This window comes from Moschus berezovskii, chromosome 28 (assembly GCF_049115385.1).
Source record: "Moschus berezovskii isolate FMDL1 chromosome 28, NW_MosBer_1.0, whole genome shotgun sequence".
NCBI classification, from domain to species: Eukaryota; Metazoa; Chordata; class Mammalia; order Artiodactyla; family Moschidae; genus Moschus; species Moschus berezovskii.
In genome coordinates, this window is record NC_142487.1 from 19158362 (window position 1) to 19230450 (window position 72089).

Here is a 72089-nt window from a genome sequence, read left to right on the forward strand (position 1 = left end):
GATAGCATATTAAAAGCAGAGACATTACTTTGCCAACCAAGGTCCGTCTAAAAGGCTATGGTTTTTCCCGTGGTCATGTATGGATGTGAGAGTTGGACTCTGAAGAAAGCTGATCGCCGAAGAATTGATGCTTTTGAACTGTGGTGTTGGAGAAGACTCTTGAGAGTCCCTTGGCCTGCAAGGAGATCCAACCAGTCCATTCTAAAGGAGATCAGTCCTGGGTGTTCATTGGAAGGACTGATGCTAAAGCTGAAGCTCCAATACTTTGGCCACCTCATGTGACGAGTTGACTCGCTGGAAAAGACTCTGATGCTGGGAGGGATTAGGGGCGGGAGGAGAAGGGGACGACAGAGAATGAGATGGCTGGATGGCATCACCGACTCGATGGAGGTGGGATTGAGTGAACTCCGGGAGTTGGCGTTGGACAGGGAGGCCTGGCGTGCTGTGATTCATGGGGTTGCAGAGAGTCGGACACGACTGAGTGACTAAACTGAACTGAAAGTGGTTATCCTTTTAATTCCTTTCAGACTTCTCCAAAATTTTTGGAAGAAATATGTTACCGTCTCCTAACTGCAGTCACAATTTTGGATTTGCCTTTTTTTTTTTTTTTAACTTGTCAAATTTTCTTTCTACATTTTGGGGCTATTTTATCATATACATACAAATTTAGATTTGTTACTGATCTTTCTGATGAGTCAACATTTTTATTATTATGAAACAGTGGGTCGCTTGATTTTAAATCTGTCTTTTCTGATATTAGTATGGGTCCTCTGACTTTCTTTAGATTTTTTGATTGCTTTATCTTTTATAGTACTTTAACTTTTAACCTTTCTGTATCTTTTATTTTAGGTATGCTTCTTATTAGCAGCTTTTAACCGGGTTTTGTTTTTATTAAGTCAGACTACCTTTTAATTGGAACATTTAGTCCATTTCCATTTAATATAATTACTAATTCACTTGGGCTTAAGTGTTATTGTTTGCTCTTGCTTTGTCCCCATTAGTCTGTGTTTCCTTTTACATTATTGCCTTTTTTAGTTTTTACTCTTTAATTATTTTTTTTTGTTTCTTAGTTTGGTAGTTATAGTTCTTTAAAAAAAATATGGTTTGTAGTGGTCAAACTTAGAGATTACAATACTTTTTTGCGTTATCAAATTCTAAAAGAAATGAGTACTTTTACCTTTTTTAGACAACATGAATACCTTAGAAAAACCTTAATCCCAGTTACTCTGTTTCTGATACACACTCTTTTTATGGGTCCCTCCCCTACAGTCTGTTCTGTGCTGTGCAGGTCGCTCAGTCGTGTCCCACTCTGTATGACCCCTGGACTGTAGCCCACCACGTTCCTCTGTCCATGGGAATCTCCAGGCAAGAATCCTGGAGTGGGTTTCCATGCCCTCCTCCAGGGGATCTTCCCAACACAGGGATCGAACCTGGGTCTCCGGCACTGCAGGCAGTTTCTTTACTGTTTGAACCACCAGTTGGCCCGCCCAACAGCCTGTAAGCTTTGAAAAGCTATGTTCCGTCTCTCATCTGCTCTCTGTGGATCAGCAAATGCACCCAGGCTCTGGACGCCTCTCACCCACCTGAGTTTCTGGTCTCCATGAGCTCTTGGCCCAGTAATTTTTCACTCTCGTGTTAGCTCTCTGATGCCTTCATTGATTTTTATATCTAATCCTGCTTTTCTAGTTGTCCTTGATGAAACAACTGGTCTGATTTACTTATTTTGTCATTAATGGCCATGGAGGTGGTGCTGTTGACTATACTGGACTCAAAGAAGACACACTGGCAAGTATGAGGGCAGGTATTGCCTATAGAGAGGAGGGTATGGCAGCCCACCCCAGGATTCTTGCCTGGAGAATCCCATGGACAGAGGAGTCTGGCGGGAATAAAGTCCATGGGGTCACAAAGAGTCGGACACGACTGATTGACTAAGCACACAGCACACTGCCTACAGAGCAGCTTTAAACACCTGTGGTGTCCGGGAAAGGTGACTCACAGACCCAGCAGGGGACGCTGTTCTGGGGCGGGGGTGTGTGTCTGCCGGTCCTAGGAGCTGCACGTAGTGCTTATCTCCCTGAATAAACACAATCCAAAAGGGCACCCGAGGTGGCCGGCGCGGTCCTGAGCAGATTTGGGCTCAGAGCCCAGGGCCTGGTGCCACGGGGGCCTCCCTGGCCTCTACAGGTCAATACGAAAATAGACTCTTTGTTCCACTTTCACAAAGATGGAAACAGCAAGTGCTCAGTGCATGTTCAAAGACCTGGGCCAAGGGTCAGAGTCAGGCTGTCCTTGCCGGGGCTGAGGCAAGGTGAGGGACAGGCCATTCCTGGAGCTCTGGCATCATCTTCTCGCGACTGAATGAAGTTGGGGGCTCTGCAGGACTCTTGCTGGCAAGGGCACAGCTCGGGTCTGACTCCACACCTCAAAGCCATTTTTGGTGGTGTGAACTGAATCTGTGCATGCTAAGTCACTTCAGTCGTGTCCAAATCTTTGCAACCCTATGGACTGAAGCCCACCAGCCTCCACTGTCCGTGGGATTTCCCAGGCAAGAATACTGGAGCGGGTTGCCATGCCCTCCTCCAGGGCATCTTCCCAACCCAGGGATCGAAGCTGTGTCTCTTACGTCTCCTGCCTTGCCAGGTGGGTTCTTTACCACTAGCACCATCTGGGAAGCCCACGAACTGAATGGTGTCCCCCCAAATTTTGTATGTTGAAGTCCGAACTCCAATACCTGAGAATGTGATTCTGTTTGGAGATAAGGTGTAATTAAGTGAAAGGGGTCAGATGGGTGGTCCCTCATCCAGTAGGACTGGGGTCCGTATGAGAAGGGGGAGAGACAGCAGAGATGCAGATGCAGAGGAAAGGCGGCATGAGGACAGGCAAGCTGACAGCCACCTGCAAGCCAAGGAGAGGGGCCTAAGACCCAAACCTGCCCACGCCTCGATCCTGGACTTCCAGCCCCCCAGGTCTGGGAGCAAATTCCTAGCAAGCCCCCAGGCTGTGCGTCTTTGATATGGCGGCCTTAGCCAACAAATACACTTGGGGTCACAGCCTCTCTTGGTTGATGGGAAGGTGATGCTGAGAACCTCTGTCCTCCTGGGAAACACCCCCACCCCTCCCTGGTCCTGCTGTCTTGCGTTTCGTCCCCTCTACTCGTGTCTGGGTTTGTTTGCCAAGGCTTCTTTCATCTGCCTTTACCAACCACCCCCTTCCCAGTGAGGAGACTCTAGCAAGGTCTTGTCTCAGGGCCCGAGAGCCCTGATCACTGGAGTTTCTGTACCCTGGGGACCTGGGATCTGAGATCCTGGCTATGCGGGGAACAGCAGCAGGACAGCTGATTGGATGCCCTCGGGGTCCCCACACTGCAGTGGCAGTGACACAGCTGCCTCATGGGCTCCTTCGTTAGCAACCGCTGCACGGCTGCATTTCTTGTTTCGGTCTTGTGAACATCAGGGCTCTTGGGAAGTCTGAGAACGACCCGAACCAAGCTGTGGCCCTGGGTCTCCCTGGCCCTGACAACCAGACCTGACCCGGTAACCCTCAACCCACCAGCGGGGGAGGCAGGGGGAGCCCTTGAGGTTTCAGTTCCCAGGGTGGAGGCAAGGCGCTGGCTTCACCCCTGGGTGGTGACCTCACCTGCCTGCAACTGCTCTCCAGAGATTTGTGAGTGTTCATATCACATCGCTCGTGCTTCATTTGGCAACACACACACAAAATTCACTAAAAAGTGAATTAACCACAAAGCACTAGAAACTAAGATTTCAGGCCCGAGTAACGATGATGGCAATAAACAGCTCCTGCTTAAACTGAGCTCCCAGGAAACACACAGGTGATCACATACCTCCTGCAGGCTCATTCTCTTGGTTGGTCCCAAACCCTAAGAGACTGTTTCGGAATTCTCCCAGCATAAACCCTTGCTTCAGGTAATTCTGGATATCTGATTCGAACGCCAAAGTGGTGATTTTAAATTCTGAATCAGGTACAAACTTCTTTCAAACAAATGAAACCAAAAGTCTTACGCTCCCCCAGGGCTGATTTAGATGATTTTGCTTATACTATTACTTAAATAAGTCTGGACACAGAATTATTTAAACTCTGTATGCTTAATAGCTCTTACATGACTCTCAAACCCAAGCTAGCATGCAAATGAAATACAGAAAGTCCCTATGAGGCTGCCGCTGAAACTCCTCTTAGCTCACTTTTTAAAAGTCTTTATTGAGTTTGTAACAGTATTACTTCTGTTTTAAGTTTTGGTTTTTGGGCCTTGGGATCTTAGCTTCCCAACCAGGGATTGAACCTGTACTCCCTACATTGGAGGTGAAGTCTTCACCGCACACCTTTCCCTTGGGTAGCATGCCATGATGTTCATGAGGAAAAGCCTCTCTGTTCTTCTTAGAAATAGTAATTGGTCCTGAAGTCTCCAGAAATATTTAGCCATGAGACCATCTTTCATGTGACATGGAACATGTTGACATTAATTTTTAAGATTTTCATCCAGATGAAAGTCAAAATTCTCTTGGAAACCCCTGAACGGGGCGGGTGCTTCTCGGGTCGTTTGTAGACCCCAGTTTGAAAACTCCTGGATTTGAGGCTCTGACTGTCATGTGAGAAGCTCTCTTGCTACTGTCCCCAGCTACTCTTGAGTCCCGTGGGACCCGGCTTCCCCCTAAGGTGCACGCCCGGCTTGTTTTTGTTTTGCCTTCCCTGGCTGGAGCCAGACGGTTTGCACATCTGAAATTCAACCAGAATGCAAATGGCTCTTAACCACCCCGGGCGGACTGGCTCCTGCTCTGCTCTGCTGGGCTCTCAGCAGTCCCTGGAGGGTCCTTAGGTCTCCTGGAGGGGCTTTCGCCACACGACTGACCCTGCCGGGGGGGTGGGTGCTTGAAGGTGGGGGGCCGGCTGCTCACTGTGCTTCCCCCAGGAGGAAAAAATAGCACTTCGGTCCCTGAAAAAAAAAAAAAACCCGAGCAACTCACACAGACCAGAATAGCAACTGGAGACAGATTTAAAAACAGAAACACCTGCCTCCAAATTGTGACAGGAAATGAGATTTCAGAAATGCCACAGAGGGGCCGTGGGGGGCGGGGGCAGTGCCCCTCCCTTGTGTCTCCCCTGCTTCGGGCGGCCGTGCCCCCTGGGAGAGTGGTGCCCACCCAGGCCTGGCCAGCAGCGGATCCAGCCAGGTTGGCCCTGGGGAGACTCCCAGCTCCAGGAGGGTAACAGGGTGCTGGAGGGAAGGAGGCGTGTGGCTCTGAGACCACCCGACCGATCTGCCCTTGGGGGCCTGGGCAGCTCCTGGCAGCCTCTCTTGATGGATGATGCCTCGTTAGGGGCATCCACAGGCTTGCGGGAGAAGTGGAGAGGTGCTATATTTAGTCTGGGGTCTCCAAAGTGGGGTACATACACCCCAGAGGGCGTGGAAGATGATTTATGGGGTGGAGGAAAGAAAAGAACAGTCCCTCTATTTGGACTGATGGTTTACTTCAAAAGTGAAAGAGAAAGTTTGGCAACAGTAGGAAGGCTGAGTGCTGATGAACTGTGTGGCCTCCTGGGTTGTCATGGGAGGCAGGGAGGGGGTCCTGGAGGAGGGAGGAAGGGGCCCTATGTGGGGAGGGGGTATCTCAGCACATTGTAACTTACATGTGTCCACCGAGGGGAACTGCTGCTGCTGCTGCTAAGTCACTTCAGTCGTGTCCTACTCTGTGTGACCCCATAGACGGAAGCCCACCTGGCTCCCCCGTCCCTGGGATTCTCCAGGCAAGAACACTGGAGTGGGTTGCCATTTCCTTCTCCAATGTGTGAAAGTGGAAAGTGAAAAGTGAAAGTAAAGTCGTTCAGTCGTGTCCGACCCCTAGCGACCCCACGGACTGCAGCCTACCAGGGAGGGGAACTGAGAGATCCTGTTATTTCTTTTGGAGTAAACAAACTTTCATGAAAATAACAAGTGGCCTCTTTCGGGCAGCTCAGCTGATGAAGAACCCGCCTGTAATGCAGGAGACCCCAGTTTGACTCCTGGGTCGGAAAGTTCCCCTGGAGAAGGGATAGGCTACCCACTCCAGTATTCTTGGGCTTCCCTGGTGGCTTAGACGGTAAAGAATCTGCCTGTAATGCAGGAGACCCAGGTCTGATCCCTGGGTTGGGAAGATCCCCTGGAGGAGGGCATGGCGACCCACTCCAGTCTTCTTGCCTGGAGAATCCCTATGGACAGGGGAGCTATAGTCCATGGGGTCGCAAAGAGTCAGACACGACTGAGCGACTAAGCACATTAAAACATTATTGAAAGAAACCTTGGACTGGAGCTGACACTAACATGGAAATCACAGGGCACAGCTCCGGGTGGCAGAGTTGAGTTGACCCATCCCAAGCCCTGGTAGGAGTTCATGGTCAGCCACGTGCTTTAAGCAGATCTGACCAAGAGCTGGACAAAATTGAAATTATCCAGAAGACTAAAAGACTTTACATCCGTAACGGTTCATGGTGAATGTTGCCTGCCATGTATATTGTGTCACGAGATACTGTTAATTTCAGCTGTATCTCATCCTTCATAATCTTTTCTGTATGCTTTATTTTGTACATAATATGATAGAACAGTACCTCACCATCACTGATAAAATAAAGCAATCAGAGCTTGTAAACAGCTTTATGTCCCCAGGGAAGAGTGGGTCGCACAGGAGTTTGAGGACAGCTGACCTCAGACTTCATGAGCCTCAGAGTCACGGGGAGGCTTGTAAAGACACAGGCCCCAGAGGGTCTGGTTGGGGAGGTCTGGGGTGGGATGTGAGAATTTGCAGGTTCCCAGGTGATGCCCCTGGCCTGGGGCCCTCTGTTCTGTAGAAATGACCACCGCCTGAGGGGACACACTCTGAAGGCCCACTGAAGACCAGTGACACCCCTGTCCCCACTGCCACACCCCCCACTGCCCAGATGTCCGCCTCAGAGGTGGATCCCCTCGTCTGAGGTTTTGTAGCTGCCTCTAGAAAGGGCTTCCCAGGTGGTACCACGGTAAATAATTCTCCTGCCAATGCAGGAGATGTGGGTTCAATCCCTGGGTCAGGGAGTTCTTGTGGAGAAGGAAATGGCTACCCACGCCAGCCTGGAGAATCCTCGTCGACAGAGGAGCCTGGCGGGCTACAATCCATGGGGTTGCAGAGAGTTGGACACGACTGAGCAACTGGGCAAGCCCTGGAAGGGGAGGACCGCCTGGCTGCCTGGGAGGACCACCTGGCTGCCTGGGGCCATGGGGGAGCAGGGCCCTGTAGCCCACCTACTGGCCTCATCCTGAGGACCCGGCCTGGGTTGCAGGGGCTTTGATGTCAGAGAGATGTAATGGATTCTGTGAGGCCTCGCACTAGCTTTTGAACTCAGATCTTCACAGGACCCAAACATCCTAGGCTACTTCCTCTGCAGCTGCCTTCTCAGAAGGGTGGGTCTCACTGGCGGAAGGCTCCATGGGCTGAGCTGACCCGTGAGGAGGGGGCCGGGGAGTCCTGATGGGCCTAGCTGACCTGTGAAGGGGGCCGGGGCAGGGGCCGGGGCGGAGGTGGCTGGGAGCGGGGCACGGGAGGAGGGAGCGGCGGCCAGTGCGGGGGCACCGGGAGAGGGGGGCCTGGGGGGCCGGGGGCGGCCACTCGCGGCTACCGTGTCCCCTCCGCACCCTTAGTCAGCTCTAGGGTCAGGGACAGGAGGCTGGTCCTGCACCGAGTCCGCGGCAGCCCAGCGCGGAGCCCTCCCAGGCCTCTGCCCCCACCTGCCCCCTCCCACTCCCACTCACATCCAATTTTCTTTTCTTTTTTTTCCCCCACACAGTTTCTCTATGCTTGGAAGTTGGAAGCAGTAACACATCCAGGGCAGGATTTCTAGCACAGGCTGGGCTGTCAAGAGTCAGCGTCTTTGACACTGGACCCCAGTCACAGCCTGTGCTTGTGAGGGGAGGCCCACTGTGCAGTCACTTTTCTGCATCCATCTACAAGGGCTGCCGGTGAGAAGTGTTAACATCCCAGCCTCAGGTTCCCAGGCTGTAAGGAAGGGAACAGGCTGCCCTGGGCTCCTGCCCAGCCCTGCACACCTGTGCAGGTGCTGCCCTGCTTGGGTGAGGGGGTAGGGGGGCTGAGCAGGATGGGGCAATGGGGACCTCGAGATCCTTCCTTCCCCAACCTCTTCCCCTTACGGCCTGAACTTCAGGGTGGATTATGGAGCCTCCTTGACCGGCACGCTTGGTGCCCAGAACGGGTCGGTGTGGAGACAGCCAGTGAGACCAGGGTCCAGACCCTCGGGTCCCACACTGAGCCTCAGTTCCTTGATCTGTGAAATAGGGTGATGAGAGTTCATAGTGCAGACAGTCACGGGGGTGAAGCGAATGTCAGTGAAGTGCCGGTCTTTCGACTGCTCCCTTGAATCCTTGTTACGTCCTGATCCAAAATAACTAAATTAAAAAAAAAAAATTCCTGTGGGTCATTCCACTGAGAGCTAATCATGGAGAATCTTATCCTGGTGTTCCTGGGGTATCTGAAGGTAAGAGGTATTAACTCATTCACTACTCCAGGAACAAATCAATATTGAGTACTGGTTGCATGTCAGGCAATAAAATAGTAACCATATAAGAAGAAAATGCAGTGAAAGTGATATATGGCAGACAGGTCTTGGGGCTCCCATGGGCCTCCCTGGAGACTGTGGTGCTGGGTGGGGTGGGGTCGAGGCAGGCAACGGGCTCTCTAGGTGGACAGAAGCTCCCAGGGCGCAGAAGAACCACAGAGAGGCTGCTAGGCGTTTAAGTGCCCAAGTGAGAGGGAGGCCAAGGCTGGAGGCTGTACCTAAGGAGGCTGGAATGGCACCTCCTTGCTCTGGGTCAGGGCAAGGCTGCTGGTCTTCATGCATCCCTCCTCAAGTCATCCTGGAAACTGGGTCAGGGCTTTGGACTCAGACCTGGACGCAAACCGTGCGTCCCTGCTCTGCCTGGGGAAAGTCAGTTTAGTGCTCTGGGCCTCAGTTTTTCCATCTGTAAAATGGTGGTAATTACATCTCATTGTTCATGCCACTTAGGAGAACCAGATGGGATTGTCAGGAAGTTCTTGCAGGATGATGGCATCTCATAGCTCATGTCTACCAGGTGGCAGGACAGAGTGTCAGTCCACAGCAGTGATCTCCGATGGACTTTTGTATTTTTTTTTTTAAATCAGTAACAAAAGCCCTCAAATGTAACTGTACCATGGAGCAATCTGACCTTTCAGCCTCCTCGTGGTGGGGCACGGAGCCTACAGGTGGATGTGGGGAGAGGAAATAAACCCAAATATCTGTGCAGCTGTGCGCCAGAGACGGGAGCAGCCAGCTCCCCTTGGTGGCCAGCCAGCCCCGGCATCAAAACCACTGCTCTCGTCAGTTCCCCGCGGCTTCGGCAGTAATCAAGATGCAGGGCTTGCTCAGACAGCCTGGTGGGTAGCCGCCTCCTTCTAGATGGGCCCAGGGGCCTGCAGTAGGACAGGCTGCAGATAGCAGCGGTCAGTCCACACCACTCCCTTCCTTGCCTGAGGCACTCAGGGGTCTCCTGCTCACTACCCGCCCCCCCGCCCCTCAATCCTTTCTGCACAACCTTGACCCACAAAGCACAGTCCTGACTGGGGGACACCTTAGAGCAAAGGTCTGGCTCTATTTTTTGCATGTTTGTGAGCTAAGAATGGTTTTCACACTTTTAAACAGTGTAAAATGCCTCTCAAAAGAAGAATAATGTTCTCTGACATGTGATAATCATATGAAATTCAAACATCAGTGTCCATAAATAGTAATTTGTTCATTTGTTCTGTAGTCCGCAGCTGCTTTCCGTGCTGCTGTGGCAGAGTGGAAAAGTTGTTACCAAGACTGTGTGGCCTGCAAAACCTAAAATATTTATACTCTGGCCCTTTCACAGAAAGTGTTTGATGATACCTGAGACTCCTTCCTTCTGGGAGCATTTGCACTTTAATTCACATCATGCCTTAAGCAAAAGAAATGAAACTCTAATAGTGGAATTTAGGTGTCTATCTCTGACAGGTGGCTTCCTGTGACTGAACTTTCCAGGGAAGGGTGTGTCAGGGGGATTAGAGCCAGGTGCAAAGAGTCAGACACAACTGAGAGACTAACACTTGCACACAACAAAAAGGAAGAGGCAGCAGGGTGTCAGATAGAAGACTGGAATTTCTAATTCCAGCTTCAGCTAACTCCTAATTACGTGATTTTGAGCAAAAAGGCTTTTTACATTCTGGTGCTTTTCTCATCCATCCAAGATCTGTCCTCTCCACCTCACGCAGGAAGGTAATAGCTGTGAAATGTTTTGAGAGCGTCACTCAGATACGAAGACTGGTCAATTCCAGTGCATCCTGAGAAGGTACATTGCTTCCCTCCAAGGCAAGGGGAGCGAAGGTGTGTGCAGGTGTTGTTGTTAAGTTGCTAAGTCATGTCCGATTCTTTTGCAACCCCTTGAGTTATAGCCCACCAAGCTCCTCCATCCATGATATCTCCCAGACAAAAATACCGAAGCGGGTTTCCGTTTCCTCCTCCAGGGGGATCTTCCTGACCCAGGGATCAAGCCTGTGTCTCCTGCATTGCAGGCAGATTGTGTGCAGGTGTAGCCACCCTATTCTCATCCCAGGTTGAGACCCTCGGGTTTAGCGACAGGACTGTTGTAGATCCTTGGCATTTGTACAGCTGGCCTCCTGGGAGGTCCTCAACTGGTGTATTTGCCATTTTGCAGGGGCACAGATCTGAGCTACTCATTTGCTATGGAGTGAATCTAGTGGACGGTCCGGTGACCTAGGCCAGGATGGCTCACTATTCTCTTGTTATAACAGAGTAGCTGATAAAGTGATTAAAAACTGTTCTTTGTAAGTGAGTGTTCTGTATTCATGACACTGGCACTCTCAAAAGTCTCAGGAGAGATTATTCATGAGGAACATATGTCTCCAGTAAACTGTTTGCAACCAGGAGACTGGCCTGTGACAGCCATCTCTAGAAGCTGTCCAACATGCCTTGAAGAACTGCCCCAGGAAGTGGCTTCCTTGGCTGTCAGTTTCCAGTCCCCAGAAACAGCTGATTCCAATGGTACCCAATGACCACACATCACCTGAGGGGACCTGAGGCCAGGAGTCGGTGACAGCCACATTTTCCTTGGACACCAAAGGGGGCTGCTGTCTGACTTGCAAGCACATGCTGCAATGACCCCAGAGCCTGTAGCAGCATTTGCGTTGGTTTATTTCCAAGCTACCCGGTGAACATATGTGCTCTTAAAAACACAGGCCACACCCAGGTCTGTGCCAGAGAGCGTTGCAACAAATTGCATCACCTGGGTTTTTTGGTTTGGAATAGTTAGCCCATGTTGGCAGGGCCCGTTGGCGAGTTGTATGCTATTTTGAAGCCTTCCTACTCCTTTTCCCGTTGGGCCGAGAGTGCACCAAGCTGCCCAGAAGGAAGGGATTCAGCCAGCATCAGAAGAACAGACTGAAGTCCTGTTTCCTGAATTCTGGGGGAGAACTGAGCGGGGGTTGGGGGAAGACCCAGCTGGCAGGACACGGTTTGTTTCCTGTGACTTTCCCCCAGGCCAAAAGCCGGGCCCAGCTGACACATGTTAGTGGGAGGGCCGTGGGCATGGGAGGCGGTGGAGGCGTTCTTCCTGAGGACTCATCCTGCCCAGAGTTTTCAGCTGCCACCTGCACAGCCCAGTCCGTCTGCCTGGCCTCATCCAATGGACCCCGGGAGCATGGCTGCAGGTGTGGCCTGTCATCCCCTTCCCTTACCGGAACCCCCAGCCCGGGTCAGAAACCCGACTGAACCGAGCTGCTCTCTTTATCTGACCCTCCATCAAGATCCCTGGTGGCTCAGATGGTAAAGCGTCTGCCTACAATGCAGCAGACCTGGATTCAATCCCTGGGTGGGAAAGATCCCCTGGAGAAGGAAATGGCAACCCACTCCAGTATTTTTGCCCATAGAATCCCATGGACAGAGAAGCCTGGTGGGCTACGGTCCATAGTGTCACAAAGAGTCGGACAGGACTGAAGTGACTTCACTTGCACTTTCTTTTTAAAAAAAAATTAATTTATTAGTTTGAAGGTGAAGTTACTCAGTCCTGTCCAACTCTTTGTGACCCCATGGACTGTAGTCTACCAGGCTCCTCTGTCCATGGGATTTTCCAGGCAAGAATACTGCAGTAGGTTGCCATTTCTTTCTCCAGGAGATCTTCCTGACCCAGGGATTGAATCTGGGTCTCCTGCATTGTAGGCAGACGCTTTACCATCTGAGCCACCAGGGAAGTCTAATTTATTAGTTTAATTGGAGGCTAATTACTTTTCAATATTATGGTGGTTTTTGCCATACATTGACATGAATCAGCCACGGGTGTCCATGTGTCCCCATCCTGAACCCCCTCCCACTTCCCTCCCCACCCCATCCCTCTGAGTTGTCCCAGTGCACCAACTTTGAGTGCCCTGTCTTATGCATCGAACTTGGACTGGTCATCTGTTTCACATATGGTAATATACATGTTTCAATGCTATTCTCTCAAATCATCCCACCCTCGCCTTCTCCCACAGAATCCAAAAGACTGTTCTATACATCGGTGTCTCTTTTGCTGTCTCGCATATAGGGTCATCGTTACCATCTTTCTAAATTTCATATATATACATTAGTATACTATATTGGTGTTTTTCTTTCTGACTTACTTCACTCTGTATCATAGACTCCTGTTTCATCCACCTCATTAGAACTGATTCAAATGCATTCTTTTTAATGGCTGATCAACGAAGAATTGATGCTTTTGAACTGTGGTGCTGGAGAAGACTCTTGAGAGTCCCTTATACTGCAAGGAGATCCAACCAGTCCATTCTAAAGGAAATCAATCCTGGGTGTTCATTGGAAGGACTGATGCTAAAGCTGAAGCTCCAATACTTTGGCCACCTCATGTGACGAGTTGACTCACTGGAAAAGACTCTGATGCTGGGAAAGGTTGGGGGCGGGAGGAGAAGGGGACGACCGAGAATGAGATGGCTGGATGGCATCACCAACTCTGTGGACATGAGTTTGAGTGAACTCCGGGAGTTGGTTATGGACAGGGAGGCCTGGCGTGCTGTGATTCATGGGGTCGCGGAGAGTTGGACACGACTGAGCGACTGAACTGAACTGAACTGAATACTCCATTGTGTATATGTACCACAGCTTTCTTATCCATTCGTCTGCCGATGGATATCTATGTCCATGTCCTGGCTTCCATGTCCTGGCTATTATAAACAGTGCTGTGATGAACATGGGGGTTCTACGTAACAATTGCACTTTCTTTCCATCAAGCATCTGGACTGTGGCACTGAAGGTTGCCTTTTTCTCTGACGTCTCTGCCTGGGGAGTCTCAGAATGGATACATTTTCCCTCTCCTCGTGGCCTCCCCCTTTTGTGAAATGGCGTTTGAGTCCCGCTTCTCACTCACGCAGGGCTTGGGCTGGCCGAGCTCCCTGCGCGCTGACAGCTCCACATGCCCAGCTCCCTGCACCGCTTCATTTTGGGGGCAGAGGACCCTGCCCAACCTGCCTCCCAGCTCTGAACAGTGCCATCCTCAGGCCTGTCCTGCCGCATCCAGGCAGGATAGGGGGTCCCCTCCGGGCCCTAGTAGGCCTCCAGGATGTCAAAAGCACAGGGTGTCTCGTGGGGCTGGTGGGAGGGCCGTGGTGTAGGATGGAGTCCGCCCTGAGCCTCCATTCCCTTCTCCAGGGGCTCTTCCCCACCCAGGGATCGAATCTGGGTCTCCTCTAGTGCTTGAACCTGCCCAGGGGACCAGCCCAACCCAGCACGTGACAGGACGTCCTGTCCTGTGTGACCCGCCCCGTCCCTGCAGGGCTCAGTGACGTGGAGGGACGATGTCCAGATGTCCAGGAGAGTCTGTTGCTATGAACACTGCAGAAGAGACAGGTAATTTTTTTTAATGAAGAAAACATTTCCCGCCTAGGGGCTCTGTTTTACCATAATTAGTATAAGCGGTGAATCCAGAGAGCGTTTAGGCGCTGCAAACATCCCGAGGAGAGGAAGGCTCTGGGCTGGCACCATGGGAGGTGGTTCCAACCAAATGTGCAGCCAGGGCTCGGCTTCCCCAAGCTTGGCTTCTGGCCTTGGAGCCTCCAGTTCTCCAGTTCTGGAAGCTTCGCTGAGTCTCATTTCCTCCTCTGCAGAACCGGGTCTCCACCCTGCCTCTGGGACAGGCAGGAGGGTCAGAGATAATGTATAAGGAACTCGTTCTGGAATGAATGGAAAGAAACTGAGCCGTTGAGTGAGGCGCCGGAAGCCCTGCGAGTGCGGACGATGGAGCAGGAAGCCTGTCTCCCTGGCTCGGGGCTCAGTGTCCCTGGCTGTACCGTCAGGGTTTTCCCCATCTGCGTCATCTTTCTTGCTCAGAATATGTTGTCTGTCACCTAAGCAGAACATCTTGTTCCTCTTTTACCTGTGCAGCCTCAGAAGCCCTCGAGAATCAAGAACCTGGCCCTGGGGAAGTCCAGGCACTGGTTCAAATGAGGAAGGGGCTCCCAGAGGCCCAAGGAAGGGGGCCCACAGTCACTCATTTATCTCATGATGCAGCTTCTCCCCGGAGAAGGCACTGGCCGCCACTCCAGTGCCCTTGCCTAGAAAATCCCATGGACGGAGGAGCCTGGCGGGCTGCAGTCCGTGGGGTCGCTAAGGGTCGGACACGACTGAGCGACTTCACTTTCACTTTTCACTTTCACACACTGGAGAAGGAAATGGCAACCCACTCCAGTGTTCTTGCCTGGAGAATCCCCGGGATGGGGGAGCCTGGTGGGCTGCCGTCTATGGGGTCACACAGAGTCGGACACGACTGAAGTGACTTAGCAGCAGCAGCAGCAGTGGCAGCTTCTCACACGGTGAGAGCGTGAAGGGATTGTAAAGACCTGGATCCAAGCTACCTCAGATGAAGGTATGTGATACGCGATAAACAGCTTCCAGGCTCATTGATTTTACTCTTGGAAGTGTATGCAAGAAGTTTAGTAATTTAAGATATTTTAATATCAAATATCTGGAGGAGGAAATGACAACCCAGTCCTGTATTCTTGCGTGGAAAATCCCATGGCCAGAGGAGCCTGGTGGGGCTACAGTCCATGGGGTTGCAAAGAGTCGGACACGACTGAGTGACTGAGCCTCGGTTATCAAATGAAGATGTTTGTAAAATGCAGATTGTTCACGGATCAAGAGTAAACACCAAGCTTCAGGGAGGTTTCAGACTTGCGGTTTAACAAGGCTGGCACAGGAGAGTATGTGTAACACCCCCACCCCCGGGGAACACCCCACTCCATCGCCTCCACGCAGCCTCACCTGGCCCACCCCATAGCCACCGAACCGGGACCTTAAGGGGGCGGTGAGTCTAAAAGGGCTCCCAGGGGGCTCTAAGGTTCAGAGATAATTAGCAATGCTGGCTCGAGGGTGTTTGTACTTGGATGGAAAGGTCTGGAAGGTACTCCCTCAGTGGTGGTTTCTGGTCTCTTTGCAGAGGAGCTAGTGGTTTCTTCAAGATCTCAGTGATACACTGACAAGTCTATTGGGGAGCTTTGCCAGATCAAAGTGGTGGGAACATCACACCCTGGAGGGTGAGGATGTCCTGCGGGGTCAGCTCCAGACGGCCTTGAAGCGGCACAGCGTGCCCGAGACGCTGGGTACAGATCTGCCGAAGAGGACCCAGGGCTCATGCCTGGGTGGCTTTTTCCATCTTTTGATAATGGGGAGCGAGTGACCTAAGGATACCTCTCAAAACCCTGGTAAAGGTAAGACAGCATCCCCCAAAGTCTCCCCCTACCTCCCCCACCGAGGCCTGGAGGTGATGCTTCCTTCATGGGACCAGGGACAGATGGGAAAGCCACAGAAAAATGAGATTTCCCAGAGAGGTGCAGGTCCTAAGTTTTTTTAAAAAATTCTTGGCACCCAGAACACGGATTCTTAGGCAGGCAGCTTAGCTCTTCATTGTTTGTTCCACAAAGAACATAGTGTCTTTCATCAGATAGATTTCTGAGGCAGTTTTCTGACGAAGCTGCCAGGTTGATGGACAGCGTGTGCTCGGTGGCGAGGGCGGTCCAGGGCCGGTCTGGTTAGCTCTCAAGCCAGCCCTTGGGGAACAGTCGTCTGGGGCCTGGGCTCAGGAAGGCTGGCCTACTGTTCCGTCTCAATTAGAATGTCAGCTGCTGGAGGGCAAGGGCGCAGAACAAAGAGGGGTGAAGCCCGCGGGCGTCAGAGTCCCACCAACCTGGGCCGGACGCCGGTTCTGGCCCTCGCCGTGTGACCTGGGCAAGTACATCCATCTGAGGTGATCTTCTCTGTAAGGCGGGGGTGCTTCTTCCCTGACAGAGTATAAGGATTAAATGCGACTGTATATAAAATGGGGCTTCCCTGGTGCCTCAGACAGTAAAGAATCTGCCTGCAATGTGGGAGATCTGGGTTCAATCCCTGGGATGGAAAGATCCCTTGGAGGAGGGAGTGGCTACCCACTCCAGTATTTTGGCCTGGGACATTTGGTAGCATGCTTCACCTAAGGAACTCAATGGGTATTTTAGCCATTTAAAAATGTTTTTTTGTCACTTGCCCATAGAATGTCTAGTAAGTCAACATGCTCAAGTTGACTGGCTAAATGAGGGCTTGGTCGAATGTTTATTTAATAAACTCAAATATTTTTCTAAAGTAGTGGTTCTCACTTTGCTGTACGCCTAAAACTAACTCAATGTTGTAAATCAACTATACTCCAATAGAATGAAATTATTTAAAAAAACAAAACAAAACAGTGGTTCTCAGTCAGGGCAATTTTGCACCCCAGAGTACCGCTGGCAATGTGTGACTGCATTTTGGATGTGTGTGTGCAGCTGACATCTGACTGGCGGCGGGCAGGGCTGCTACTCAATGCACAGGACAGCACCCCCCACCCCCATCCCCTGGTCCCAGTTACCCAGCCCCAAATATCAACAGTGCTGAGGTTGAAAGCCCCGATGTAAAGGGTGAAGCTGCGGCTAGCCCACTCAGACGAGGGGAGTGGGGAAGCAAATGGGACCCCCCAAGTCTCGGATCTGGCAGCAAATGAAATCTCTTGAACACATCCCTGAAAACGGAACCCTCTTCTCAATTAGGACACTTTTAGTGGTTAGCACTCACAGGGTTAAGTCAGAGAAACTGGATTCAGAATTAAAACTCAGTGGACTGATTCCAATAGCTTATTGGCAAGCTGAAAATTGTGAAAAAGCAGTAAAAATTAGAGGGTCAGAAAGGGAAAGCAACTGGGGGTTGAAATGTGATCCAGGAAAAAAAAAAGGCATCACACAGTCGTAAAATAGATGAGACCTCTCTCCCATTTAAAAAAATTTTCTTTCTAGGACAAAACAAATTACATACTAACAGACTGTAAGTAAAGGAAAGTTTCCATGATTCTGGAAAGACTAATTCCTCAGAAGGTCAACAGTTATCTGATTGGGCCAGTATCTGCTCATGGCTATGGTCTTAAAGAAGAAGTTAAAAACCTAAAGTGAAAATCCTAGTTTGACTACAGTTGCAGCCAATTTTGACATTCCATTTGCTTGTCAGAGCACTTTAGTGCCCAGCCTGAGTCCACAAATCCGTTTTGAAAGAAGACATGATGGGCTTCCCTTGTGGCTTAGTGGTGAAGAATCCCCAATGTAGGAGACACGGGTTTGATCCCTGGTCCGGGAAGATCCCACATGCTGTGGAGCAGCTAAGCTTGTGTTCTAGAGCCCAAGAACTACTGAACCCACGAGCCACGATGACTGAAGCCCAGGCAGCCTAGAGCCCATGTTCCCCAACAAGCAAAGCCACTGCAACGAGCAGCCCTCACACCGCAACTAGGGAGTAGACCCCGCTTGCTGGTGAGAGAAAAGTCCAGGTAGCAACGAAGACCCAGCACAGCCAACAAATCCATAAATAAAATTAAAAAAGAGAAAATGTGGAGCCTTCATCCAGTCCAAGTCCTTCATGCTCGTGATAGTTTGAGAATATTTACAAATGAACCCAATTCTATTAAGAAGTGCTGCTGAAATTTTTTGACTGGCGTGCCCAGGAATTAGAGGACCACTGCGTTCCGTGAAAAATGCTCACGCTGCAGTTGTAAGAAACTCATGAGACATTTCCCACGAACTCTTCCTGAAAATGCTTTTAGATTTGGGGCTTTTTATCTTTATCTTAAGTCAGTTACTTAGATTCTTAAGCTTCAGCTTTTATTTTTCCTCTGCAAAATGGAGATAATAGTTCCTACCCCTAGGGCTGTGGTCAAGATTAACTAAGATTACGCACCTGAGTTCACTCTGTACTAACTGGGTCACTCAATTAAAGGTCGAGCTTTCGAATCCGAAGGTTCTTTACTCCACGTTGCTCTCAGCAGCACCTGAACATTTTCTTTCAGAGTCATGCTGGGTGTTACAAAGAGCCAAAAGAATAAGAAGGATGCTGCCATGGCGGGAACATGATTTCACGGGGTCTCCAGGCCTTAGTTTCTTACTTGAATTTCATGTAGGTGTTTCTTACTTGAATTTCATGTAGGTGTTTCTTACTTGAATTTCATGCAGGTAAATCATTTCCATTTTACGGAAATAAGGAAAATGAGATTCAAAGTACATAATCTGTCAAGCATAGCAGTAGATGCCCTTTATTGAAGCCAGATAATAAGAGAACTGGAACTGAAATAGAGCCCAAAGCTGGAAAATAGGCTGTATATGCCCAGTCCAAGAGCAATTCCCCACTGATCAGGAAAACATGGGAAATGACTGAAAATCAGCCATGATCAGTCAAAAATCACCTCTAAAAGGGGGCACAGCCAATTCCCTTCAGTCCTTTAACTTGGATTTAAAGGCCTTTGAGACAGACTCGCCGTTCAGTTGATTCCATGTTTTACCCGGAAGGGTTTACCTCTGTGTGTGTGAGCGTGTATGTGCTCAGTTGTGTCCAACTCTTGTGACTCCACGGTCTATAGCCCACCAGGCTCCTCTGTTCACAGGATTTTTTCCAGACAAGAATACTGGAGTGAGTTGCCATTTCCTCCTCCACAGGATCTTCCCGACCCTGGGATCAAAAGCGAGATTTTCCGGGTCTCCTGCACCAGCAGGCGGACTCTTAACTACTGAGCCACCTGGCAGGGTTTACCTGCAGGTGCCCAAATGGCAGGTGCAGTGGAAAGGATCACAGAAGGATGCTGTCTCCTGGGGGAAGGTTAAGAAAGGAAGGCGCGCGGGCTGAAGGGAGGTGACTGAAAAGGTTGAGGAAAATGGAATAGAACCTTTAGAAAACTAGTCTACTAGTAAAGAGAGTAAAAGTAAACATTTCTGTCATCCTTGACGACAAATGGAATCTTTGACTGAGGGCATATTTTCCCAAAAGTACTAGGCATCACTTGCTTGGGAAGAGAAAACATAAAATATGATTCTGACCCAAGAGAGCTCCCCACAGTCACATGAAAAGAAGATCTCACTGGTTTTCATGCGACTCAAGAGAAGCCACAGGGAACAGGCCAGGAAAATTAGACACGTGTGGAGTTTGCTCTTTTCACTGAGATGGTGACTCTCTGAGAACTTTCATCTGTGTACTGAAAAGACAAACTTAGGAAGGTATGTCCGGCTCCAGGATAACTGGAACTACCAGAATTAGAAAGAAACATTCTCAGCCATGCCATTGGGTGACAATGTGCAGTCTCCAAGTTCATATTCAGCAATGTATAGAATAACAAAGGAAAAGTTACCTTTTGTACAACCGGAAACCCATTCACAGTCCACTCTTGGTTTTCATCAATATAGGAGAAAAAAAAGTCCTTAACTGAAGTGTTAAGTATGCTAAGTCGCTTCAGTCATGTCCGACTCTTGGTGACCACCCCATGGACGGTAGCCCACCAGCTCCCTCTGTCCGTGGGATTTTTCAGGCAAGAATACTGGAGTGGTGGTGGTGGGGTGGTTTGCTATTTTCTCTTCCAGGGGATCATCTCAACCCAGGGATTGAACCGGTGTTTCTTATGTCTCCTTCATTGGCTGATGGGTTCTTTACCACCAGCAAGAAGGTAGTTTTAAGAGCCACTTTAAGAGAAAACCCACATAATTACTTTCACACGCAAAATTTTTAAAGTTTACAGTCAGGTCTTGTAGTAGACTCCACCAATGTGGAAGAAACAAAACAGTTCATCTCTCCAGTTTTTCTCTGTGATCTTGCTTTCAGAAAATCTTACTTTACAAAGAATTCCAATAACAATTTCTTAAGAGTAGTAGGTTTGGCTCTTTCTTACTAGTTTTATTACCCATATTTAAAAAATTGTCACCCAACAGTGAACCTCAGAGGCTTTATATCTATCTAGGCAATTTACAAATATTTAACGTTAGTGAAGTCCATAAGCTATCAATATTTCCTCAACCTTTGTGGAAATCTTAGCTCTCAGTTTTAGATTTCAAAGTACAATGCCTAATTTCCATACGTTAGCATTTTCTATGACTCAAGTAGACGTGAAACCTCTACCCCACTCAGCTCTCTTGTTAAAATGCCTTTGGTAATTCCCTTGAAATTACAGTAACAGATCCTGTAAAAAATTCCACCATAATGTCATGGAATAGATATGAACCTTGGTATTTTAAAATAGAGAAATACCTATAATTTATTTTCATTTTAAATAATCATTATATTCATATATTTCCAGGATCACATTTAAAAAAAAAACACCTCAAATTTTCATTTTGAATAGAGGCTATTGTTGACTTCTCCAAGAACATTCCGTGGTTGCTTCAGCAGCACATATACCAAGAAGAATATTCCACTTTAACAGAACTCATCTGTCTCGGCATAGGTCATCTCTGTTTTTTGAGGTTTTTTTGCATCCTTTAAGATGGTGATTTTTCCCATTTGGTGTTCAGAATTAATACATGCAGTAAATTATGCATGACACTGCTAGATGCTTTAGGTAAATATTGAAATGTTGCTGGTAGGCACTGAACAAAGATTTATATAATCTTGGCTTTTGTTGTCTATTTATTGAAATATAAGTATGATGATTTACAGTATTGTTACTGTCTCCTCTTAAACGAGCAAGATTAGTAAGCCAGTTTTCAGTTTGTCACTGTTCCGTTTTCAGCTGAGTGTCATAGCTCTTAAGATTTTCATACTTAATAAGGTATTTTTTGCATACGCTCTTGCAAAATTGAAGATTTATAATTTTAGTCACAAAGGCAGCAAGGACTCCCTTAGGTATCAGGTGACAAACATTTCCAGTTCCCCTGAGCCCTCTAAAAACACCTCGAGGGCCTAAAAACGTAGTTCCTCTCCAACTGTTTTCCTCTTTTGCCTTCCATTCCTGATCTCTGATCGCTGAGCTCTGTTTACTGTTAAAGATACCTCGCCAAGAGATACGGAAGGACTCTTGCATTAGTGTGCAAATACTTCTTAGAAACCAGATAAAACATTAATATGGAAACAGCATAGAAAATCCCCCAAAGGCAAGAAAATGTAACGTTCATAACTTTCAATTATTTCATGTGGCCAGCTGAAGACACTTACTGGGAATAATTATTCTGTGACACTCAAGTAGGAAGGCCGGCAGTTTAAAGAGAACAATTTTTAATTTTATTAAATGGAATCTCCTTATTAAGTTTCTCAATGTCCTTTCCTATTTCATCAATGCTCCACTGCCTATACTTACCTGCTAATAGAAAATGGTTAAGGCATAGAATAGCCATAAAACAGTATTACTGCAACCACTAAATTATGCTACGAAAAGTATACTGACAATGGAAAAGGCTCGCAAGATACAGGCATACTTTGTTTTATTGCGTCTCGCTTTTCTGCACTTTAAAAAAATAAATTCAGGATTGGTAGCAATCCTGCATTAAGTCTGTCAGCACCATTTTTCCAACAGCAGATGTTCACTTTGCGTGTCGCATTTTGGTAGTTCTTGCAGTATTTCTGTTTCATTATTTTATCCATTATGATGATCTGCAATCCTTGATGTCACTACTCTAATTGTTTTGGGGTGCCATGGCCTGTGCCTATAAAAGATGGCAAACTCATGAATGTGTTCTGACTGCTCCACCAATAAGATTGCTTCCATATGTCCCACTCTTTGGGCCTCCCTATTCCTGGAGACATAACTTTGAAATTGTGCCAATTAATAACACTACAGTGGCCTCTTAAGTATTCAAGTGAAAGGAAGTCACTTGAACTTTAAATAAAAAGCTAGAAATGATGTAGTGCAGAAGGCATGTCAAGAGCAGAGACAGGCTGAAAGCTGGCTCTCTTGTGCCAGTTAGTCAAGTTGTGATTCTGAAGGAAAAGTTCTTGAAGGAAAACCAACCAGTCACATTTCCTTAAGTCAAAGCCTAATCCAGAGCAAGGCCCTAACTTTCTTCAATTCTATGAGGGCTAAGAAAGTTACAGAAAAAAACTCCGAAGCTAGCAAAGGTAGGCTCATGGGGTTTAAGGGAAGAATCTGTCTCCGTAACATCAAAGTGCAAGGTGAATCAGCAAGAGCTGACGCAGAAGCTAAATAGCAAATTTATCCAGAAAATCTATCTAAGGTCACCAATGTGGGTGGCTATACTAAACAGACTTTAAACGTAAACAGCCCTATATTGGAAGAAGATGCCATCTAGGACTTTCCTAGCTAAAGAGAAGTCAATGTCTAGTCTCAAAAAGTTTCAAAGGACAAGCTGACTCTCTCAGGTACTAATGTAGTTGGTGACTTTTAAGTTGAGGCCAACACTCATTTACCATTCCCAAAATTGTAGGGTCCTTAAGAACATCTACTCTGCCTGTGCTCTGTAATGGTAGCACATCCATTTACAGCATGGTTTACTGAATATTTTAAGCCCATCGCTGAGACCGACTGCTAGGAAAAAAAAAAAAGATTCCTTTCAAAACATTACTGCTCATTGAAAAGGCATCTGGTCAACCAAGAACTCTGATGGAAGCTGTACAATGAGATGAATACAACACTCACTCTGCAGCCCACGCATCAAGGCGTTTTGACTTTCAAGTCTAAGGTTTTGATAAACGTATTAGGACTATAGCTGCCACGGATAGTGTGTTCTCTGATGGATCTGGGCAAAGTTGACTGAAAACCTATCAAAAACCTATCAGAAACATTCATGATTCATGGGAACAGGTCAACATACCAACACTGAGAAGTTGGAAGCAGCTGAATCCAACCCTCATAGATGATTTTGAGGGGTTCAAGATTTTAGTGATGGAAATTACTGCAGAAACAGCAAGATGGGTACAATTAGAAGTTAAGCCTCGAGATGTGTCTCAGTTGCTGAAACCTCATGATAAAAACTTTAGTGGAGTTGCCGCCTATGGATGAGCATATAAAAAGGTCTCTACAGATGGAACCTACTCCTGGCGAAGATAACGTTAAGGCTGATGAAATGATGACAAAGGGTTAAGAATAGGGCATACATTTAGCATGGGATTTGAGAAGACTGACTCCAAATTTGAAGGAAGTTCTACTGTGGGTAAAATGCTACTGAACAGCCTCACATGCTACAGAGAAATCCTTTGTGAAAGTAACAGTTAACTGATGTGGCAAACTCTATTAAGAAAATGACACAACCTTCAGCAACCACCACCTTGGTCAGCAAATATATCAAATAATATCAAATATATCAAATAATATCAAGGCAAGACCCTCCAGCAAAGAGATTATGACCCACTGAAGGCTCAGGTACTGGTTAGCATTTTTTAGCAATGAAGTATTTTAAAATTAAGCTTTGTACATTGTTTCTTTGATACAATGCTACTGCACACTAAACAGACTACAGTCCAGTATAAATAACTTTTATATGTGGTGGCCTTGAACTGAACTTACGGTGTATCAGAGCTGTGGCTGTATTATAAATACCACTATCCTGCATTATTTGTAGTTTTGGAACGAGAAAGGGAGAAATTTGAGGGGAGGTTGGTAGCAGATTGAGAACGTGTCTGTTTTTATGCTAACACATCCACTGATAAGAATAATTTGAAGTATAATAACATTCCTGTACCTATTTTCTAAACCTAACTCTTCTAGCCTCACTCTTGCTAAGAACCTGTTTTGCAAGGGGATATTTTTGATAAATTCCTTTATAGAAAGAAACACATATCATTATAACTAAGCTGCTATCTGATCCTCACGTTTGCAGTTTAGCATCTAGCCTCTAAGGCAGTGTAAATGAATAATGTCAAGTTCTCAACAGGTTTGTCTAATCCTTGATTGTCCACACTGCAGATTATCCGGTATGGTGCAACAATTCCCTGGTAACACTGGTCCATCCCTCTCCTGGTACTTCATTAAACAAGAAAATGGATGTAGGCATATGAGGAAAGGCAGGTTCAGATGGAGGCCTTGGGTAAGTGTTTATCAGTTTTGTTAGTGTTAATTTCAGACAAAGTTCTGTCTTCCTCTGGCAAGGAAAGCCTTGGAGATTATTTTCAAGGTCCTCTGAAAGATCCTGACCTTATACTACGTGCAAGCTAAAATTCATATGCACCTCTCATTCAGTCTATGCTGGAATTGTAAAACTACAACATAGTCGAATAATTTGACTTTCATACTTCTGGAGGCTAATCCTAAAATTAGTGAAATAATTCCACAGGGCAATGATCCTGCCCATCACCAAATCTATACATTCCAGAGTTGTCTAGCAGAGCCTGAGAATTTGTTCAAAACTTATGATGGAAAGATTTCCTATGGCTGTGTAATACCTCTATGTATTAAGGACAGAATTTTGGTAATTGTCTTTATTCTTGCTTTTTACCAAATGGCAACAATTTATTCTAGTCAGCAAAGTCATTTTCATTAATGGAGCAATATATATATTTTTTATCAACCATAATCTTTCAGAAGGTACTTCAGAATTAAAAGTTAAAAACTCGCACCTTCATATTAGAAAAAAATTAGTTTTATAGTTTTGGTGATAAAAGGACAATCTGTAACAAAGGATAAAAACTAAGTCTAAGTTGAGTTCAGGATGTTAGTTAACATTGACATGTATAAACCACTGTTTTATTCACATTAGATTAACAGTGACTATGTGGTCAACTATACAGACAGGCAACTATATAATCTAAAAGTAGCCAAATCTCTGCATTTACTGTAACGTGACACTTATTTAAAGAAAAAAGCAACAGTGGCAACACACTGCACACCTAGAACACGGATCACTGGCTAGGGAGAGGGGAAACTCGTGTTAAAGGACGTTTTCAGTTCTGGCAAATAGCAGTCTTCCAGTGTAAACTAACGAATACATGAAAAACACCAAGGAGAATACATTCAAGTTAATGGAAACAAGTCTTTATTAAGTAACTTTTAATATCAGAAAAATAAAACTCTTATAATTCTCTTTACAGCAAATATATAATATCAGTGCTTTGGCCATCTTAAGTTAAAGGCCCTTTATCATAAAATATATGGTTTTAAACTTTACTCAAATTGAATTTATAATCCCTATGACTTCCCTACATATACATAACAAAAGAGTGTAGTAAAATTAGCAAATACTAAACTATATTGATAATTTATCATTCTTAGTTTGTGGTTTTTAGAAACAGTACACGCACCTAATATATGTCGATTCCTTGGCTTATTAGTTGCAGTGTACAATGCAACGAAATACAAAATACATGCTTGGTGAACATTCGTTTGTATCTACAAGACGGCAGCTAAAGATTAGGTTTCAATACTGACATTTAACTATTCTACAAGCAATTAGCATTACATCATAATATGCCATCAAGGCAATATTTTATACTGAAAAAATCAAAATAAAAACCGTTATTTGTAAACTTTTATACGAAATGTAACTCTTCAAGTGGAAATAAAAAATAAAATTTGTCTATTTACTATTCAATACACATAGGATTTCAATTTTTGTTATACTGAGAAAAAAAGCTCTTTTGTGTTGGGAAAATAACGCTTCAAAAAATAATTAGTAGAAAAACCCACCAGTATAATGTTTTATCCATTCAATGCCAGCAGATTTGGGAACATACTGAGGATGAAAAGTCACAGACATCCACAGGTGAAATGTAAAAAGTGTATCTTAAAGAAATCTCTCCTTGTGATTGGAAGTAAGTTTTGAAATGAAGTAAACTGATTGGAGGTTGTCACAGCTGCTTCTGTAAATATGCTAAGGGCATTGTTACCTCCTCTCCCTCCCCCTCCCCTAAATTATACTAAAAAATAAAAATACATTTATAATGTGCAAGACAAATATGGATTGAACATAAAATGTTTCACATTTTGATCTATAGTCTAAAAATTAATCAATAGCTTGATCAGACTAATGAATGGAATGTTCGTATCCTCAATTATTAGCCAATACAGGTGCACCCCAAAGCCTTTCCTGAAATGGAAAAACCCAGGTGGCCATTTCCACATTCACCGAGGGAGGCAATGGGTAGGAATTCACGATCGACACAACTGCACTCCTGCTCCACTGATCAGACCAGCCGGGAGCACTCTGGGCGAGATGAAGGTCAATGTAGCAGTTTTTGTCCCAAATTATAACCAGTGATCGAGTAAACCGCCATCAGCCCTATTATTACCAATAAGTAACCACAATGCATTAAAAAGTTACTTGCAATCCTGCAGAATTAGGCATAAGTTGTTGTAAAATAAAAAACAAACGGACCTGTTTTGTCAAAACTGGCAGTGTAAAGAAGGCAGCCCTGGAAGTGTCTGAGTCATCTGTAATGCCACGTACCCTCCATAAACTCTTAATGTGGTTAGGCTTTGGGACCCATCATTTGGAAATCTTAGACGTACACACTTTTCTCATAGGTTCATGCAACCTATGATTATCTTCACTCAGCCGAGTTGAACATCAGCTTAAGCAATTCTTACACAAGCTATGTCTCTGGGTCTACAGGATAAGATTAATAATTCAAACCAAACTAAGACAAGAGACCACTTAGGTTTAGTGTTACCATAGCAGCCTTTTATAAGTTTACTAACAACTTTAGCCTAATCCCAATAAAGCCTGATAACAGTCATAAGAATTCATTAGGAAGTTTACTGGGGGTACCATTATACCCATGCCTTTACGAATCCATATAGAGATATAGTATTTATGTATATATATATAGTTAAGAGTGAATTTGGATTGCCTGAGTAACAGCTGTCTGGCAAACTGGACATGATGGCGTTCTCTTTTCACAGATCTTGTTGGCACATTCCATGCAGAAGAGGTTGTGGCCACATGGAACTAGGGCAGCAATAACTTCATTCTCAAAGCAAATCACACAGTCGTGCTTTCGTCTTGATTCTGGAGGTGAGCTAGAGGTGGAACCACCATTGGAAGAGGAGTAACTATTGGTACCGTTAGAAAAAGCAGGGATGTATACTGGAAGGCCAACATGGTTGCCTGTACTAGGTGGGTCGCTCCTAACCCTCCGAGCAAGTGGGTGTTCAATGCTCTCAGGAAAGGTCGGAGACAGACGAGGAGTAGATGGCTGACTCCCTCTACGCTGAGTCTTCATGTTGCCGGGAGGGTCACTCCCAAAGCCAGAGAGTGGGTTAACGGGTTCAAACGGAGTCCAGATAGTTTGAGCGGATGTTGGTAGAGAGTCAAAGGCAGGAGAATCAACCGCAAGGTCTTCTGAGCCTACAGAAGGTAGTGTATCTCCAAACCAAAAGTTTCCTGTGCTAAACGGGCTTGTTGGACTAAAGTCAGCCAGCCTATTGCTTCCAAAGTAGGAATCTGTGGAACCACTTCCCAGGGAACTGGAACTATCATTTCGATAATTGGAGATCATTCTGGCGCGGCTTGGAGGAACGGGATTGGAGGAGAGCCATGCAGAGCCTAGAGTGCCACCTTCAAAGCTGACATCGGTACCGTTGTAATGGAAGTCGTTCTCTTCGTTGAGCTCAATGTAGTTTCCTGTACGCATGGCAATATGCATTTCAATTTCTTCTCGTGCTCGGTCAACATTTTCGGGCATCCCCGTCACTTCAAAGACAGGCTCCTTATCTCTGCTCGGAGTTACTATGTACGTGTGGGTCTGCTGCTGGATTCTTTTGATGGTTGCTCCTTTGGGTCCGACTACCAGTCCTACCACGCGATAGGGCACTCTGACTTGAACGGTGGTCTGACCCGGCAGATTAGGACTGCACGACAGCCCTCCCAGGGCAGGGCCATTTTTGTTTCGAGATGCACGAATCATGGAGAAGTGCTCTGCAGCTGACAGAATTTCTCGTTTGGCCATGGCAACATCTTCTTTCCGTCCAGTGACAACAAAAATGGGCTCCTCACCACGAACCGGTGTTTTGATATACGTGTTCGTCTTGGCTCTCAGTGCTTTAATTTTACAACCTGTTAGAGAGAAAATATTTCGTAAGTATCAACATCTGCTTCAACAATATTGATAAAGACAAATTACAGAAAGCTCCTTTCAAGACACCAGTCTGTTCTGGGGCAGTTTTTCTTTCCCTCTTTGAGAGTATTTCTTTATCACAAAAACTTATCACTAAATGCTGATAAAGCTTTCCTAGTTCCACTATGACTCCTGGATCCGGAGGGGTACTTTCCTGGTGATCTCATTCTCAGCAAAGAGGTGACGCCTCCACTGAAGGCCTTTAACTCAGAGGACAGGCTTATAGTTTTCTTCCTCTTGTTATTAGTCATTGCAAATGATGCATGAAATAGGCCAGCTACACTATGAGTGGATTTGACTTTCAGAACACTAATAGTTTACTACCTTGCAGGGTGTTGGTGGCAAAGAAAAAATATTAATGTACAATGTGAGACGATACCTATCATCTTATTTAATCTACATAACAACCCTAAGGATGAGACTACTACACTCCTTTTATTGCTAAGGAAAATAAAGCGCAGAAATACTGTGTAACATGTCGAAGTTCACAGAGCAAGTAAGAGGCAGAGCCCGAGTTAAACCTAGTCTGACTTCAGTCTATAGTCTTTTTTGTTGGTCCTAGAACCTCCAATTCCACAGAACTATACTGCATGATAGAAGTTCTTCAACTGACTTCCACTTAACTGTCCTGTCATCTTAGCTCAACCTCATTCTCTCCTCTGCAAAACTCAAGTGATGACAACAGCACAGTGATCGGAGTTAGCACATCATCTCATTTCTGTGCCATCACTGGATTTCAGGCTTAACTAAGAATCAATTGTCTTTATCCCCATCTGTTTATGCTAACTGAACTCATGCATTAACTAAATTAATAATTACATAAAGCAGTGATATATAAATCCAAGACAAGGAACTTGTATCAAAATTGATTATTTTAAAATATTCAATAATGATAAGTACCTTAAAGGAAAAAAAAGATGCTGTTGAACTACGGGTGAGACAACTGTAAAATCCTGGGGTAAAAAAACTGACACAGAGAAATTTTGAATTCATTGTGAAGTTCTTGCTAAATTCAAAAGAAACATATTAGAAACTGTATGGAGTATGGTCACTGGATGTGGTTTTATTGAAGGACTATAATGGCTGGCAGTCCCATTCTCAAATAAAAGGCTTTGGTTCTAAATCCTAAGTATATTTAAGTTAAATAAATAAAATATCTAAAGTACATATGTATAAGTACCCAAAGATTACTTTTTGGAGTAATCAACCATTACCAGTGCCAACTGTGTAACATTGGAGGGTTTCGATATGCTAAGGCATAAAACTCTGGGGTTATGCTTTTCAAAGATCTTTACGTGAAGCTTGCTGGAACAGATTTCTTCTCGTGACTGTATCATGCCATTCCTAAGTTTCTCAAAATAAAGCAGTTAGATGATACTGAAAAACACATGCCACAACCTGAGCAGATTGTTTCCTTAAAATATTTTTTCCCCTGCCCTGAACAAATTCATAATATACAAAAACTAATTCTTTCTGGACATCATTCCTAACCTGTGTGACTGCACAGAATAGGTCTCCTTTCCTCCATTCTTGTCTTACTCCAATCAGCTCTCTACCTTCACTTTAGGTAGATGATGCTTTCTAAAAAAGCACCGATCAAAGGCTCACTTCCTTGCGTGAGGCTTTAATGACTCCCGCTTACCACAAGGATCAAGCCCAGACAGTGTGGCACGCAGACGCTGGCCCGGTGCCTGGACCTCCTCTCTCTCACCTTATCTCGTGCCCTCCTTTCCCCTTCGCCACTCCTTAAACTCTGTGCTGTGCTTCCACCATATTCATCGCCTATCCATGTTCCTTGCTTCCACGATCAGAATGTTCCTTTATCCATGCCCCTTTGCTACTAGCTCTGCTTAATTCCTGACGGCCCTTCAGATTTTAGTTTATTAGGTGCCTTATTCTCTGTGACGGAGAAGGCAATGGCAAGCCACTCCAGTACTCTTGCCTAGAAAATCCCATGGACAGAGGAGCCTGGTAGGCTGCAGTCCATGGGGTCACTAAGACCCAGACATGACTCAGCGACTTCACTTTCGCTTTTCACTTTCATGCACTGGAGAAGGAAATGGCAACCCACTCCAGTGTTCTTGCCTGGAGAATCCCAGGGATGGCGGAGCCTGGTGGGCTGCCATCTATGGGGTCGCACAGAGTTGGACACGACTGAAGTGACTTAGCAGCAGCATTCTCTGTGAAGCTTCCGCTCCTTTCCCTGAGTCAGGTTTACTTTAACCTGAAGGTTGTATCTGAGAAAACCAGGGGGTGGGGGTGGTTTGGGTGGTACAGCTAAAAGCAAAACTGCAAGGAAAGCACTTAGTGGAGGGACTGGAGGAGCGAAGAAGGGCAGAGTGACAGGGTGGGCTGGGGTCTATCAGGAAATTACTGCAATTAGCCTAATTTATGCTGCTGTGAAACACAAAAGTTATTACAGACTGCCGCCATAAGTTTATATCTACAATGAACTACAAGACTAAATTGACAGTGTGACTTTTGAGTATAGGAAAATCTATTCCTACCTCTGCTCCACCACAGAAAGTGATGTGGAAGACCATAAAACTTCTACATCCACTTATCATCATTCACTCAGGCTGAATCTAGGAAACTCCCTCATTCAGCAGAGGCAGTGTTGCTTGAGGTCGAGAACTACTATCGTTTCCATTGGCCAGTATGCGACTGATGGAGAGACTCCTAGGAAAATCTGAAGGGGTGGTGAGAACGCCTAATTCTTCCTATTGCACCCTCAGAAGAGTTAGTATCATTATTTGGATACATGAGCCTCTTCTCTGCACTAAAACCTAACAAGAAGGCAGTCTGCTAGAATCACACATTTCTAACAGAGGGTCCTGATCATCCCAGAGAGAAACACTTGGCAAACACTGTTAAGGGCAAAAGGAGAGCTGGCCTGAGGGTCCAGGGTTGGCCCTGCTCAACCCTTAGAATAGTGGAATATCAGAAAGCTGAATTAAGAAACTCCTCAAAATGCTTCCGAGACAATAAGCAACTGTCAGATGAACCTTAGTAGAATACTTTGTTTGATACGCAGTAGGTACAATATTGGAGGAGGGCATGGCAACCCACTCCAGTATTCTTGCCTGGAGAATCCCCATGGACAGAGGAGCCTGGCAGGCTACAGTCCATGGGGTTGCAGAGAGTTGGACACAACTGAGCGACAAATACGCACATGCCTAAATCAGATACTACTGAGCCTGTGGTTGTTACTAATGAATATGTGTTTGATAGTCTCATTAGGAAGACAGAGAAGACAGAATGTGGACTGCCTCTGAGATAGGGGTGTAAGATAGCCTACCCTGCCCAAAAGGCCTACTTACCAAACACAAGGTTAAAAAAATTTTTTTTTTTTTTACAATTCACGTCACAAATGGCTAATTTCTCTTACACAGGTACCCATATACTTGTCCCTGTACCTCAAAACACCAAAAACCACAGAAAAAATAGGTAAAATAGCTCATAGAAAAGGAAATATAAATGGCTCTAAACACGAAAATTCCCTTTTTCATGTGAATTGAGGTATCATTTCCCACTTATAAGACTGTCAAATATCAAAAACAAACAGTGCTAGTAAGAATTGGGGGAAAGACCTCATATTTAGCTGCAGAGTACAAACTGCTCAAGGGCAGTTTGCACTATCCATCAAAATTACAACTTCCTGTATCCTTCTGCCCCTGCAATCCCACTCACAGAATCAAGTCTGTAGGAATACTTGCCTTGCCCAGGCATGAATAACCTTGGTATTCCTGTCTGTATTAGTGGGAAGTTGGTACAGCTATGTAAGGAAATACTCTGCAGTCACAAAACTAGGGTAGGAGGGTGACTTAATTTCCCTGGTACACTTTTAAATTCTTACATATTTTGGAACCACACAAATGCTTTTTTTAAAGAAATGTTATTAAATTAGAAAAATTTTAAAATTAGAGATAAAGAAGTGACAGATTTTACTAGACTAAATAAGCACATCAGACTTTTGACTAGTTCTGAGATTTAGAAAAAAAAATTATGAACAGCAGGGTAAATGATTTCATAACCTCAAAGTTGAATAAAGCATTTTAAGTCTAAGAGGTAGGGACTAACAACTGTTTTCTCATAGCTACCAGTAAATATATGGCAAGCTGTATACCAGACTGTGTAGAGATTAAGAATCAGGACAGCACTAATGACTTTCATGGTTACCATTTTATTTTGATTTGGAAGTAAATTCCTCCAATAAAGTCTCTAACTTACCTCCCTCCTGTAGGAACCCATTTCCCCTTTCTGTATCACTGTGGCTAGGGCTGTGATTCACCTTAAAACTCTTTAGCTGCAGCCAGAATCCTGGCCGTCTCACTTCCTGGTACAGCAAAAGGTTGGGTCTGGCTTCTCCAGGGTAAAGAGTTTCTTGCACCAGCTGCCTCAGCAGTTAAAAAGGGAGAGGGCCTCTGTTGCTGGGAGAGGAGTTTAAAGAAAAGGAATTGAAACGGTCTTCAGTGTTTCTCAAACCATGGTTTGCAGTATCAATTTAACAGGCTCCAAATGTTTTGATGAAATATGTGTACATTGACTACAAAATAAAATGTTCTTTTGATGGGGAGTGGGGGGGGTATGTCACAGAAAAGCTTAAAAGCATTAGACTAGACCTTTAAGGCTGCTTTTTAATTCCATGAAACATGTGGAATGATATACTTAGAAGAATCATATATAGAGTTACAGTCTGCAATGTAGATATAATTACAGTCTAAATAAATTCACCTTAAAACAGGAAGATTATCCAGATCACAGGGTGGGCCTGACCTAATCACAAGTTCTTTGGAAGAGCTTTCTCCAGTGGGCTTCAGAAGTCGTCAGATGTGCTCTAGCTTTTCTGGAAGAAAGCAACCTATGCTTGACCTGCCCGTAGAGGCCTCATGGCAAGGAACTGTAGGTGGCCTCTGGGAGCTGAGAGCTAGGATGGCAATGAGGCCTCAATCCAGAAATCCTGTTCTGTTCTTCACTTTCATTACCTGCTTTAGTTTCCTAATGCTGTCGCAACAAGTTACCTCTCACAGTGCTTTCAATGTCACACATTTTTAATTTTACACTTCTGACACGGGTTCTGACATGGGTTTCAACAGGGCTAAAATCAAGGTGTTTACAGGACTGTGTTCCTCTCTGGAAGCTCCAGGGAAGAGCTTGCTCACTCGGCTTACTGGTAGAACTGAATTGCTTATCATCCCAGGACTGAGCTCCCTGTGTTCTCGCTGGCTGTTTGCTCAAGGCCATTCCCTGCCTCAGGAGGCCACCAACATAGCTTGTGGCCCTGTCTCTCCATCTTCAGAGTCAGCAGTGGGGACTGAACCCTTCTCGTACTTCAAATCTCTCCCAGTCTCGTATCTGACCCAGCTGGCAAAGTTCTTCTGCGCTGAAGGACTCATGTGATCACACCGGGCCCACCCAGCTGATCTCAAGATAACCTTTTCACCTCAAGGTCCATACTCTACGTCTACATAGTCAAGAGTTTCCGGGGATATAGGCTGTAGGCATCTTCAGGGTAAGGGGGTTTATTCTGCCTACCACAACACCAATTTCCCGTTCCTCCAATTATTTCTCCATTCTTCCAGGCCCCTGGCTTTTGAGCAGAGGAAAGTATTGGATTCAGAAAAATCTTAAACCCTAACCCAAGAATAGTAACCCAGTGTCCAGAGCAGTAGCGAGATCCAAGTACAAGAAAAGTTTGGGGTCACAGGCACTGAAGTAGGGTGAAGGGATAAACCACCGACAAAAATCAAAATAGGTCGAAAAGAAATACACAAGCTGGGGTGTTGATGAAGACAGGGTGTTTACGCTGAGAGACGAGTGATCTGGTAAGAAATGGACAAGTAAACCTGGTCTCCACTTGTCCTGTGGGATGTGACTAAGTGCTCCGAGCTAAACCACTCCTCCTTCGGCCCAGAACATCCACCAGTCTGATGCTTCAGCTTACCAATTCAAATATCAAGTTCCCTGTAAAGGTGCAGGTGGCTAATTCCAGGTGATATACAGAAACTACATTAATTTCTGCTCTCCAGGAGCTGACAATCTAGAAAGGAAACAGTCATGAAAACAATACTGATATAAGGTAACTGCTTTAATACAAACAGGCATACAAAGCAGTGGGAGCACAGGAAAGGACAGGGCTTTACTGCTTACAGAAGATGAAACAAGGCTTTAAATGCATTTGAACTTAGGTTTAAAAAAGTAGTTCTGCCAGGTGGAAAGGAGAGTCAAGAGAACTGGAAGTGCCAAAGCAGGAATCAAGAGCCCAAGATGGCAGCCTGGATACCACACCTGGCTCAGTGCTATGAGCGCTTTAAGTAACTGGAGGGCAGAATGCCAGGGGAGCAGGTCAGATGGGGGATGATTTAGTTTAACAAAGGCAGGGGAGTTTAAATTCTATCTGGTAGGTGCAAGGAACTTGTTTTGTTTTTTAAAGAAAGGAACCCCAAATGCTAAGTGTTTATTAAAGCAGCTGCTTTAATAAAAATAGGGAGGGGAGAGTGAAGTAGTTCTTTTTATCTTCAAGAAAATTAGAACGCTGGGCTTGATATTAAAAATTACCTCCTCATCCCACCTCCCTTTCCCCATCCTTCTCCTAATAAAGTGGCCATCACCTACCTTCTCCCAGACTTCATCATCCCCTAAACGTGCCTGGTTCCTCCTGTCTCTAATCAGATATTTCCTTAAATAACCTGGAAAATCCTCCTAGCACTGCCCCCTCACCCTGTATCTTCTGAGTAACAAACACAGTCATTTGGAAAAGATGAGACTGTGTGTTGAAGGCTCTATGAACTCAGTTCAGCTCAGTTCAGTCGCTCAGTCGTGTCTGATTCTTTGTGACCCCATGAATCACAGCACGCCAGGCCTCCCTGTCCATCACAAACTCCCGGATTTCATTCAAACTCACGTCCATCGAGTCGGTGATGCCATCCAGCCATCTCATTCTCTGTCGTCCCCTTCTCCTCCTGCCCTCAATCCCTCCCAGCATCAGGGTCTTTTCCAGTGAGCCAACTCGTCACATGAGGTGCCCAAAGTATTGGAGTTTCAGCTTTAGCATCAGTCCTTCCAAAGAACACCCAGGACTGATCTCCTTTAGGATGGACTGGTTGAATCTCCTTGCAGTCCAGGGGACTCTCAAGAGTCTTTTCCAACACCACAGTTCAAAAGCATCAATTCTCCGGCGATCAGCTTTCTTCACAGTCCAACTCTCACATCCAAACATGACCACGGGAAAAACCATAGCCTTGATGGACCTTGGTTGGCAAAGTAATGTCTCTGCTTTTTAATATGCTATCTAGGTTGGTCATAACTTTCCTTCCAAGGAGCAAGTGTCTTTTAATTTCATGGCTGCAATCACCATCTGCAGTGATTTTGGAGTCCCCAAAAATAAAGTCTGACACTGTTTCCCCATCTATTTGCCATGAAGTGGTGGAACCAGATGCCATGATCTTAGTTTTCTGAATGTTGAGCTTTAAGCCAACCTTTTCACTCTCCTCTTTCACTTTCATCAAGAGTCTCTTTAGTTCTTCTTCACTTTCTGCCATAAGGGTGGTGTCATCTGCATATCTGAGGTTACTGATATTTTTCCCAGCAATCTTGATTCCAGCTTGTGCTTCTTCCAGCTCAGCGTTCCTCATGATGTACTCTGCATATAAGTTAAATAAGCAGGGTGACAATATACAACCCTGACGTACTCCTTTTCCTATTTGGAACCAGTCTGTTGTTCCATGTCCAGTTCTAACTGTTGCTTCCTGACCTGCATATAGGTTTCTCAAGAATAATACAAATATAGATATGACTATTACTATCACAGCTAAAGCTTACTAATACTATTCCAAGGTCTAGTTTAAAGGAAATGTAAGGATCAAAAAACTGATTATCTGCTGGACTGGGCTCTAACTTACCACCAGTTTGCTTGTGGTTTTAATGTTAGGTCATTCAACCTCTAGGTCCTTTCCAATGCTTTTATTTTTGACCAAGTCCCTCTTCTCCTGGGACATACAAAATCACTTCTTTCTGAAAGCTATAAAGCACGTGGGACAATCTCACATGTATACACATCTATTCTTCCTTTCCTCAAGAAAAGTAGGTTGAGTAACAGCTGGAAGCACAAGACTTTGAATAGACCATCACTAACCATCTTTGTGAACTCTAACAGGTCACTAAAGCTCTCTCTCCCCTTCTTGGGTGTGTGCTAAGTCTCTTCAGTCATGTCTGATTCTTGGTGATCCCATGTACCATAGCAGGTCAGGCCCCTCTGTCCATGGGATGTCCCAGGCAAGAGTACTGGAGTGGGTTGCCCTGCCCTCTTCCAGGGGATCTTTTTGACCTAAGGATTGAATCTCTGTCTCTTAAGCTTTCCTGCATTAGCAGGCCCGCCCTGAAGCCCACCTGGGTGTCACCTGGGAAGCCCAGAAACTATAATGAAAGGTACTTCTCTCACTTTGTTGTTGCAAAGATTAAATGAAATAACGTGTTAAATACTCTTCACAGTGCCTGTCATTCAAGTAGGTGCTCAGTACAGGACAGCTTCTTAGGCTATCTAGCCCCTCTCCCCACTCCACTCCCACCACTTCAAGTATTTCATAAGTAAACAGCCAACAGGTTTGCCTTTGAAATAATAAACTTGTAGTGCATTTTTCAGTTTTCAAAACTCTCCTATATTTTCATTTCATCATTGTAACAGAGTGACGACTAGTTAAATAGCTTTAGGAAGGATAGGAAACAAACTCAAAGAGGTTAGAAAGATCTCCCAGCTGGAAAGCCAGACCTCAAACACAAGCCGTCTCCATACTCCTCTCACTACTCCATACTACTTTTCTCTAAAAGCATTAGAGAAACACATTATTTTATATGTATATTTCATGACATATTAGAATTAACAAGGGGGGATCATATTCTTTAATGATTGTACATATAAATAAGACCCTTTCCTCTTGGAATAATCTTGACAAGACTATTCAAAAGCTCCTACAATTTTATAGGGACTCAATTTTTCAGTATTATTAGCTTCAAACACTAGTGAATATCAGATAAATCCAGTAAGTGTTTCTTACACACACAACTTAACTCAACATTTAAATAAATTGTTTAGATTGACAATGTAATAGATTCCTAAATGTACAATAGAGAAATAGCTTTCCTTTCCCTGCTTAAGGGTCCTTCTTGTAGCCCCAGTCAAAAATTGATGAAATTTTCTGTTAAGAATATGGTTTCACATTAGACATCACTTTGTCAACACTTCAAACAGTTTCACTTATGTGACTTTTTAGTTTTGCTTATTACCAGTATTCATATGGACATATAATGCCCTAAATCAAGTAGCATCTAGAACAAACAGACCCAGACAACTTTTGGTTGACTGATTCTTCAAGTAAAGGGTTAGAGATTAAGGCAAGAGGGAAGAAAACCTCACAATATGAAAAGTATAATGATAAATACTAAAATGGCAAGTCTCCAGTTCAACAGTTCAGTTCAATAAAATAACAGCAAGTATCTGCTATGTGTCAGGTAATTTAACCGAGATTAAGATGACTGAGATTCAGTTCTGCTCTCACTGACCTGTATCCAACTTCAAACATCAAAAGGATTTGTTGTCTATATGTGTTCATGTACAGATATTGATCTATCATTTTCTTTTCTTATACCGTTGGCTGGTGGCGGTGTTCAAGTCCTTTATATCCTTGCTGCTTTGTCTGCTTGTTCTACCACTTACAGAGTTGGGAGCACTGAAGTCTCTAATTCTATTAGCTTGAGACCCCAGGTAAGTTACTTACATCTCCATAGACCTGTTTCCTTATCTGTATGGTGGCAATAAGAATGGATCAAATAAGATGGCATACTACTTGACTCATTTAAATGTTGTTATTTTTAAAGAAAAACTCAAATGAATTGATTTTCCCTAGGAAGTTAAAAACATTAAAAAACCCTTAAGTCCTAAAGATGAAACTTATATTTAGATTATGAAAAATGTTTAAGATATTAATTTTACAAAACTAGGAGGAGATATGAAGTCAATCTAATTGGTAATTTTAAATCTGGTTTACTTTTACATGATTTTAGGAACTCTTCTTGGACAAAGATAAAAATATAAGGTTTACAAGAGATAATCTAGTCCAATCTCACTTTATTTGTGGAGAACACTGAAGCCAAGAATTGTCCAAAGTTATAAACTAATGACTCTGAAATATCCCAATTCCCTAAACACGCCACTTTCTCAACCTGCCTTCTTTTCTCAGTTGATTCTTAGAAGTGGAGAATTCCCAAACTATATGTGGTGTTTTTACAAACAGAGGTTAAACTACATTTAAACTCCCGCCTCTTCTGTTTCACTTAGTTTAGACAAGAGGATCCACATACGCAACACAAAAGGGCTTCCATTTGGCCTTTCACTAAACCTGCGACACCCAGAAGAGGGCGTCAATTAGAGATGAGAGGTAGAACAACTTTCCTAACTGGGGATTTAAAAATTATGTTCATGTCCATTAGAGGATGTTAATAGAAACTTAAAATTACTTCTGTTTGGGAACCATATAATGGAATCAGATTCATCTGTAAATGATTCTCTTTCAGACTATAGACTGGATGGAACAAGTTTTTCCCCCAAGAGGACACTGAGACTGTGAGGTTAAGTGACCTGTCCATGGTCACAGGCAACAAATGGTAAAACCATGTCTCTAACAAGTTTAACTCCAAGTTCAATGTCCTTCCGGCAGGTACTGGTGGAAAGGTAGAAGATAAGCCAAAGGCGAGGGGACAGTGGTATAGAAAGGTCAGCCCAAAGGGCAAACATTTTATACTGGTAACCTTCTAGAAGTTTGCAACTATTCCCTCCCCACTCTTCTCTGTGTTTAAGATGAAGCTTTATGCTTATCTTCAACTATATCTGCAGTTCATTAAATAATTTTATTATTTTAAGGCCTAGTCTTATTTTATTGTATGATACCACTTTACTTATGGTCAAACCATGCTTCCCTGCATACAATGAACTGCAGTCTCTGCATACTGGATAAAGGCAACAAGCCATGACTACATGAATTGTTCTTAAATCCTGAACCCTGGCATGAAAGAGGCGGTACAACTATGCAGTGTAACTTGGAATTCTCAGAATCAATCACTGAAAAAAAGACTCAAAAGGATTCAAAATAACACTATGCTGTACATATTCAATTTAGTATAGGTTGGCTTGGTATTACTAATGTTAGGAAATCATTTAAAAAGCTTAAATATCAGATGTAATCATTATAAATGTCTATAGAGTACCGAATGGCAGTATGGGGAGAAGAGTTAAAGAGTAAATATGCATCAAGGTATACAAGCCATTTGGGAAGGATTAAGACGCAGTTTGATGAACATATCATTTCAGAATCACGTGAAGATCAATGAGGTTTTAAAATAGATTATTCATAATCTCTTTGGAGTTTCCTAAAGGAGTTTTTTTTTTTTTGACCACAGCATGTGGGTTGTGGGATCAGATGAGCCCTCTGTAGTGGAAGCCCAGAGTCTTAACTGCTGGACTGCCAGGGAAGTTCCTCAAGGAGTTTTAAATTGCAAACACACTTTCCTATCTAGTATCTTATGAACATTTTTCTCTTTTTTTTCATTTTGAGTTTAAATTACAAATGCTATTAAGGCATAAATTACACTAAAAAAGTTGTGCCACAATTCCATAGACTTTAAAATAATACTGTGATAGTCATCATGGCTGTTCATGAATATTCTGGCTCTCTCCTGTGGGCACATGATTGTAATGTAATTTCTCAGCCACTTGAAGTTAGGAGTGGCCAGATAACTTGTTCTGATTAATGAAATATGAGTGGATGTGATCACCACGCTGCTTCAGGTCTAACATTTAAAGACTGGTGTGTGCTACGCCACCGTCTCATCCTTCAGGCACAACAAGGAAGCCCAGCCAACACTTGAGATGGTGGTTGCTTTGCTGGTCTAAGACCCTGAATGACCAAAGTGAGCAGCTGCTGCTGCTGCTAAGTCGCTTCAGTCGTGTCTGACTCTGTGCGACCCCATAGATGGCAGCCCACTAGGCTCCTCTGTCCCTGGGATTCTCCAGGCAAGAACACTGGAGAGGGCTGCCACTTCCTTCTCCAGCCCCTGTGAAAAAGAAATAAATCACCGGTCATTTTAACACTGAGATGTTGGGGTTCTTTGTTTTTACAGCATCATTTATGCCTGTCTGGACAGAAGTGCCATGTGCCTAACAGGCATTTAGATGTCAGTTCCTTTCAGTTGTGTCACTTTAGAAGGATACAGTAATGTGTGAAATTGTCTGCTAAAGCAGAGAAAAGGTGAACGAGGTTAACAATTAATTTCAGATTTAACTTAACAGTAGTATATGCTTATCACTGAAGTTTCATATAAGTCCATTCATTTGTGTACACTCCACAGTCCCTGCAGGCACTGTAGATACGCCTACACCCAGCTGAAGAAGAGGAACCTGAATCTGAGCGGGTGATTTGTCCAAGGCCACAAAGTAACTCACTGGCACAGAGTAATCAGAATTTAGGAAGATCTCTTTCCAACATATCACAGCTGAGCAAGGACTGCTAAGGGCAATTTGGGACAGCTTTTAACATATTTTTATAGTAAAACATTATAATATTATGTAAAACGTTATAATACTATATTATATTATTATAATATTACATTATTCTAAAATAATTTGTCTTCAGTTTAAGACACAACAACAAATTCTTCCATCTGTGCAAATATTAAATTAATTCAAAACCAGATCCACAAAATATTAAGCACAATCTTGTAACTAAATTCCACCTTTCCATGAAAATGTAAGATGTAAGAACTATCTAGAATTCCAACCCATATTGCTGGAAATCTTCCTTGAGGAAATCTCTTTATAGGTCTCCAATACTTGACTCCCTGCATCAGTTTTAGGTCACTGGCATTTCTACCAGGGGGCAGAAAACACACCCTTGAATTACCACTTTATTTTCCATTTCCTCCTTAGTGAATCAAAATAGTTCATTAGCTGAATAAGGCAGGAAGAAAAGACAGTGGATTCCCCACCTATTTGCAAAACAATTAAGGTTTCAGAGCTAATATAAACTATTATTTGGATCTTAAAGTCTAAAAAACTGACAATGTTTAATTTTTAAAGCTAGCATGTATATACATACAAATTAACTTTCTGAATTATAAATGATAGCAAATTTCTATTTAGACATAATACAAGTAGAATGCTAGAATAATACGTGTGCCTTCTGGACACCAAAATTTTATTAAGTAAATTAATTTGGATAGTGATGATATTTTAAGCTATGCATATTAGAAACACAGTATCCTAAATCATGTTTAGGACTGAAATTGACGCAAAATATTCTTCCTGAGCAAGATGCTTAATACTGAGGCAGCAATGTAGAATTGAGAACTTTATCCCCATTAACAAACAACTGGTCTAACCCCAAGTTACACTACCTGAGCAAGGTATCTATTAGCACCTCAGTTTCTATGTCTGTAAAATGGGGATAACCACCTACCAGAGTTAAATGGCAGGTAATACAGTACGTGGAAGAGGGAATGCCAACAACCCTCCCCCCAAAAGAAAAAGACACTGTGCTTTAGCATTATTCTGAAACTATTTCTCCTCATGAAATAGATATTTCTTCTTAAACAGGGAATTTATGTACAACACCAAACTTTCTCTTTTTAGTACCTGAAAACTTGTTCCACCCTAGGAAACTGGGGAAAATTTTCTCAAGGATGTATTTAAGACAACCTAAACCAATATGTCATATTGTCTGTTTTAAAAAGTGGCACTATACACAATCACTGGGGATCAGTGGAAACAGAGTAGTAGCTCAATAAAGAAAAAAAGATTTCTAAGGAGGTCTAGCTCAGTAATAGCCAAAACAGGGTACAAGAAAAATCACTGGAGTGAAGGAAAAAAAATCAAAACACTCTAATTCCCATCTTTAACTCATCCTTTAAACTGTTCACATGTTTTAAAAATGTATAGTATATCAGCATATGCATTATTCATAAATATTCACATATTGAGATTATTAGCTTAAATATTTTTTGACAGAGTGTACAACAAAAAAAAGAGGCTCCCCAATGGTTCAGCAACAAAGAATCTGCCTGCAAGGAAATGCGGGTTCCATCCCTGGGTCAGGAAGATCCTCTGGTATAGAGAATGGCAACCCACTCCAGTATTCTTGCCTGAAAAATCCCATGGACAGGTGTGAGTGCGCGCGCGCACACACACACAGAGCCAGAAATAGCTTTTCTCAACTAGGTTAGAGAACACACATATACCATCAAGGAAATCACTCATGAAAATAGTTAAAGATGTACATTAATTTTAAACTGTACTATAAAACCTTTACAAGTCTTTAAAACAACTGAACTTATGACATTCAATATTTATTTATACCATCGTTAAGTAGAGTTGTACTTTAATTCATTTTTCAGTCTAACTGGTTCTCAATGACTATACAAATTGGAGCAAAGTCCACTGACTTAAATTAAATGTCCTGTTAACCACTGTGAATGTATCTTGCAGGTATTCCATTTTTAAAAAGTTAGGTCTTAAATCTGTTGTCAGGTTTACTTTTGATGTCTATATTCCAGAACTTCTTTGATTACCAACAAGCCTCTTCAGTTCCTGGCTTTATTTTACAGTACAAAATGAGATGCAAGCTTAAAAAGGGGGACCAATTTAACATTTGCAAATGACCATATGCTGCTGAGGAGTATAAATTTGAGGTCAATGCTGCCAACTTTCATGGCTATCAAAAGCAGTAGTTTGTTTTTCTGAAAGACACTGGAACTAGAGGCCATCTACATGAGTTGCTAGTCTATATGACTCAGAATTCCATTTGTCCTACTCTCTGCTTCAGAGCTGAAGTCACAGATGTCTCCATCTGTGACATAATTATTTCCAAAACCAATTAAGAGATGTCAAACAGAAAATTATGACTTCAGGTAATGAATAAAAATGGCAGGAAGGGATAGTTCTTAAGGAGGAAAAATTTGTTCCAAAGCAAAAAGTAAATTAAATGATTTGCCTGGTTTATTCACTTAGGGAAAGGGGAAATTATCACACTGTAAAAGGATGCAAACATTAGAAGCTGCCTGGTTCTCTGTGCGAGTGGGAAAATAGCTTTACAGGTTTTATAATGGTGCTGCTGAGGGTGGAGGTGGCAAAGGGGTCAATGATCCACTAGTTGAATGGTTCGGAACAGGAAAAGGGTAAAACTTTTTGCTCTTAAGATAATCTTGAGAATGATGACATACTTTTAACACTACTGTCAACTCTGGGAAAATATTAAGTGCAAAAGTAACAGTCAGCAACTTGTCTCTATGTCCTAAGACATAAGTAGATTCACATTTCCTTATTAACTAATAAGCTCTGCCCTAAGAGGAAAAACTAAAGACTATTTCATGGCTATAATTTGGTGCAAGATAAAAACCTGGAATTCAGTTTACTTTTAAATAATAGATTGGTATAAAGGTAACAGTCTGCCTAATTAAGAGCCATTTTACCATGCTTTAAAGGGTATAATACAGAAGACAAAAATTCGTATTAAACTAAATAAAAACTATCACTATCTCATCCCTTAGTAAAACTGGCCTCTAAGTGTTCTTTTCCTTTGTTATCCTAAACTGTCACTATAAGCAAACCGAAGCAACTTGTGCTGAGGAAATACCAGCCTACAAGGGCCTGAACACACACCTTGCCATCGCCTTTTCCCCACTCTACTAAGTATCAGACTCTAAGTATCAAAACAAACAGTCCCCCTCACAACTTTCCAACCATACCTAGAGATTATTTCTCCACACTTTCCCCACCGTGTCCCTCAGTCTTTCTTCCACCTTCCATTTGTTAAAGTCCTATCCATTCTCCAAGGTCCCCCTCAGCTGATACATGTACGACTTTGTCACACACTATAGTTAATGACATTAATTACAGATTAGATTAGTGCCACTCTGCTGTTTTTAGTAGACTGTTGGCTTCTTAATGGCAGCAAGTTAGTTGGAACTAACCTCACATTCCCAACTGCCATAAACTCAAATGCCTGGCAGAATGTAAGCTTGATACATAGCAATTCCCGGATGCTGTTAATGGAATAACCAACTCATTCTGGACCTATAATTTGAGATGCTATAATTTTATCCTATGTGAGGTGAAACAGTTCTCTCCTGGACTAGCATCTTCAGTACTCCAAAAACAAAACAACAAAAGCAAACCAAAAAAACAAAAAAGGCAGGCAAACTTTATTGACCAAACTATGGGAATAAACTCTTACGGGAATGGCATCCGCTTTGAACACTGTCTTTAAGTACCAGGCAGTCTGAAATAGGCTATCTCCTCCATCCAGATTTCAGATGGACGGATTTTCATATTAAAATTCTAGAGGTAAGAAATAAGCCAACTCTGATATTTGAAACCACCATTTCGACAGACCTTATTTATGTGTACTTTAGACCACTTGGGAAAGATGAGATCATTTAAGCAGCAGCGCAGTCATTTCTTATTTGACCCCAACAATGCTCTCAACCTAACAGTAGAGAGACATGCATCAACCAGATTCAATCATATTGTAGTAAGTCAGCTGCAGAGAATATTCACTCCTTCAATAAAGGGGGGAAAGCTACACTAAAGAGCATAGGACCTTCCCTAAAAATGTCGGATAGAGAGGTACTCTGGGCATCCCCTTCCCCCACCTTCACAAATCTACTCCTGGAATCTGAGACATAGGTCCTTTGTCTGAACAATGTGGGAGGAGTCTGTCTGCAGTGCTGGTGTGCTGGCAAGTGAGGAGAATCTACTGAAAACTGTATAAACGCAGAAAGTTCCTTAACTCAATTACTTTACTGTCCAATTTTCCTTCATCATGTACCCTAAAGCGTTCTAAAAGGAAGCCACTCTGTCTTTTCGAGAGTTAAAATGTATCGGAATACCGTAAGATCGATCAACAGAGTTAGCTGAGAAGCTAAGTTTCTGAACAGTGGAGGGGGGGTGGCGGTAAGAACGACCACTTGAACATCCCCTCTTCCCTCGCGAATGAGCTTTGTTTTTTTACCCCCAACAAGCCTCCATTTCTGTCAATTTCTTCTTCCCAGAAAGCCGCTGTAGGGCACGCTGAGAGCTTTTTACAAAGACAGTAGTCGGCTGCGCAAACTTGCGATCTCGAAGCTTTTCGTGCACGACACCGAATCCACAACCGACCCGACCTTTTACCACCTCAGGTTGTTTCTGGTGCCACGCCAACTGGGGTGTTCCAGGAATACAGCCCGAGTCAAGGGGACACCGCCGGGCTGAGTGGCTCGAGAAACTTATCGCCTTGTGTCGTGCAGAAGGAGAGGGACACCGTTGGGGGGGGGGCGGTTCGCAAGGTGACCCATCTTCTCGTCTGGTAGCCCCTCGGGTTCCTCCCACACCCCTTCCCCGTGGACCCAGGGAACTCGCCAGGTTCGCCTTTCCAGCCCCAAGCTCCTTTCGTCTCCCCACCCACGCCCGGGGCCCAGCCCGGCTGGACACCCCTCTAACCCCCCACTCGCACTCACCCTGGCGACCGACAATCTCGGCGACATGCTCGGAGCTGGGCACCGGGACGCACTCGGTGGTGTTAACGCTCTTCCTCCGGAGCAGGGCCGCCTGCTCCCCGTTCAGGGCGGCCGCCGCCGCCGCCGCCGCCCCGCAGCCGCCGGGGCCGTAGGCGTGGGACAGCATCGCCGCCATCATGCCCTGGGCATCATCCCCTCCGTAGAGCACCCCCGCCGCCGCCGCCGCGGCGGCCGCCTCCCGGGCATCGAAGCCGGCGGCGGGCAGCAGCACCGACCCCAGGGACCCGCCCGGGATCGGCTGGGTCTGAGAGGCGGCGGCCGCGGGCGGCGACAGCAGCAGCAGGGACGGCCGGCCCTCCTCCTCTGCCTCCTCCAGCTCCTCCTCCTCCAGCAGGTCTCCGTCCAGCTCCGCGTCCTCCCCCTCCTCCTCCTCGTCGTCGTCGTCCTCCTCCTCCAGCTCCAGCTCGGCCGCCTCCGAGGCCCCGGGTCGGCCGGGCGGCGCCCGCTCCTCGGGTGACGGCCCCGCCGCCCGCCGGGCCGGGCCCTGCGCCGCCGCGGCCCGGATCGCCGGGGCGCCGGGCTCCGCCGGGCTGGGGTCGTCGAGGCCCAGCGCGGCCAGGCGTTCCCTCAGCAGGAGCCCGTCCCCCTCGAGCTCCGGGCCACCCGCGGGCGGCGGCGGCGGCGGCGGCGGCGGGGGCGGCTGCGGCAGCGGGGCCGGGGCCGCCGCCAGAGCCAGGGCCGCGGAGCTGCCGCTCGGCATCGCGGCGGCGCGCTGTCAATGGCGGCGGCGGCGGCGGCGGCGGCGGCCGCGTCAGGCGCGGCGGGCGGCGGGCCCCATGGCGGACAGGGCCCCGGCCCTGCTCAGCGCGCACACACTTTTCCTCAGGGGAGGCGGCGGGGCCGAGCGACCCGGGCCGAGCAGCGCCAGGGCCGCCCGGAGAGCGGAGAGGGCGGGGTGGAGGAGCAGGGGAAGGAGGCAGAGGCAGGTAACTAGGTGGGTGGGTGGGGACGGCGGCGGGGCGGGCTCACGGAGGTTCGGCCGCGGCTCCCCGCTCAGGGATTCTTTTGTTTCATGGCCTCAACCAGCCCCCGGCGCGCGCGGCAGCGGCGGCGGCGGCGGCGGCGACGCCCCACGCCGGTCACCGAATGAAGCCGGCGCGCCCTGATTGGCGGCTTTTAATCTCCGGGAGCCCGCCCTCTCCTCCCCGCGGCCTTCTAACTCCTGTCCCTAGCCCCACCCCTCAACCCGCTTCTTGGGCTCCGTCCCGCTCCTCCCCAGAGCTTTCTGATTGGGTGACTGGGACGAGCCCGCCCCTCAAAGCCTTCTCCGTCCGCCCTCTGCCCTCCCCCCCCACCCCGCCCTCCCCGTTCCCTACTGGCTCACGAGGAGGGGGACTGTGATTGTTCGCTTTACACGTCACTCTTTGTGACGTAGAAGGGTGGAGGCGGGGCGAAAGCAAGGCCGCAGAGGGCTGAAGCTGGGAGCCTGCTGGAGGGGGGTTCTCGCGCAGGCGCGTGCAGTCCAAGCGCACACCTGGCTGTCTGCGGTCCTGGGCATCCTTGGGGTCCACCTGGGTGGGCTCTTTCAGCTCCCAGTAGGGGCGGCTTTGGAGGTGGAGCGTAGGCATGGGCCCGGAGGGCTTGGTTGAAGAGGTGGTTTCCCTCTTTCAGAGTGAGGGCCTAGGGAGAGAGTCATCGCAGGAGGGGCCAGTGAGGTGTCCTCCTATCCAGCCGCGGGGGTGAATTCCTGAGCCGCGTGGCTCCTGGGCCTTCCCTGCACCACCCCGGGAAGCTCCTCCTTCCCGGGCGGGGCCCTCCCACGCCCTGCCGGCTCGCCTTCCAATACCAGCCCGGTTGGTTCCATGAGGAACCTTCAATGCTGAACTCCAGTTCTTTGGGGGCTTTTCTTCCTCCAAGACAGTCTTCCCACAGCATTGTCCGGGTGGTACCACACAGTGGGTATATTTTAGAGGGATTTATTTTTAAATGGTTTGTTAAAAACAAGTCTTATTACTGTCCTTCATCTCGGGCTGTGACTGTCATCCCCCACTCCCTTGGTCCCCTGTCCCTCCGCCCCGGTTAGAATCTCCTCAGTGAATCTTCCCCAGGTTAATCACCAGCGTTGTCTTATGAAGGTGAACAGCGTAATGTCATTTTAAGGTTTCTAGTGTCACCGTTATAAAAGAAGAAGCAATTTTAATAAAGATAATGAGTTCAGTATATTCCAAATATCATTTTAAGATGCAATCAATATAAAGTTACTAATATATTTTATAGTTTTTTTCATGCTATATCTTTGAAAATGGTATTTTGCCTTAGGATAGCTCAGTATTCACTTCACACTGGCCATATTTCAAGTACAAGATAGTAGTGGTAGACTTCTTGAATTCTGAATTATAAATTGATAGCCTATTTTGGATTTATTATACCTTGCTTACTGAAACTTGTTTCTTATGATGAACTTGAGTGAGTGCCTACGTTTCTAAATTGCCTGAGGTGCTACAGAGACAGTCTAAGAGAAGGCTAAGGTATGTCTTCTGTTGCTCTATTTTATGCCCTTGTAGCCGTGTACACAATGCTACTTCAATTTATCCACCCCTCTGAGAAATGGAGTATTTCCTGCCGTATCAATAAGCCAGGGTGTCGTAGTCATCAGCAATTCCAGCTCTCCAGGGCAACCAGAAAGCAGAACATTACCTGCCATCTGGCAGCTGTTAGGCTGCAGCCACTCCCTATGGTGAGCACTGAGGAAAAGCTCAGGGTACTAGCTCCAGAGAGGTAAGATGCATGAATGGAATGATTTCAGTGAGCCCAGACTCTTGCATCTTCCCATACATAGAAAAGTGCTAAATTCCTTAACTTGAGGTATCTGGTTTTCTTTTAATTCACAAAAATACTTTTGATGATCAGACTACCTGCCTTCCATTGCAAACTTCTGTATAACCTGACTCCTCCCCGGCCCCCTACCGCCTCCCTGGAGCAGTTCTCTCAGGGTCACTTGAGATGACCTGTCTCCTAGGCTTGAAGCCCTAAAATGTCCCACTGAATACAATATAGCTCTCAACCTTTAGGTTGTGACTATTTTTCAGGTCGACACTTCCAGTCAAAGGCATAGAGCATTTTATCTAGTACCAACCTTTTCTGTTACTCCACTGTCCTTCTATAACCCTATAAAGTTGCCTCTCTAGCAACTCATTTACAGCAGTGGCCTCTGGAGCAGAGATTTCAGTCTTGGTTATATAACAAAGTCAAGAAGGGCTTTTAAAAATGGTAAATGAAGAGCAGGAAGAGGAAAGTCTTGGATTTTGTTATTAAGTGCATCTAGAGTGGGAACCTGGACATGCTTTTTAAAAACTACACGGAGTTGAGCATACTGATCTGGGGTGTGAGTTTGAAGTTTACAGAAGAAAATCTTGCTATTCACTGAAAAGTGATCTTTTTCTCCCCTACTTTCCCAATTCAGAGACAGAAATGGCAACCCACTCCAGTATTCTTGCCTGGAGAATTCCTTGGACAGAGGAGCCTGGTGTGGGCCACAGTCCACAGGGTCGCAAAGAGTCAGACACAAGTGAAGCGACTTAGCATGCACACACCTTCCCAATTAGGTACTATTTTCACGGATTTACTATGTTTATACCCTTTTGGTGATATATCCCAAGGAAATAATGTTTTGTGGCATCTTAATAAAGGTACTGAATATATTTTTAAAAAGTTTACCAGTGAATAGCTTGTGTAACTAGACATTTACTTATAGACTATGTAACTATGTTTGCTGTCTGATATTTCTGTATAAGAAATAAACATTATTTGAAGGATAGATTTTTCTAGCAGAGCAAATCTCATTTCAAGGGAGATACTAAAACACATAGTGGCTACTCCCAGGACATTTTTATCAGGAGGAAATCCTTAGCAGAATGACAAATGAGACTCAGAAGTTCCTTTCCCTACCTCTCGTCATGACTTGTCATTTATTGCTCATCCCTTGGCCCTACATTCACTTCCCAAGAACTCAAAGCAAAAGCTGTAGCAAGAGTGATAGTTCCTCATATAGCTTTCTTGAAGAGAGGGGAGTTGTAGATAAGATCCATTCAGCTAAGATTTTTTAAAAATGCTAAGTGGTTTAATTTATGTGTTTTTAATATAAAAATTGCTTCCTGCTTCAGTTTCATGTAATAAATGAGGTTTCCTAAGTTCCTGTACACAAATGTATATATTCATGCATTAATTTATATTTGATCAATATGTGATTTATGAACAAGGTAGGAATTATTGAAGTTCAGAGACCTTCCCATTTGGATCTAAATGTATTGTCTTGTATTAAATTTTGTTTATGAAGCAAGTTTAAGATTTGGTTTTGCTCTCAATACATGACTGAGTTTCTTTCATTTAAATCCACTAAACACGCTGTTCTCCTCCACCCTCCCACAACCACACAGCATTAATTTGCACCTGATTTGGTTTCCCCTTTCATTGTCTGCTGTTGTTTAGGACATAGGTTCACACACTGGGACAAAGGGGTTGCTTTAAAGATCCTGGGACTAAAAGAAAGTACAGAAATGGCTACATTTTATCAGCTAGCAGGCTGACTGCTAAAACCTGATTGTAAGGATGTTAAGGTTGGAACAACTGCAAACTAAACAGACCTCCACAAAGATGTTTGTCCTAGTAAGGAGAAATTTAGATAATAACTTTGAAGCCATGTTGTAAAAACAACCACAAAAGCCTGTGAAAGACTTGGCTGACACTCTCACCTAGAACCCCCAAAGAAACATCTGCTTTGTTTTAATCAGAATGAGTTTCTTTAGGATAGAATGTCCCCTAAAGAGGCTCTTTGTGAAAGTGAAAGAGGAGAGTGAAAAAGCTGGCTTAAAACTCAACATTCAAAAAACTCAGATGATGGCATCTGGTCCCATCACTTCATGGCAAATAGGTGGGAAAACAACGGAAACAGTGACAGACTTTATTTTCTTGAGCTCCAAAATCACTGAAGTTGGTGACTGCAGCACAAAATTTAAAGACGCTTGCTCCTTGGAAGAAAAGCTGTGACAAATCTAGACAGCATATTAAAAAGCAGAGACATTACTTTACTGACAAAGGTCCATCTAGTCAAAGCTATGGTTTTTTGAGTAGTCATGTATGGATGTGAGAGTTGGACCATAAAGGAAGCTGAGAGCCAAAGAATTGATGCTTTTGAACTGTGGTATTGGAGAAGACTCTTGAGAGTCCCTTGGACAGCAAGGAGATCAAATCAGTCCATCCTAAAGGAAATCAGTCCTGAATATTCATTGGAAGGACTGATGCTGAAGCTCCAATACTTTGGCCACCTGATGAGAAGAACTGACTCATTTGAAAAGACCCTGATGCTGGGACAGATTGAAGGCAGGAGGAGAAGGGGATGACGGAGGATGAGATGGTTGGATGGCATCACTGACTCGATGAGCATGAGTTTGAGCAAGCTCCAGGAGTTGGTGGTGGACAGGGAAGCCTGGCATGCTGTAGTCCATGGGGTCACAAAGAGTCAGACACGACTGAGCGACTGAACTGAACTGAACTGAGGATGTCCCCTGGGAACAGGAATACCCAGCTCCACAGTAAGTCTTACTCAATGAACATGTCATTCTCCTGCTTCAATAGCTTCCAACTGCTTAGGAATAAAGTTTCCTATCTGAAATTCCTAGGCCTTCCACACGCTGGGACATTCTTCTGAGTGCTTGAAACTGTTATATAAACACACTCAAATATCTCCTATATTAACAGAAACTCTTCCCTGATGCTGCATCCGCCTCTTGTGACCACTTGGTTCTCTCTCCAAATCAACTTCTCCAACAGCTGCCTGCTCTCCTTTACTACATAATGCAGAGTGCCTGTGGCCTCTTGCTGCTTCACTGAAATTATCCTCATATTGTCCCTGTACCCAATGAGCACTTGTTTTCCTTATTCCGCTTCACCTTTTCATGTCAGGATTGGACGCCAATGACTGTTCCTCAAAGCACTGTCTTCCTTTGCCTGCCTTCTGCCTTCCTTCCTGCTCCATATTCCTGCTTCGGTCTCCTTCACAGGCTTAGTGTCCCAATCTCTCTTGAGGTATTTATCGAGGATTTGTCTTGGGCCTGCTTTCTGCTTACACCATACTCTACCTAAACATCTTATCCTTTCCTAAGGTTTCTGCCACGTAATTGACAAATTCCAGACTTCTTGTCACTTCTGATCTCTTCATTAAGCATCAGACCTAGAAATCCAGTGTTTTAGGTATGCTTCCAGTTGGCAATTAAAATTCAACTCAACTTTCCAAACTGAAATCTCAGTTAAAATGCTTTTTAGCTTCATTTTGAATAGCACAACTCACCTACTCATTTCTTCTGGGCCTGAGCCTGGTGGCCATTCTTGACTTCTCTTTCAACCTCCGTAGCCAGTTAGGCCAGATCTTGTGATTCATACCTCTCAACTCTCAAATACATCTATCTTTCTCCATCTTTACCGCTATTACCATGGTCTAGGTTACTATCATTTAAACCATGAACTATTGCAATAGTCCCCCAAACAATACCCTTACATCCTCCAATATATTTTTCATGCTGCAGCTGGAATGATTTTAATTCAAGTTTACTCCAGCCAATTCCCTGTTGTTGTCCTTAGGATTAACACCCCAGTTTCTTTACATCACTTAGAAAGTTTTCTTCATCTGGGCCCTGTTTAACTCTTTGGCCTCATTTCCTGCTATTCTTCCTCTTGCATTCTTGGGCTCAGCCACAGAGACATTCTAGGAGCCATTCATGTATTCTGTGTACATACTCCTATTTTGCCTCAGGGCCTTGAGTATGGCTCTCTTCTGCCCACTCTCAGCTTAGCTAACTCCTACTTGTCTTTCAGAGCTCAGCTTATGTATCACTTCCTCTAGGATGTCCTCCCTAACCATCTAGGTAAGGTTAGGTGGCCTTGTAATAGGCACCAATTGCATCCTGCATGTCCCTAGCCACACTCTGCATACTTTGCTTAATTGTCTCTTTTCTATTTTCATCCTAATAAAGCCAGTACCTACATTGTCCCTGCATAAGAGAGGCCAGTTGCTGCTGCTGCTGCTGCTAAGTCACTTCGTGTCCGACTCTGTGTGACCCCATAGACGGAAGCCCACCAGACTCCCCCGTCCCTGGAATTCTCCAGACAAGAACAATGGAGTGGGTTGCCATTTCCTTCTCCAATGTGTGAAAGTGAATAGTGAAAGTGAAGTCTCTCAGTCACGTCCGACCCATAGCGACCCCATGGACTGCAGCCTACCAGGCTCCTCCATCCATGGGATTTTCTAGGCAAGAGTACTGGAGTGGCTTGCCATTGCCTTCTCTGAGAGAGGCCAGTATGTACTTATTAATTGAAGGTTCTTCCAAATAAACTCAATACTTTAGCTACTTTGGGCTTTTGCCCATTTTTCAAAGATGCAGTGTGGTCTCCTATCTTTGGGCCTTTGCTTGTGCTATTTTTTCTGCCCTGATTGCTCTCACCTTTTATCTCCACCCTCCCCATCTCTACCTGTTTTAAGGCCTCAGCTTAAAATGTTGACTTCTTTTGACATATTTTCCTAATCACTACAATCAAGGGTGGTCCTTCCCTCCCTCTCCCCTGGAAAATGCACATGAAGGCGACATTTTGTTTACGTCTTCTGAATGCTTAAGCAGCTCCCTGTACAGTCTATCCGTGGATCTTTTGGGGTTGCATCGACCTGTGACCCAGACTAGCTAGGTAGTGACTAATCCAGTTCCTCCTCTTCCTGAGCACACAGCCAGACTACATTTCCTGGCTGCTATTGCAAACGGGGGCAGCCATAGACTCAGTTTTACACAGGGTGTGACAATTGCAGACCTCGCCCTGAAGAATCCCTCACACAGTATCTTCCGTATCCTCTTCCCATCTGTGATGTAGATGAGTATGGTGACCACATGTTAAAAATGGCAGAGTCACGAGATAAAAGGTACATCACCACCTGGGGGGAAAGGTGCCCTGCAATCTGATTTGGTGTTTTAAACTTTGTGTGGAAAAAAAAATTTTTTTTATTGAGTTTGAAGTATTATACATTTTTGTGTACATTTGTTACAGTGGTTAACCTATCTTGACTTATATAAAATGCTAAGTTAACAGGGAACTCAGCTCAATATTCTGTAATAACCTAAGCGGGAAAAGGATTTGAAAAAGAATAAATACTTGTATGGGTATAACTGAATCACTTTGCTGTACTCCTGTAATTAACACATCATTGATGATCAACTATAGTCCAATATGAGGCAAAAATTAAAAGCCAATACTGAGTTGAAAACCTGCGGTTTGCTGTATACCATGGAGCTCAACCTGTTGCTCTGTGACAACCCAGAGGGGTGGGATGGTGTGGGGAGGTAGGCTTTAGAGGTAGGCGGGCTTCCCTGGTGGCTCAGAGGTTAAAGTGTCTGCCCCCAATGCGGGAGACCCGGGTTTGATCCCTGGGTCGGGAAGATCCCCTGGAGAAGGAAACGGTAACCCACTCCAGTATTCTTGCCTGGAGAATCCCATGGATGGAGAAGCCTGGTAGGCTACAGTCCACGGGGTCGCATAGAGTCAGACACGACTGAGTGACGGAACGGATATATGTATACTTATGACTGATTCATGTTGCTGTTCGGCAGAAATCAACATAACATTGTAAAGTGATTATTCTCTAATTTAAAAAAATCAGAAAAAAACCCTGTGGTTTGTAAGGAAAAAGTAAAATGATCAGTGATTAACGGGTTAAGGGCGGGGGGACAGGATAAATATGCAGGGCACAGAGGACTTTTAAGGCAGTGAAACTATTCTGTATGTAATCGCAGTGGTGGGTACATGTCATAATACACTTTTCAAGACTCATATAAGATACAGTACCAAGAGAAAACTACTGGCTTTGGGTGGTGACGGTGTGTCAGTGCAGGCTGCAGATTGTAACGAATGTCCTTCTGGTACAGACTATTGATGGTACGGGGGGTTATGCTCTGTGAAGCCAGGGCATGTATGGAACTCTTTGTACTTTCTGCTCAGTTTTGCTGTGACCCTAAAACTGATTTTAAACAATAAAATCTGTGGCTCAGATGGTAAAGTGTCTGTCTACATTGTGGGAGACCTGGGTTCGATCCCTGGGTTGGGAAGATCCCCTGGAGAAGGAAATGGCAATCCACTCCAGTACTATTGCCTGGAAAATCCCATGGACAGAGGAGCCTGGTAGACTACAGTCCATGGGGTCGCAGAGAGTTGGACACGACTGAGCGACTTCACTTCTTGGAGCAAAAAATGCACAAAAACATAAATGTGTTGTATATTTATGGTACTTAATTTGAGCTATTCATTTGATCTGATCACAAACTGCCTGGGACTATCCCACTTTGTAGCTTTTGTGTGTGTGTTTGTGTGTACGTGCTAAGTCACTTCAGTTGTGTTCAACTCTTTGAGACCCTATGGACTGTAGCCTGACAGACTACTCTGTCCATGGGATTCTCTAGGCAGGAATACTGGAGTTGCCATGCCCTCCTCCAGGGGATCTTCCCCACCCAGGGATCAAACTTGAGTCTTTTATGTCTCCTGCATTGGCAGGCAAGTTCTTTACCACTAGCACCACGTGGGATAGCCTAGAGCCTGATCATTTTTATTGTCAATCCACCAAGATGACATAGCAATCCTAAATGTATATGTACTAAATAACAGAGCTAAAAAGTATATGGAAAACAAGTGAATGAACAAAACCAGAAAACCTGATAAGGGTAAAAGGAGAAATAGACAAATTTACAATTGTAATTGGGGCCTTCCCTTTCCAGCAATTGATAGTGCTATTAGAAAGAAAATTATCAAAAATATAAAAGGACTGAGTAATACCATCAGCTAACAGGATCTAATTAATATTTATAGATTGCTACATACAATAGTATGATATGCATTGCTTTCAAGTGCCCATACAACATAAACTATATCCTAGTCTGTAAAACTAATTTCAGCAGATTTAAAAGAAGTGAAATCATATATAGCATGCTCTCTGACAATAATAGAATCAAACTGGAAATCAATAACAAAGAAAACAAAAGAATATCAAAATACCTGGAAATTATACACTTCTAAAAGTGTATTGAACTGAAGGAAAATGAAAATAAAACATACCAAAATTTGTGGGACACAGCCAAAGCAGAGATGAGAGGATAATTTATGGTACTAAATGGTTATATTAGAAAAGAGAAAGATCTAAAATCAATATTCTAAATTCTTATCTGAAAAAAAAGAACAAAATAAACCCAAAAAGCAGAAAGAAGGAACTAGTAAATAGCTGGAAACAATTACACTGAAAATAAGAAAACAGAAAAATCAATGCAAGGAGCTGATTCTTGCCCAAAATTCAATAAAATTGATAAATCTTTAGTAAGAATGACAGATTTGACAGAAAACACAAATCAACAATATCATTAATGAAACAGACAATAGCACTATAGATTCTGCAACCACCAACAGGATGAAGGAGAATACTGCAAATAATTTTATATTTAAAAATTTGACAACTTGGAAGAAGTGGGCCAGTTCCTCAAATCCACAAACTATCAAAATTCAACCAAGACAGTTAAGGTAATTGCACTCTTGAAAAGGAAAGGAAAAGCTCCTTTCAGGAAATTTCCCAAACCTAATGGCTTCACTGGAAAATCCTACTAAATACTTAAAGAGGAATATAAGACAATGTTATGCAATATCATCTAGAAAATAGAAGGGGAGGGAATACTTTGCAATCATTTATGAGGTCAGAAGAGATGCTAAAACCAAAGACAACACAAAACAAAGATACTGACAAAATCTCTCATGAATAAAGACTCAAAAGTCTCAACAAAATATTAAGAAATCAAATCTAACAACACATAGAATAATATACCATAGCCAGGTAGCATTTCTTTCATGTATTTATGGCTGTTTCAATATTTAATGGAGTACTGACTCACTGGAAAAGACTCTGATGCTGGGAGGGATTGGGGGCAGGAGGAGAGGGGGACGACAGAGGATGAGATGGCTGGATGGCATCACTGACTCTATGGACATGAGTTTGAGTGAACTCCGGGAGTTGGTGATGGACAGGGAGGCCTGGTGTGCTGTGATTCATGGGGTCGCAAAGAGTCGGACACGGCTGAGCGACTGAACTGAACTGAAAGGTGGCTCAGTGGTAAGGAATCAGACTGTGAGTGCAGGAGACTTGGGTTCAGTCTTTGGGTCAGGAGGATCCCTTGAAGGAGGAAATGGCTACCTACTCCAGTATTCTTGCCGGGAAAATCCCACGGACAGAGAAGCCTGGCTGGCTACAGTCCATGGAGTCGTATAAGAACCAGACATGACTTAGTGACTGAACAACAGCAAACATATGTTCACATGAAATCTTGTAAAAGCACAAAGAGAATAAAATATAAAGAAGATTAAAAAAAACAAACAAACTTGTACAGGAATGTTCGTTGCAGCATTATTCATAATGGCCAAAGAGTAGAAAGAACCCAAAAATTCTCAACTGATGGATGGCCAAACAAAGTGTGGTATATTCACACAATGGTATTATTCAGCCTTAAAAAAGAATGGAGTATTGGGATATGCTACAACACAGATGAACCTTATAAACATTAGGCTGAGCTAAAGAAGTCAGTTGCAAAAGGTCACATATGTATAAATCTATTTATGTAAATGCTCAGAATAGGCAAATACATAAAAATCAGAAAGCAGATGAGTGGCTGCCTGGGACTAGAGAGTGAGAAAGGAAGTGACTGTCAAGGAGCCTATTTTTGGAGTAATTAAAATGTTCTGAGATTAGTGGTGATGCTTCAAAAAGCCTTGTGAATGTACTAAAGACCATGAACTTATATGTTTAAATGTGTGGATTATCATACTGTATGTTATTTATATCTTAAAAAGTCAATGTAATCTACCATATCAACTGTCCAAAGAAGAAAAATCATATTATCCTATCAATTGGTACAGAAAAAGCATATTACAAAATCTCATACCCATTCATGATGAAAAGCTCTCAGAAAACAGAGAATGGAGGGAAACTTCTTGATTTACAAAAGGCCTTTCAGTTCAGTTCAGTTCAGTAACTCAGTCGTGTCTGACTCTCCGCGACCCCATGAATCACAGCACGCCAGGCCTTCCTGTCCATCACCAACTCCCGGAGTACACTCAAACTCATGTCCACAGAGTCGGTGATGCCATCCAGCCATCTCATTCTCCGTCGTCCCCTTCTCCTCCCGCCCCCAACCTTTCCCAGCATCAGAGTCTTTTCCAGTGAGTCAACTCGTCTCATGAGGTGGCCAAAGTATTGCAGTTTCAGCTTTAGCATCAGTCCCTCCAATGAACATCCAGGATTGATCTCCTTTAAAATGGACTGGTTGGATCTCCTTGCAGTATAAGGGACTCTCAAGAGTCTTCTCCAACACCGCAGTTCAAAAGCATCGATTCTTCGGCGATCAGCCTTCTTCACAGTCCAACTCTCACATCCATACATGACCACGGGAAAAACCATTGCCTTGACTAGACGGACCTTGGTTGGCAAAGTAATGTCTCTGCTTTTTAATATACTATCAAGGTTGGTCATAACTTTCCTTTCAAGGAGCAAGCGTCTTTTAATTTCATGGCTGCAAGCAGCATCTGCAGTGATTTTGGAGCCCAAAAAAATTAAGTCTGACACTGTTTCCACTGTTTTTCCATCTATTTCCCATGAAGTGATGGGACCAGATGCCATGATCTTTGTTTTCTGAATGCTGAGCTTCAAGCCAACCTTTTCACTCTCCTCTTTCACTTTCATCACGAGGCTTTTGGGTTCCTCTTCACTTTCTGCCATAAGGGTAGTGTCATCTGCATATCTGAGGTTATTGATATTTCTCCCAGCAATCTTGATTCCAGCTTGTGTTTCTTCCAGCCCAGCGTTCCTCATGATATACTCTGCATATAAGTTAAATAAGCAAGGTGACAATATACAACCTTGACGTACACCTTTTCCTATTTGGAACCAGTCTGTTGTTCCATGTCCAGTTCTAACTGTTGCTTCCTGACCTGCATACAGGTTTCTCAAGAGGCAGGTCAGGTGGTCTGGTATTCCCATCTCTTTCAGAATGTTCCACAGTTTATTGTGATCCACACAGTCAAAGGCTTTGGCATAGTCAATGAAGCAGAAATAGATGTTTTTCTGAAACTCTCTTGCTTTCTCCATGATCCAGCGGATGTTGGCAATTTGATCTCTGGTGCCTCTGCCTTTTCTAAAACCTGCTTGAACATCTGGGAGTTCACGGTTTACATACTGCTGAAGCCTGGCTTGGAGAATTTTGAGCATGACTTTACTAGCGTGTGAGATGAGTGCAATTGTGCGGTAGTTTGAGCATTCTTTGGCATTGCCTTTCTTTGGGATTGGAATGAAGACTGACCTTTTCCAGTCCTGTGGCCACTGCTGAGTTTTCCAAATCTGCTGGCATATTGAGTGCAGCACTTTCACAGCATCATCTTTCAAGACTTGAAATAGCTCAACCGGAATTCCATCACCTCCACTAGCTTTAGCCACCATTATAATTAATGACAAAAGACTGAATACTTTTACCCTAAAATAAAAAATGAGGCAAAAATGTGCACTCTTACCACTCTCATTTGACATAGTACTAGGAGTTTTAATCAGAGGAATAAAGCAAGAAGAAGAGATTTAAAAAATATACAGACTGGAAAGGAACATATTTATATGTTTTGAATTATCAAATATAAATAAAAATTGGAAGAGAGTTTCAGTGAAAAATTTCAAGTTTCAAAATAAAAGGAGAGAAATCACCAGAACTGATCTCCAAATTACATGAAATTGATTCTAAAAAGCTCAATATAAAAGAGTAGCTATCACAAAAAAAGTACAGTCAAGAAAAGCCAAAAAAAAAAAAAGCCGAAAACCCCCCAAACCAGGGGTTTCCCTGGTGGTCCAGTGGTTAAGACTTCACCTTCCAAAGCAGGTGATGTGATTTCAGTCCCTTGGGGAGCTAAGATTCCCACATGCTTGGAGGTGGTGGGATGGAGGGGCAAGGAACACAAACAATAGAAGCAATATTGTAACACCTTCAATAAAGACTTTAAAAATGAAAGTGAAAGTCGCTCAGTTGTGTCTGACTCTTTGGGACCCTATGGAATATACAGTCCATGTAAAACATTTACATGTATATGTAAACATTTACAGTATATGTAAAACATCAGAAAAGTAAAACTGAGAAAGTAAAGAAGAAAATGAAGTGCAAATTGTATAAAATAGGGAAAGAGAAAAATAATGAGATGAATCTGGAATCAATAAATGAATATTAGTTGATCGAGAAGCTAAGGATTATGCCTATAAGATTAAAAAAATCTCATAGTACATTGCAAATTAACAACATGATGTGAATACGTCTTAAATTTATGTTTAATAATAAACTATGTAAAGAAATTTGATTAATAAGTATATAAGTAATTATTCTTTTTTCTTGAATTTCTGCTCTTATTTTGGATGGCATCAACATGACTTAAGATTCTCTACTCTCCTGTGGTCTCCACTTTTGATTATCCATCCATTTAAAAAATGGAATCATTCTGAAAGGATGGTTTTTCTAACTTCCGCAGTTTGCCAATTCACAATTCAGCATCTCACCACTAAGTTCTAACCCACTGAAGCACAATGCAGTTTTGAATAGGGTGGTCAGGGTAGATCAATTGAGAAGGTGAATTGTCTGAGCAAAGACTTAGAGGTTAAAGAGTTAGCCAAGTGGAAATCTAGAGCAAAGGTCTGAATTGGGAGTAGATCACACAGACCTTTGTAGGCTGTTTAATAGGCTTTAGTTTTATATGTGAAATGAGAAGCCACTGCTGAATTTTCAGAAAAGAAGTGATATTTTCAAAGGTGTGGAGGATCCTTACTGTAGGAGGCACGAATAGGAGTGGAGTCATAAGGAACCGTAGGATATGGGACGTATTTTTGAAGAAAGTGCAAACTGACGCCAAGATCTTGACCCAAGAAACCAGAAAGATGGTGATGCCATCAGAAGGGGTTGTTGCAGGCAGACCAAGTCTGGGCTGAGTGTAGGGTTTCATGACCTGGGTGGCCTCTCTTGCAGCTTGAGTCCAAAGGCCTGTTTTCTGATTTGATGTTTCTCATGATCCTTCCTGCCAGTTCTCCTCTTCAGCTTTGCAACCTTCGAAGTCTTAGCTTTAGGGAGAAGGAGCAGCCTAGTTTTCTAGGCAGCCTATTGGCTGGTTCCTTTTCCTCAGTACTTCATTATAAATCTGCTAAACATTCTCCTTCTGGGACAGTGGTCCTAGAGAGGATATAAATGACTCCTAGTTGGAAAAGGAAAAGAACCCTACTAATACTTTCAAATTTTCCTTAAAATTTTTTCATAAGATTAAGTTAAAAAATGTTTTCCTTAAAATTGTAACTTACAATAATTTAACTTTTATTTTTTAATATTTTGTATGTTTATTTTTGGCTGTGCTGGGTCTTCATTGCTGCACACAGGCTTTTTTCTAGTTGCGGTGAGCAAGGGGTCTACTCTCTAGTTGCAACGTGTGGGCTTCCCGTTGCAGTGGCCTCTCTTATTGCAGACCACAAGCTCTAGGACAGGCTAGCTTCAGTAGTGGCATCTTCCAGGCTTCTAGAGCACAGGCTCATTAGTTGTGGTGCATGGGCTGCGTTGCTCTGTGGCATGTGGGATCTTCCCAGATCAGGGATTGCACTGGTGTCTCCTGCATTGGCAGGTGGATTCATTGCCACTGGGCTACTAGGGAAGCCCCTAATTTAACTTTTAGAAGCAATTTAAAGCTCATTTTGCAGTACTAGAGGGTTAAATTTCTGTAGATAAGGAGAATATGAAAGCATCTCTTCTTCCAGTTCTTAGCAGAATATTTGAATCTTGACCATGAAAACTTCCTCTAAAGGATGAGCAGGAGATACACTTTCCCTATCAATCTAATCTCTGACTTCTTTTTTTTTTTTTAATTTTGCAAAAATGAGATGTTTAATAAAAATTTATTTAATTTAATAAGATAAAAATATTCATTTTACTGTTATGTTTTTTCCTTTAAAAACATTTTATTTATTTATTTTTAATTGAAGGATAATTGCTTTATAGTATTGTGTTGATTTCTACCAAACATCAAGATGAATCAGTCATAGGTTTTAGCCAAATGTCCGTAGCCAAAGGTTCATAGCCTAAGGTCTGTCTAGTCAAAGCTATGGTTTTTCCAGTAGTCATATATATGGATGTAAGAGTTGGACAATAAAAAAAGCTGAGTGCCGAAGAATTGATGTTTTTGAACTGTGGTGTTGGAGAAGACTCTTGAGTGTCCCTTGGACTGCAAGGAGATCCAACCAGTCCATCCTAAAGGAAATCAGTCCTGAATATTTATTGTAAGGACTGATGTTGAAGCTGAAACTCCAATACTTTGGTCACCTGATGCAAAGAACTGACTCATTGGAAAAGACCCTGATGCTGGGAAAGATTGAAGGCAGGAGAAGGGCACATCAGAAGATGAGATGGTTGGATGGTGTCACTGACTCGATGGACATGAGTTAGAGCAAGCTCCAGGACTTGGTGAGGGACAGGACAGCCTGGATGTTGCAGTCCATGGAGTTGCAGACTCAGACACGACTGAGCAACTGAACTGAACTGATTGCATTGATTTCTACCAAACATCAAGATGAATCAGCCATTGGTTTACCCATGTCCCCATTGACTTCTTTATTTTAGGTCATGTGCAGGAGTTGTTGAGTTTACAGTGGACAGAATGAATTTTGAAATACACCAACCGTCCACTAGGACCTGGGTTGAAGCCATGAACTTATTTTATTCAGGTCCCTGTGTAATCATGATAGAGGCATTGGTCCCCACAGTCAAATCTGCACTAAAGTCATTGCACAGCAAAACCTCCCCAAGGCTACATTTTTATGTTTCATTTTCAGACTGTTGGTGCCAACAGAGCAATTAAAATTTGTGAATAATGTCTGTTTCTCCCTTGATAAATAATGTGGATGGCCTGCAGTCTGTTCATATTCATGGCAAGGGATTTAACAGGCAATTGTGTTAGTAACAATGTGGATGCAAATTATAAACATTTATCATCCCAAAGTTTCATACAGTTTTCAAAGCAATATCAGTTGAAACAGATGCTCTAAATCCCTAAATAAAACAATCTTTAGATGATTTTCCCACACTCTCCAAAACCATTTTGTCTCTCAGTGACTTCTATTTATTGTATCAAATAAAATTGTAAAATCTACTAAAAGGTGATGAGTAATGGATAAAAATTTTAATTCAATGTTCTCTAAAATTGGTTTCCTATCTCTGTAGATGCTATGAGATATTACTATATCAATAACACTGTCCATATGCTGGAATATAATATGTTCCCTCTGCCATTTATCAGCATGTTTGTTAGGAGGTGAACTACTTATAGCTAGTGAAAATTTCCTGATATAATTATCTATTTATTTCAGAAATTTACAACTGATACTATCTTCACTCCTGAAAATCACTGATCCTAACAGGAAATTCCAAAGATTTGGAAATCTTAAAATTGAATGGATATTTTTCCAAGAGGGGAAAACTCTTTCAGTTCAGTTCAGTCGCTCAGTCGTGTCCGACTCTTTGCGACCCCATGAATCACAGCACGCCAGGCCTCCCTGTCTATCACCAACTCCCGGAGTTCACTCAAACTCATGTCCACCGAGTCAGTGATGCCATCCAGCCATCTCATTCTCTGTCGTCCCCTTTTCCTCCTGTCCCCAGTCCCTCCCAGCATCAGAGTCTTTTCCAGGGAGTCAACTCTTCGCATGGCCCCCCTCATGCGACGAGCTGACTCCCTGGAAAAGACTCTGATGCTGGGAAAACTCTTTAAGAATCATTATTTAAATCTCCTAACACAGCAGGTTGGAGGAGACAGACATGGATCAACAAGTATTTTTTTTTTTTAATTTTATTATTGGCTGTGCTGTGACTTGTGGGATTTTAGTTCCCTGACTACGTTCCCTGAATTTGAGCCCCCTGCCATGGAAGTGCAGAGTCCTAACTACCGGACCACCAGGAAATTCCTGACTAATTTCTTCTTATGAGGACTTGGACTGAGCGTGTGGGAATACAAAGAAACATAAACTGTGGACTTGACCTCAAGAGGCTCAGAATCTAGTCAGGATAGTCAAAAGTTAAAAATCTGGCAAGACAGTGAAAAATTGAAACGTGTGTGGGCAGAGAAGATGATAATCTATTAAATAATAATTAAGTGGACATTGGAGAAGCATATTTTAGGTATTTTGAAAAGGAATATTATTTTTGTGATAATCAAGAAAGACTTTATGAAAGAAGTGGAATTAGGTAGAGATTCAGGAGGGGTGAACTCTGAAGAGTTGAAAAGGAGCAGGTAGGCAGCGTGTTGGTGAGAAATGCCCCACGTGAAGGAATGAGAGAAGCCCGCAGTGGTGGAAGGAGTGTGCGGTGAGTAGACAAGCCTGATTAAAGTGAGGCATAAACCTGTGGCTGTGAGAAAAAGCACAGCCTGGTAGCATGGAAAAGGTGAAGGCATTTAGACTCCACTGTGAGGCCCATCCGGAGAGGGCAATGGCAACCCACTCCAGTGTTCTTGCCTGGAGAATCCCAGGGATGGGGGAGCCTGGTGGGCTTCTGTCTATGGGGTCACACAGAGTCGGACATGACTGAAATGACTTAGCAGCAGCAGCAGTGAGGCCCATCTACTGTGGGGAGGTTGGTTTCTTGTGTTAGGATTCAGGCAGAATGGAGATAAAGTCCCAGCTCCACCACATATGAACAGTATTTTACTTAGTGATTTAACTGCTTTGAACCTCAGTTTGCCTTCTTGCCAATGGAGATTATATCCCCCAAACAGAGCTGTCAGGGCTGCATAAATGACATTTGACCATCGCATTGGCTGTCACCCTTCCCCAGTAAGTGGGTGGGGTGGGGAGGCCGCAAGAAGTGCTTGTGAGGAGGAAAATGACATCATTGACGGGATGGACATGGTGTTTGGGAAATACCAGTTTTGTGATGGTGTGCAGGGTGACTGGAAGAAGAGGCGCATGTGTGTGTTGGAGGTGAGAAGGTGCAGGAAACCAAGCTTATTAGGCTGTACACAAAGAGACAGGGTCCTGACAAGCCATCCTGGCTGTGGCCAAGCCAGTAGAAATGATGAAGTGACTGTCAGAAGGGAGGAATGAAGGGATTTGGTGAAAATAGGGCCAAAGGTAAAAAATGAAATCCAGAAGAAAAATTGATTTCAGGATGAAGACAGAAGTATCAAATTAGCAGAAGAAAGTATTGTTTTAAATCCTTCCAATGAATGTTTGTTTCTGCTTTGTTTTACTTTGTCTGCCCAGTACCTGCTCTTTCCTTTGGGTTAGCTGCTTTCTTTTCTCTCTAAACACATCTTTATTTGGAAAATTGGAGCCCTTTATTGTCTTGGCACAGTGGTTGGTCTGGAGATCAGGCCAGCCAGAGTCCTTCCTTAGGAATTTTCTACCTGAAGATAAATCCACTTGACCCCTCTGAGTATAGAAACTAGCAGGATCTCTAGAGAAAGCTGATGGTTGGAATGCAGGAAGCCAAATGGAAAGCATAGGAAATCAGAAGAGAAGCAGAAGAATGGATTGGAGGTTTGGTAATGTTGATACTAGTTTCATTTCCCAAGATCCACAGGGTTGCCCTGATTTTTGGTAGGATCTCTTTTAAAATTTCTGTGAACTACAATCCTTCTAAGAAACCGCTTTCTGTTTAAGCTAGGTTATGCAACAGAAACACCAATAGTTGTGACTGCCCAAAGGTCAATGTTTCTGCAAGCCAAAGTATTTTAAACAAAATCAAGTCAAATGAACCAGATAACATTTGCAACAAATACAATATATTAGAAAAGGTAACTATTCTTATTGCATGGAGAGAGATCACATATCAATAAGAAAATGTTACTGTTCCAGGAAAAAAGTGAGCAGAGGTCATGAACACACCATTTGCAGAAGAAGAAATACAAAAAGTCAATAAGTAAGAATCTGCCCCAATAACAAGCACAGAAATATAAATGAAATCAGCATCCACTGATAGAAGACTAGATAAAGAAGATGTGGCATCAGTTCAGTTCAGTTCAGTTCAGTCGCTCAGTCGTGTCCGACTCTCCGCGACCCCATGAATCATAGCACGCCAGGCCTCCCTGTCCATCACCAACTCCCGGAGTTCACTCAAACTCATGTCCACAGAGTCGGTGATGCCATCCAGCCATCTCATTCTCCGTCGTCCCCTTCTCCTCCCGCCCCCAACCTTTCCCAGCATCAGAGTCTTTTCCAGTGAGTCAACTCATTGCATGAGGTGGCCAAAGTATTGCAGTTTCAGCTTTAGCATCAGTCCCTCCAATGAACACCCAGGATTGATCTCCTTTAGAATGGACTGGTTGGATCTTCTTGCAGTATAAGGGACTCTCAAGAGTCTTCTCCAACACCACAGTTCAAAAGCATCGATTCTTCGGCGATCAGCTTTCTTCACAGTCCAACTCTCACATTCATACATGACCACGGGAAAATCCATTGCCTTGACTAGACGGACTTTGGTTGGCAAAGTAATGTCTCTGCTTTTTAATATACTATCAAGGTTGGTCATAACTTTCCTTCCAAGGAGCAAGCGTCTTTTAATTTCATGGCTGCAATCAGCATCTGCAGTGATTTTGGAGCCCAAAAAAATAAAGTCTGACACTGTTTCCACTGTTTTTCCATCTATTTCCCATGAAGTGATGGGACCAGATGCCATGATCTTTGTTTTCTGAATGTTGAGCTTCAAGCCAACCTTTTCACTCTCCTCTTTCACTTTCATCAAGAGGCTTTTGAGTTCCTCTTCACTTTCTGCCATAAGGATGGTGTCATCTTCATATCTGAGGTTATTGATATTTCTCCCAGCAATCTTGATTCCAGCTTGTGCTTCTTCATATATAGGGCAAAAACAGAGACGCTGAAGTGGAGAATAGGCTTGGGGACAGGGGGAAAAGGAGAGGGTGGGCTGAATTGAGAGAGTGGCATTGACATATATGAAAGTGAAAGTGTTAGTCACTCAGTCGAGCTGGACTCTTTGTGACCCCATGGACTGTAGCCCTCCAGGCTCCTCTGTCCATGGAATTCTCCAGGCAAGAATACTGGAGTGCATTGCCATTCCCTTCTCCAGGGGATCTTCCCGACCAAGGGATTGAACCTGGGTCTTCTACATTGCAGGCAGATTCTTTTCCACTGAGCCATCAGGGAAGCCCTCATATACATGTTTGCTAGATAACTAGTGAGAAGATGCTGTATAGCACAGGGAGCTCAGTTCAGTGCTCTGTGACGACCTGGAAAGGTGGGATGATGGGGTGGGAGGGAGGTTCAGGAGGGAGGGCATGTATGCACGTTTATAGCTGATTCACATTGTTTACACCAGAAACTAACACAACATCGTTATACACCAGAAACTAACATACACAGAAACATAACATGAGGGGACGTACGTATGCCTATGGCTGATTCATGCTGATACTTGGCAGAAAGCAACAAAATTCTGTAAAGCAATTATCCTTCAATTAAAAAATAAACTAAAAAGTCAATCAAAAGAGCAAGATATGCTATTCATTAATCAAATTGCAAGGTGAAAAATATGGTAAAAATGCTTTCATACAATGTATGTGTTTGTATTCTACTTTTCTTGAGGGCTTTTCTGCTTTATGTGTTAAGAGCCTTAAAAATGTTCATAATTTTTGTTTTTTTATTCTTCTAGGAATGCTCCTAAGGGTATACTAAAGGGTGTACACAAAGATATACATATCTAGGTTGTTAATTGCAGTGATATTAGCCTAACTGTAAATGTCTAATTGGGTGATGGTTTGATAAATAATGAGGCATGGGAAGTCATATGATGAAAAATTATGAGCCAATGTAAATCCCATTTTTGGAAAATATTCCTTGATGTGGGAAATGCTCATTATATAACATTAATGGAAATTAAGTAGAATGAAAAATGATGATATGGTCCCAATTATTATTATTTTATGTAAATATGTTTGTATATATGTTTTAGGATGTAAAATGGGACTTTTTCTATTATCTGGGACTTTCTCAGCCAAAGCCCAAAGCTGAGTAATTGATACAAAGTATCCTTACTTTCTCAGGAAGGGGGTTAGACACAGTCCCACAGTATTTACATTAAAAAACAAAAGGAAAAAGGAATGAAATGTAGTAGTCGCTGTTACTGTATGGAACAGTCTATATGAGATTTCTCAGAAAGGATTATTTGAAGTGAATTTTTTAGGGTCGCATCTGCTTTTTGGCACAGACCCCGGTGCCTGATGCTGCCTTGGAGGTATCTGAAGGTGGGAAATTTGTTGGAGCAGTCCTCGTAGGCTGAGAGAGGGGAGTAGCAGCGCCCACAGGGCTTCCTTTCCCCGTGGACTCTTCCATGGGGTGAGTGGGGTGTGGGGGGCGAGGAGAATGAAAGCTCAGGCCACTCATTACCTCCTTCTCCGCTCCTAGTCCCTGAACTACAGAGAGACCTGGGCTCAGGGAAGAGCGCAGCACTGACCTGATTGAAAGTGCACGAGACCTTTTCATTCCTGCCCGAGAAAAACAGTTCCCCGACCTGAAGGAGACAGAAGGAAAAGCTATGGGCTGTGTTTGGATCACGGCTAAAGGCAGAGAATGGAGAAATGCAAACTGAAAGGAAACGGTAGGAGAAAATTTCAAGCTGCTTCATCTTTGTGCTCCACCGTGTCCGTCCTATGAAGGCAGCACTCCTAATCACATCCATCCATCTTGGAAAAAAAACTTGTCAATATGTTGTCTGAAATCATCCCTGAGTGGTGAGAGCAGAGGGCCTCCTTAAGTGCTTTCTTTGTATTTTTTCTGTATTTTTCAAATTTTCCAAAATAAAATATGTATACTTTTATAAGAATAAGAAAAGACATAAAAAAAGATGGAGAGGAAATGGCTCAAAAGAGAAGAACCGAGACCAAAGTTTTAAAAGGAGGTGAATTATCTCCTACTTAGTCTAATGAGTATGTTATTTCTGGATTTCTCTCGAGATGTCTTTATGTCTCTCCCTCTTTTCACAGTCGTGTCACCACATGAGGGCTGAAACTTCCTCCTCCACGTTAGAACTGCAATGACTTCATCGTTGCTGTGTTTTCCTCCTACCAACCACCACGTGACTGATGGACCAAAATCTCTAAACGTTTTCTCCTCTTTGGATTCTCTCATTGCTTCCTCTCCAGTTATTCTTGCCTGGCAAATCCCATGGGTGGAGGAGTCTGGTGGGCTGCAGTCCATGGGGTCGCTAAGAGTCGGACACGACTGAGCGACTTCACTTTCACTTTTCATTTTCATGCATTGGAGAAGGAAATGGCAACCCACTCCAGTGTTCCTGCCTGGAGAATCCCAGGGACGGGGGAGCCTGGTGGGCTGCCGTCTATGGACGGCACAGAGTTGGACGTGACTGAAGTGACGCAGGAAGCAGCATTGCTTCCTGACTGTTCCAAGATGGCCCTCCAGCTTCAGTCAAGAACAGTTTATTTACACTCCCTTTACAGTAGGACAGTTTCTTTACAGTAGGCTAAGCTGATCCCTACTTGGGCTCTTGTCAGTTACTGACATCCAAATTGTCCTTTCAGTGTATTCAAATTATAACTGTTTCCTGGAGCTCATCTTAGTTCCCACCCTTTTCAGGCATTTCAGGAGGCAAGAGGCACTTGCTCTGGAGGTTGGTTACTTGGCAAATAGAATTCTCTACTTTTCTGTGGAAAAGACTCTGATGCTGGGAAAGGTTGGGGGTGGGAGGAGAAGGGGACGACCGAGAATGAGATGGCTGGATGGCATCACCAACTCTGTGGACATGAGTTTGAGTGAACTCTGGGAGTGATGGACAGGGAGGCCTGGCATGCTGTGATTCATGGGGTCGCGGAAAGTCGGACACGACTGAGCGACTGAACTGAACTGAATTGACTGAAATTAGATTTACCTGAAAACATAAATTCTACAGGTGATAGGGCCGTGCAGTGTGCTTTTGTGTGTAGGTCCTTATGTTATTTACTGCATTGTTTAACACATAATAATTTCAGAAAATATTGTTGCATTGATTGAATTTAAGTACTCATCACAAAACTAATCTGTTAATTCATCACCAGAACTACTAGAATTCTGGTACTTAAAGTAGCCCATTCAGTTCCTTTCTTGAATTTTGGAAACAACCTTCTAAATAATCTTTGTTTTCATCTGTGATATATGGTCATGTGAAAGTAATTTGACATCATAATATCTAAAATATAAAATAAGAGAGTGAATTTAGAGAAAATAACTCATGTTTAGACCCATTCGTATTTGTATTTGAAATTTAAAATTGACTTCATTAACAAACATAGTACTGATCACAATACTGATCTACGTTAGCTTTTTCAAGTTTTTGTTTTTAATTCCTTATTTGACCACATTGAAACCCACGGACACATTTTCTTTAGTTCCCACCCTCTTCTACTGGAATCCCTAACTCCATCGCCCTCAGCACTGGCAGTGCAGTAGACTAGGCCTGTCGGCTGGGTTGAAGATCTCTGGAGGACCCTAAACCCAGAGGCAGCTTGACTCTCGCCCCCCTCAACCTTCTGAACTTTCCTCCCTGTACAGCCTGGTTTCACCTCCCAGAGTCACATCCTTTCTACTCCCTTTTGTTAAAAGTTAAGCTCTCTAGACTTCCGCCGTATCCCTACCATGGGGTTGGCAGGCTTCAGAAGGTGAAAGCCTGGCTGTTCCTCCTGATGGCAGAGGCAGAGGTATGTTCACAGCTGGAACTCAGAACTCATTTAACCATAGAAACCATGGAAACCAAGGCGTTTTGTTAGCTAGGTTCTAGAGTACACACAGAGCTCCAGATGAGGTATGGCAGTGAAGTACACTCGTGTGAGTTCTCCTGGGCATCTACCTACTTCTCTAGGGTTGTTTCCTTCGGAGAATGGCTTTGTGTTCCAAGTCATTGACCATAAACTCTCTTTGTGTAGAGGGAGCCCAAGGGGCAGAGGTTTAAATTGTTAGCTGGCTGTGAACCCAGGCCGGGGTGGGTCCCTCTGAGGGACTCAGCCCTCTTTACCACGACTCCAGGCCCAAGACTTCTGAGCAACTAGGGAAATGAGGAGGCAATTTAGGAACACGAGAAAGGGAAATAACCGACTTGAGTCGGGAGAGGGCGCCCGAGAACATGGGGCAAGGAGCATGGGCGGGGCAGGAAGGGCAGGCGGTTTGGGAAAAGTACGGCGAAGGCTCCCAGAAGGGCTTTTGGCCCGGTCCCTAGAGATGGTAAAAGTGTTATATTGTTAAGTTAGTTTTTATGGACTTGTGTCAGAGACTGGTGGGAAGGTTATCACAAAAACACAAGTGGAGCAAAGAATTCTATCTTCAGTTCTCTAAGAAATGGAGGCCAGGGGTAGAGTTATCTTGTGTATGGCAGGCATTCTGCTGTTCAGTTGGAGCAAAATAAATTTGTAGCTACGGTCAAGGCCACCCCAACCTGGAGGCAATAGGAGGTGAAAGCAGGAATCCTTATAAAATGATGAAAGAACTAGAGCCACCGTAAAGTAGGAGGAAGAGTCATCACAGTCATTTATGACTCTGACTTCACCCATAGGAGGAAGAGAGGTCCGGGGCACTGGGATCCAGACACTGAGATGCAGGTCTCTGATCTAGGTTTAGCAAATAATTTACTGACCTGGTGACTCTTTTGATTGTGTTCTGGGGGGAACCTGGGTGCTTTGATATACCCATTGGTGTTTAGGAGAGGCAGAGGTATGTTTATGTTAGTGGTAAAAAAACCTGCCTGCCAATGCAGGGGAAATGCAAGAGACAAGGGTTCCGTCCCTGAGTCAGGAAGATCCCCTGGAGAAGGAAATGGCAACCCACCCCAGGATTCTTGCCTGGGAAATTCAAAGGACAGAGGAGCCTGGTGGGCTACCGTCTATGGGGTTTCAGAAGAGTCAGACACGACTGAGCATACACACACACATGCATAGAATATCAGCCCTCAATGAGTGTTACTGACAGCCTAAATAAAACTAAATAGAATTAATATACAATAAGACTATACTTTGAGCTTCAGATAAAAGGCAGAAAGAATTTTTGCTATAAAACT

General features: G+C 44.1%; 1 protein-coding gene and 1 long non-coding RNA gene across 3 annotated transcripts; one reads left to right on the forward strand and one right to left on the reverse strand.

The window, feature by feature from the left end:
- The first annotated feature begins 15933 nt into the window (after positions 1-15933).
- LOC129549858 (uncharacterized) lies at positions 15934-27304 on the forward strand. 2 transcript variants are annotated; one of them, XR_016036725.1, is made up of 3 exons: positions 15934-16315; positions 24236-24356; positions 27167-27304. It is a non-coding gene; the product is annotated as an uncharacterized LOC129549858 (long non-coding RNA). The 2 variants fall into 2 exon arrangements; XR_016036726.1 differs by having other exon boundaries at positions 15935-16296.
- On the reverse strand, positions 25034-46818 carry MEX3C (mex-3 RNA binding family member C). The gene is made up of 2 exons (XM_055417378.2): positions 45919-46818; positions 25034-28319 (listed from the first exon to the last, which is right to left on the reverse strand). Exons 1-2 carry the CDS (start codon positions 46676-46678, stop codon positions 27094-27096), a joined length of 1986 nt encoding a protein of 661 aa, XP_055273353.1. The 5' UTR covers positions 46679-46818; the 3' UTR covers positions 25034-27093.
- Between the last annotated feature and the right edge of the window lie 25271 nt (positions 46819-72089).

Bases quoted from the DNA above. Each gene is read 5' to 3' on its own strand.
- MEX3C (XM_055417378.2), bottom strand. From the start codon at position 46,678: ATGCCGAGCGGCAGCTCCGCGGCCCTGGCTCTGGCGGCGGCCCCGGCC. The intron at 28,320-45,918 runs GTGAGTGCGAGT...TCTCTCTAACAG, and splicing joins CGAGATTGTCGGTCGCCAGG to GTTGTAAAATTAAAGCACTG.